The following is a 72,089-nucleotide window of genomic DNA, read 5'->3' on the forward strand; positions in this document are numbered from 1 at the left end:
TGATGAAAGGTATACATCAAATATGTCATAAAACATACTCATAATCAACATATAAACAATAGAAATAACAAGGATATAACAACCATAAAATACACATATGAACCAATAAATTTACACATAAAAAAACCAAGGAGAAAGAGTTCTTATTAATGAATGAATAAGCCAACCAAGTTAGGGACTTCCACGAATCACCCAACCATAGATTGGCTAAACCAAATCTTTCTTTGAGCCAATCACCCTCGTGCCATATTCCAAGCATGAATATGGGACTCACAACAAAACCAACCACAGCTTCTAAAGGCCAAACCACCTCAACCCTCATCAATATAACCAGGATTTACCACAATCCCAGCTAGATCATTATGCCATAAACAAGCATGGATGCCTCTGGATCTCTCTGCCTACATCGTGAGGAATTTTCCCATCTCCTAGCCTCTTGCCCTTACCATATATCCCTTCATTTAACAATTGAGGATTCCTAGGCCTAATCAACACTCCACCCTTCAAGATTTACGATATATCATGCCATTCACAGGTCGAGGATTCCTAGGCTTGATCAAGGGCATATACATCTAGGATTTACCATATATCTCGTCATCCATCAATCGAGGATTCCTAGGCCCACTGAGGTGCACAAAATTTATCTTTACCGTAATCCCACCTTCACTTGTCTGGAGATTACTAGGCCTTTTGTTCTTCATCAGAGACCACCCCACTCATCTTTGAATCCATCTGGAAATCGATCTCAACCAAAAATAAGATAACCCCATCATGCCATGGCTGTTAAGAAATGGAAAGGAAAGGCTGAAAAACATTGTCACGCCTGGAAAAACCCATGCCAATAACAGAAAGAGAACCAAGGGCATTCATGCATGTACCATGCATGCCAAATCTAGCTAGGAAATCACACATGCATATTAATACCTGCAAATAATCCCATTGTAGCTTCTTGATCCTGCTCTTCCTTGCTTGATCTTTGCTTCCTCTTACCTTCTTTTCTCTTCTTTTTCCTTCTTTTATCCAATTCTAGAGTGCTCAAAGAATGCTCTAAGTGTCAAAGACTAAGAGAGAGAGAGAGAGAGAATAAAGAGAGATCCTCAAAACTGAACTAGAAAAAGGTACTAACTATTCCTCAGAAGCCTTTTTATTAATGAGTCCTATAATTTCTTTAATTTTCCATTATTTTCCTTCATTTTCCTCCTCACATAAAACATGTGACGTTTCATCCTCACTTTCTCCTAATTTCCATCATTTTCATAAATAAATTACCAAAAATCCCATTTTTCCTTTCCAAATCATTTTACATTGTCTTTGCCAATTTCCTTAGCTATATTAACCAAATGAACACCCACAGTAGGATTTCTTGCCCAAAATTCAACTTGGAATAAGTTTCATGTGACCTTGGTTATTATTTTTTCCTTCATTGACTTTATTACATGAATTTTTAACATGTGGTTGTTACAGACCCCCCCCTTGAGGGAACACCGTCCTTGTTGTTCCATGACACCTACAAGGATGATGAAAGCAAAACATAGTTCCCATGGAGCCTTATCGCTTATCTCATTAAAATATTTACAATGATTAACCTTCTAAGAAGCAAACCAACATGACACATAACAACATGACAACCATAATGACATGACACCCTTACTGCTTATTGGAGCTTTATAACGTAGCTCATGGATGTATTTACATCCATATGCATATGTACATATACCGAAAACATTGTAGAGTCCAAGAATTGCTTTATCTTGACATCCTTTTTTAGCATATTTACCTCCTTTTTCCTACCGCTATCATCTAAATAAATGCAGTAAACATAATGTTTTGACAAGGTAAACAATCATATGTCCTCTTTTTCATATTTTTCAATATTCTTTATTGTTCTATTAAAGTTTACATGCAGCTACAGAATTGACCTGATTCTGCAGCTAATCCACAGATCTGAAGCTACTTCCATTGTTGATAGGGTTCGAGTGTGCCAACTCAGCAAAGGAGTATATGGGTAGATAGGGAATGATCCTCTCATGGAGGTCAACATCAGGACAATGCACTGGAACAGAGTCTGAATTTCAAGAGATTTCATCGATTTTATTTTTCAATAGAAAGTCGACAAATAAGCGATATAATTTAGTTTTGATAAGGATTGTAGTGAAGTCCTATAGGCTTGAATTTCTCAAATTGTTAATAAGAACTCTATAAAAACACTGGCAGCTCTGTGTAATGGGTGCTCCACCGTATGTAATTTTGAGCATCCTGTATAACTCTTTTTCGCTTAATGCAAAGATCTTTTTTCATACATTTTATGTGTTGTTGATTTAAGGCGACGCCTCGTGGAGGGCCCCTGTGCGCAGAACAAGTCTTTGATTCACTGCAATTAGATTTTCTTTTGTTTCATAGATTTAATTCATGGATGCCCTGTTTTCAAATTTTTAAGATGCATCTCAATGAAGTTCGTGACTAGGTTCACTTTATTGATCTCTGTATCATTAATTTTTTTTGCTTAATATCTAGCATAAACTCAGTCATTTCATTTGCTTAATACCTATCATAACTCAATAATTTCATTTCATTCATAGCTTAGTGATTTCATAGCTTAGTAATCTCGTTTCTGTTTTGCTTTTGCATTGAAATAAAGTTGCAGTAGATAAGAGTGACAGTCTCTCTCAGCATTTGAATTCAAGCACATTTCATTTTCCAAGTTTATAAATTAGGATTTTATTTATGTCATTTCATTCTTTCATAATTAGCTTTGTTTAGCTGCAGCATAAAAACCAAAAAACAATTGATAATTTGAAAACAAGATTAACATAACATATTTATTGAAAAGAGTTAAAATCATTATCCAATCATTCTAAAATCTCAATTCAATCAGAACTAATTCTAGAAATATCATTTAGAGTAATAAATTAACAATAAAATCTTAGAAATAGCATCCTAGTATAGGTAATGTCATCATCTCAACACTCATTATAGAGTTTTACATTAATTTAAATAACGATAACATAATCACCTTAACGACATAAACGACTTCTAGCACATACAGTGCACTCGCACTTCATCAGTTTACCTACCCTGGTCAATAATTTATGCTTACAATTTAAGAACATTAAATTGACTAAACATTTTTGCGTCGTTGTCGGGGAAGTGCAAATAGAAGTTTAAAAAAAATCATCAAATAAAAACATCATATGCGTATGGAAATAGACTCTAGAGGTAGATTTGTAGGATGAGGAAGAAGCTTAATTCCCACAAATCCGCTCACTCCACCATGACTTCGAAGTTCCACACCACCCACTCAAACTCAAATTCCATTCGTAGGCCAACAAAGACTTCCTGAAGTCTTAAGATCTGAAATCCAATCCATAACTTCACCTACTTCATCTACTGAGGCTATAATCGAAGAAGATCCTACATCCCCAACTACAGGAGTAGTTTTTCTATCTTCCACTGGTGAACAAATTCTAGGAGAAGAATTATAAATTCCCAGTGAAGAAGAGGAACAAGAAACTCATCTTGATTATCCACTGATAGAGGAACAGAAGAATTAGAATATCCTTATATTAGTTCTGAATAATCTATCATGGCTGAAGAAGGAGGAGGAGAGGTACACAATTTCAATGGTGAACAAAACAGGACTGCATGAGGTAGAGGCAGAGGAAGAGGTGGGGATAGAGGCAAAGGAGGAAGTAGAGGTAGGGGAGATCAAGACCCTTTTGGATTTCCTATATTTAATGAAGATATTGTTGGCATTATGATGCATGTGTTGTACTTGATGGCAACCCACTCGTAGAAGAACAACTCACTTATATATAACTAGATGAATCTACAGAAGAGATATCAGATGTGATAGAATACATGGATGCAGGACAGCTCAAAGGAATCAGTTCAGATGTAATGAACAATGACAACTCATTAAGATGACAGTTCTCAGGGGGAGATTGTAGGCAAGTGTTGTCCTTGATGACAACTCACACAGATGACAGATCATAGTGCAGCAAGTTAGTAGCAAAGAATTGATGATCAGACTACAAAGAATGAAGAAAGAAAAGTATATACGCAGGTTCACTATATACCAAGTCATGTACACACGTAGGTTCACTATATACCAAGTTGCATATATACGCAGGTTTGCTATATACCAAGTAGTGTATACACGCAGGTTCACTATATACCAAGTCGTGTACACACGTAGTTTCACTATATACAAATGAGCGTATATCGTACACACACACTTTCATGCAAGGAAAGGCGCATACATGTCAGAAAACAAAGTTTTGCGTCCGTGGTATTTGGTCCATGGTATTTTGGCATTTGGTCCTTGGTATTGCGTCCGAAGTGTTGAACCCAGGTATTGGGTCCCTAGTATTGGTTCTAAATGGTTTTGGACCATGGTATTCAGTAAGGCCTAAGACTATAAAAGGAGAAGAAGATCATTACGCAAGGGCATTCAAAAAAATCTTGAATATCTGATGAAGTATGAGATCCAGTATGCAAATTATGGGTTCATGATACCTTGCTTGATCTGAGCTAAGGAGGAATCTCAGCGGTTGATGGAGAACAAGATCTAAGGATAGATCAGGATCTAATGGCTTGGAATGAATCATCTCTATACGGTTTGATCTTGCTTATTCTAGATCTGTATACTAATGCATGTTATGTTCTGTAAATATTATGATCTGGGTATAACTCAAGTTTGGAATAGCTGCAAATCATGAATGAATATTTACAGATGTATACGCTGGTTGACTATGATAAAAGCGCATACATACGCAGGTTAGATACATCTAAGTATCGTATACCATATGAGCTATGATGTTTGAAGTTACAGGTGGTTCTAGTTGTTGATGAGTTTTGATGACTGTTTATTGGTGTCATTATTCTGCATATTCAGTTTGGTTGATTGTGTTTAGCTTCAATGTTGATGGATGATATCTAATAATGGATCAATATCATAATAACTTATATTTATGTGATCTTATGGACTAGATCTGGTTGCTAACACACATATTATCCCTGTATATGTAATAATCTAGGTATGTCTTAAGTCAGGAAGTGCAGCAAGTTATAAGTAATTATTGACATATACGTTGGTTCGCTTTGGTGAAGTTGCGTATACACACTGGTTCGGCTCTTCCAAGTAGCGTATGCACTCTGATGCATGATTTTTGATGATACAGTCAGATCTTAACATTGTTGCAGAGTTCTGTGACTGCAGTTTGTTGACAGGGTTTTAGTGATTCAGTATTTGGTGATTCAAATATTAATGATGCTAGTGTTGATTGGTTGTGTGCTTCAATGATATTGATGGGTCTAGTATGAAAATTGGATGAAACGTGGCCTTCAGATTATGTTGTTGTGCTTCAGGAGTATCTAGACTGAAAATGTATGAAACATGGTACCTGGAGGAAGAAAGAGAAGGTTGTAGCCTTCTGTAGGTCGACACCCTTGTACTAGTACATCAGCTAGTACAAGAGCTAAGGGGGTGGTAGCTCCCTTCCAGTAGCAACAAGAAAATGAGTGAAGGTTGGAGCATTCAGTAGGCCGGCACCTACGTACTAGTAAAAGGAACGGCTAGTACAAGAGCTAAGGGGGTCGCAGCTCCCTTCCAAGAGAAGTTGGAGAACGAGAGAAGGTTGTAGCCTTCTGCAGGTAGAAACCTGTGTACTGGTATAAGACTGCACCAATACAGAAATATTGTAAAAGGAAGTTTCTTATTAAAAGAAGATAGAGACAAATTGCAACAGGTGGTTTTCACCCACATTGGGTTTCCACCTTACATCTCGGTGTTCATGTGTGTTGATTATGTGTGATGATCTGTTCTATTTTACTGCTCCTGATTACTATTCATATCGTTAATAATGTTTTGATCCACTCATTAAGGATCAACTAACTGAATCATAAGTTTACTGGATATACGCTTGTTGCATTACACACAGTTGCATATACACGTGGTTTGCCTTAACTAAAGTAGCGTATATGAATCTTAATATGGAAATGAAAAAGTTACATTAATTTGATAATACTGATTCACCTCCCCCCCCCCCAGTATTATTTCCAACAATTGGTATCAAAGCGGGTCCTTTGGTAGAAGCTTGATCGCTTGAAGGAGATCCGTAGAACAATGGGAAAGAAGCTTAAGAAGAAAGTGCCTAAGAAGAAGAAGACATCTCAGAAGAGCTATGACAGTGGGAGAATCGATTAGGGAATATGTGGAAGAAGCACTTCAGATTCAGAATAACTTCAAAATGAACATGAACAAGCAAAAGAACTATTAGGTATGAATTTGTTATCCTCTGGTGATACATTTATCCATCCATTTGAAGATGATGAAAGTGATAAGAAAACAACTGAATTTGCTCTTATGGGTGAGCAAGAAAGATATCAAATAGAGGCAGAATTTAAAAGGCTTACAAACAAAATTAGAGATCAACAAGATCTATTGAACAAAAGGGAATGTGCCTTCAAAGAAGAAGCTACCAAACTAAAAGCTCAACTAGAGGAAGGAAACAAAGTAAGGAAGTTATTCAAGGACAAGGAAGATCAATGTCAAAAGTTGCAGGATGAAGTGACATCATTAAGAAATGAAGTCAATGAAAGAAGCACAAAAATCAAGAAACTCAGAGATAGATCCAGTTACTATGAATGTCTTGAAGCTACATTCCTCTCGCTAAAAGAAGATCTTGAAGAATCAAATAAGTAGAATAAATAACTGCTACAAGCTCTTGAAAAACAAGAAAACGAAGTTCTTGAACTAAGACATCAGTTGGAAGAAGGAAGAAAACCTGAAGAAGCGGTATCATGAAAAGGAAGAGCAACATCAGGTTGAGGTAAATATTCTAAAAGATAACTTAGAAGAAAAGGATAAGCTCTTATGATTTCAAGATAGTACTAAGATCTTGGATGATATTCTTAGTAGTCAAAGGTCTCCTGCTTTCAAAACTGGCCTTGGTTTTTATGAATCTGTTGAAGATGGATCTAGCTCACAAGGAGAGGTAAGGAACTCTAATGAGAAATCTAAAATAATCAACAAGGAGATGAGAGGACAACCCCATCAACAGCCAAGGAAAGAAATTCTTCAAAAAAATCTTTTACTCCTCCGATGAATAATGTTGAATTTTATGTATGTCATAATATTGGACATGTTGCAGCCAGATGCAGAAGAAGAATGGTTCAAGACCATCACACAGAAAGATCATCACGTTCCAGGTACTTTAAGGGATATTGCTTTGCTTGCAATATGTTTGGTCACAGAGCTGTTGATTGCTATAGAAGGAATATGAAACATGTAAGATGTTATGCATGTAACAAGCTTGGACATACAGCAAAGGAATGCAGGAACAAAGTACGGGCACCATACCAAAAGGAGAAAACATCATCACACTTGAAGATATGGAAGAAGAAGGAAGTACAGTCAGAAAGATGTGGCACAGCACAATATACAGACATAACAGACTCAGAGGGAGCTGAAAGTGTAAAACTTCAGTGTCCTAAATCTCATACGCAAGTTTCATAAAGGGAAGTCGCGTATATACACGATCTAGTTACTGCACAGTCACGTATATGTTAGTTTGAGGAAAAGCAGTAGGGACAGGTTCAGGAAAAAGGGTCTGATTTGATTCAGTCCATTATGTGCTATGTTTGATAATGGTTACAATCTGTTGATGATGTGTGGAAATTTCTTGACACTTGTAAGATGTTTAAAAGTGTTTTGATCCTAAATTAATGATGATGATGCCTTGATACTTATTGTTGTTATATGCATGATCAGATCTGACAGTAAGCAAGATGGCACAGGTTCAGGGGGAGCATATGCTTTTAATAATGCATTGTTGGCATTATGGTTAGTAGTCCTTGGTGATGATGCTTATATGGCTAAATGATATATCTTGCTATGATATGGTTATGAGTTGTCCATGACAAAATCTCATATGATTCTTTGGGTTACATAGTTGATGTTCAAATCAGATTTGTGGTTGATTCTCTGATGATGCATATATGGTGCTTACATGGTGATCTTCATAAGGATAAGGAGAAGTACAAAGCTTGAATACACATCTTCATTACTTGATGATGAGTAACTCATATGTTGCTGTCGTCATATGCATAAATATCATATAATACAGGTATGATGCAGGATTCCTATAGTTCTTGGTGCTCATGTGGATGAGGATTGTTGTTGTTGATGATATCAAGTAGTCTTGACAAATGATCTTGAGCTCAAGATACATAGTGCTAGATACATGAATGATTACTCAAATTTGCATTGTTGGAGACATGATGATGATGAGTTCTTACCTATATGATGATAGGTTGATACTTACATATGTTGATTGATGCAGATGTTCCCAAGTGATGATACTTGGATCATGCAGTTCTTGATGTTGATGAGATGGCTATGGTGTTTTTCACATATGATATAATGTGAATGATTATGTATGTCATATGCAAAATTCTGTTCAAAAGGATGAGTTGATGTAGACATACCTTGTTATAGGTTGATTACTTATACACTATACAGGTTGTTGGTCTAGATGTTGTTGTCAGATGATTATGGAGCAGATCATACATTGTGTATGATAGTTGCTGATGACTATCATGATCTTATTTAGATGTTTGGTCTCTGTTATAAATGTCATGTAAAGGTCATATCAAGACTCGTGATGTAATAGTTTGTCTCTATCTATTGTAGTCATTTGATGAATCCCTTTTGGTCATATGATGTAATTTGTACCCCCACTATGCATGGGAAGGATGATGTAATATTTCAGTCATGTACAAACATTTGGTATCTGGCGTATCCCCACTTGGTTGGGTGGATGAGTAAATATTGGTATATCCCCACTGGATTGGGAGATGGATGTATGTATGAGGTAATATGAAGGTCATTTATGATAGAGTCATGTTCTTCTTGTAGAACATCTTTTTTGCAAACCTTGCTTACAGTCAGGGGGAGCATGAACAGCACACTTCAGCAGAGCAAAGATTTCAGCATGTACTCAGAGGGAGCATGGACAGATTGGTACACCTTGGCATATACAAAGGGGGAGCTCATTCAGAGATTTCAACATGTACTCAGGGGGAGTATGGACAGCGGAACGTTTATCAAGGAAAGAGAATATCTTGGTCCGCCCTTTGCCCTTGATGTCAAAGGGAGAGAGTGATTTGGTGTTGTTGCCATCAAGTCCAAAGGGGGAGATTATTGGCATTATGATGCATGTGTTGTAATTGATGGCAACCCACTCGTAGAAGAAAAACTCACTTATATATAACTAGATGAATCTACAAAAGAGATATCAGATGTGACAGAATACATGGATGCAGGACAGCTCAAAGGAATCAGTACAGATGTAATGAATAATGACAACTCATTAAGATGACAGCTCTCAGGGGGAGATTGTTGGCAAGTGTTGTCCTTGATGGCAACTCACATAGATGACAGATCATAGTGCAGCAGGTCAGTAGCAAAGAATTGATGATCAGACTACAAAGAATGAATAAAGAAAAGTACGGACGCAGGTTCACTATATACCAAGTCGTGTACACACGCAGGTTCACTATATACCAAGTTGCGTATATACGCAGGTTCGCTATATACCAAGTAGTGTATACATGCAGGTTATACACGCAAGTTCACTATATACCAAGTCGTGTACACACACAGTTTCACTATATACAAAGGTGCGTATATCATACACACACACTTTCACGCAAGGAAAGGCGGGTACATGTTGGAAAACTAAGTTTTGGGTCCGTGGTATTTGGTCCACGGTATTTTGGTATTTGGTCCTTGGTATTGCGTTCGGAGTGTTGAACCCAGGTATTGGGTCCCTAGTATTGGTTCTAAATGGTTTTGGACCATGGTATTGAGTAAGGCCTAAGACTATGAAAGGAGAAGAAGATCATTACGCAAGGGCATTTAGAAAAATCTTGAATATCTGATGAAGTATGAGATCCAGTATGCATATTATGGGTTCATGATACCTTGCTTGATCTAAGCTAAGGAGGAATCTCAGCGATTGATGGAAAACAAGATCTAAGGATAGATCAGGATCTAATGGCTTGTAATGAATCATCTCTATACGGTTTGATCTTGCTTATTCTAGATCTGTATACTGACACATGTAATGTTCTGTAAATATTATGATCTGGGTATAACTCAAGTTTGGAATAGCTGCAAATCATGAATGAATATTTACAGATGTATACGTTGGTTGACTATGATAAAAGTGCGTACATGCGCAGGTTAGATACATCTAAGTATCGTATACCATATGAGCTATGATGTTTGAAGTTATAGGTGGTTCTAGTTGTTGATGAGTTCTGATGACTGTTTATTGGTGTCAGTATTCTGCATATTCAGTTTGGTTGATTTTGTTTAGCTTCAGTGTTGATGGATGAGATCTAATAATGGATCAGGATCATAATGACTTATATTTATGTGATCTGATGGACTAGATCTGATTGCTAACACACATATTATCCTTGTATATGTAATAATCTGAGTATGTCTGAAGTCAGGAAGTGCAGAAAGTTATAAGTAATTATTGACATATACGTTGGTTCGCTTTGGTGAAGTTGCGTATACACGTTGGTTTGGCTCTTCCAAGTAGCGTATGCACTCTGATGCATGATTTTTGATGATATAGTTAGATCTTAATGTTGTTGCAGAGTTCTGTGACTGCAGTTTGTTGACAGGGTTTCAGTGATTTAGTATTTGGTGATTCAAAGATTGATGATGCTAGTGTTTATTGGTTGTGTGCTTCAATGATATTGATGGGTCTAGTATGAAAATTGGATGAAATGTGGCCTTCAGATTATGGTGTTGTGCTTCAGGAGTATCCAGTCTGAAAATGTATGAAACGTGGTACCTGGAGGAAGAAAGAGAAGGTTGTAGCCTTCTGTAGGTCGTCACCTATGTATTAGTACATCAGCTAGTACAAGAGCTAAGGGGGTGGTAGCTCCCTTCCATTAGCAGCTAGAAAACGAGTGAAGGTTGGAGCATTCAGTAGGCCGGCACCTACGTACTAGTAAAAGGATCGGCTAGTACAAGAGCTAAGGGGGTTGCAACTCCCTTCCAGGAGAAGCTGGAGAACGAGAGAAGGTTGTAGCCTTCTGCAGGTAGAAACCTGCATACTGGTATAAGAATGCACCAATACAGAAATATTGTAAAAGGAAGTTTCTTCTTAAAAGAAGATAGAGACAAATTGCAGCAGGTGGTTTTCACCCACATTGGGTTTCCACCTTACATCTCGGTGTTCACGTGTGTTGATTATGTGTGATGATCTATTCTTTTTTACTGCTCTTGATTACTATTCATATGGTTAATAATGTTATGATGCACTCATTAAGGATCAACTAACTGAATCATAAGTTTACCGGATATACGCTTGTTGCATTACACACAATTGCGTATGCACACGGTTTGCCTTAACTGAAGTAGCATATATGAATCTTAATATGGAAATAAAAAAGTTATATTAATTTGATAATACTGATTCACAACCCCCTCTCAGTATTATTTCCAATAGATACAACCCTACAATGAAGAATATTTCACCTTCTATTCTTCCTAATTTCCATGGAAAAAGAAGTAAAGACCCAATGATCCAAAATGGATCTAAAATAGACTTCTAAGTCTAAAGTGTTCCTCACAGAGGAAAATGAAAGTCAAGGGATGCTCTTGGAAATAGTCCCATTGCATAGACCTTTTCATTCTGAATCTGATGCAACTTGAATGGACTAAAATGGACTTCGGATGATGAAGTTATCGCAAAAGGAAGATTGTCTTTGTCCTTTGAAAAAGGAGGCATTTCTTCTAATAATGGCATAAAAGGCCTTATAAAGGAAAAATCGCATCGCAAAAGGTTCAAAGGGCAGACTTAAGGCTAGGGCGGAAGGACCCCCGATCAGCAATCTCCGACTTATCGCATCGGAGGCATGCATGTATGCAATATCGGGACCCCAGACTTGGCGATTGCGATAATCGGTGATCGGAGCGATCGGTCGATGGGTGATCGGAGGAGCAAGGATATGGACCCCACCGATGCGATACACCGATATCGGCGATCGGTGATCCCTGATACAAGGGGCTTTTGGGCACGCAACTTGTGATAAGCCGATAAGGGCGCAGACCTGATAAGGTTTATAGACCCGATTTCATAGAATTTGAAATCCGAGAATTTCGAAATTTCAATGTATTTCCCGTGTAAATGGGTTTTTGGCCATTTCGCCATACGACTTGCAATTTGCAATAGGAAGGCGGACCTGAAGAGATTATGAACGCAATTCTATAAATTTTGAGTTCCGATATAAAAGTGTTTTCGGGCTTTTTCTGTGTATTAGCGCATTTCCATGATAAAACCGAAATACAAAGGAAATGACCCGAAGCGATAAAGCCGGACCCGAAAGGTTTATAAATGTGGCTTTATATTATTTGAGTTCCGTGGTAAGTGGGATTTCAGGTGGGCCTCAAGCAGTAAGTGGTATTGGACGGGCTTCACCCAATCCCATACACTAGCCAACACGTGGCATGGCGCAGGAGAGAGAAAACTGCCTTTTCAAGCGGGTAATCTCCGTGCATATAAGCCACTGAAATGAATGTCAGTCGTTGGATCGGAGATCAGGCAGATCAACGGTGGCAAATACAAAGGAGCTTGCGATAGCCATAAAAGATGAATCCGATAGGATTTTAAGCGTGATCCTATAATATTTGAAGTTCGGGAAAACGCTCAGTCATGTGTTTTTGTCATTTTTTTCTGTGTATTGCATTTTTGACTATTTCCACAAGAGGAAGGCCGAACGGTTTGTTTTTCCTGTGCCCGCCAATTCACGACAATGAAAAACTGATTCTTTTGGGGAAACGCATGGTTTTCCATGATGGAGGACAGTAACCAATGTGTTACAAAAACACAGAGAGCACGATTGACTAGGGGTCGCGGGTAGATTGCTGAAGGTCGCTGGAAGGTTGCTAAGGGGAATTTTTGGAGGTTGAGGGAACCATTGATGCATGCAGAGGCTGAGAGATAGTTGCGTAGAACCAGAGGATCGATAGCAGCAAAGAGTCAAGAAGCAGATCTCAAGATAGTTGCGTAGAACCAAAGGGTCGATAGCAGCAAAGAGCCGAGAGCCAGAGCCAGGGATAAGATGGTGTTCTAAGCCCATTGTTTCTATGTAATCCAATGGGGTTGAGCGTGGATCTTGTAAAATAACTTATGCCATAATCCCAGAGAGCCTAGTCGAGTTAACTAGAGCTCAAGGATGCATAGCCCAAGATTTTTGGGTGAACTCCATATTAATATTGTTGTTATGTGTGTTTGTTTATTTGCTACATTATTTACTGTCACATGTATTTAAATATCAGCACAAGCAACAGAACTTAAAGCACTTAACAGTTAAAGGCAAACATAAGCATACACCTATTTTCAAGCACTTTTAATTCCACAATTGGTTAATCACTAGATCTGGGGAATATATATATATATATATATAGCTTTGGAGTGGGAGAAGTTCTTGTAAGTTAGACAAGAAGCCTTTAGTGCCCCATTTTCAGATCAGGTGGTATCGGAACTTAAAAGTTGATTAACCCCACCTTCAAAGAAGGTTATATCAAAACTGGTTATACCATGACGCAGGTGATATCATGATGCAAGTGGTATCAGATCATAATGGTTGATTGACAGAGCAAAGATTGCTTGTCTGAAAGGTGTTTGGGTAGTCATGGATTGATTGTCTGATTGACTATATGCTTGTTTGCAGAGTGACTGTTGTTTGAGTTTTCATAGGTGAAGGGAAAGTTATTGTTAGCTAAGTCTAGGAGAGGACAATAAGGAAGAAGGGTTGAAGGCATTCTTATTATCCCAAAGGACCTCAAAACAATCCTTGAAGCACAAGAGGTTTGTTGCAAAAGGTTGCTTGAATAAGCTCTTTGATAGTCTTGTTTGAAGTTATTTTGTGCATTTTGATAATGACAACTTCTACAAGTGAGTCCTCAAATTCCTCCTTCATCACAAGATTATTTGATGGAGATATGAAGTAACACTTGTTCATCATGATGGACAAGGTGAGAGAAATGTATGAGGATGGAAGTAAGAGCAGCATACTTAGAGAGCAGTTGAATTCCGTGGAGGAAGAGAAGCAGTTGCTTTCTAACAAATTGCAAGAAATGGAGAGGCAAATTCATATTGCAAATATGAACCTGAAAAGGATGCTTGAGTTGGAAACACAGTTCTTTGTTGCCAAAGAAGCCTTAGTCAAGTATCAGCTTGAAGAAGAGGTAAACCATTCCAGTTTGTCTTCAAATTCTTCTAAGAATTCTTATATTGGTTCTTTTGAAAAGAATACCAGAGGCATAGGTTCCAAGCTAATGTCCAAGATGGGCTATGAAGGGAAAAGCTTGGGTAAACATGCACAAGGTATTGTTGAGCCAATAATGGTTGAGGAAAGGCCTAAGTATTTGGGTCTTGGCTATGGACAGTCTTATGGAGAAAGTTCCAAAGCTGCCATGAAGACCATTGAAACAACTCCAAGAAGGAGTTTCATTTTAGGTCTTCTACCCCAAGATTGTGAATATCATATTCTTGGGGAATGCAATGGTGTGAAGCATACCTTGCAGAAAGAAGGTGTATATCAGCATACACTTGAACCAGAGAGTTGTGGAAACTCTGACAGCCTTGAAGAGATTGATGGTGTTCCAAAGGGAGCTACTTCTTCATTTAGCTCACCTCCTCATGAAGGTAAAAGAGGTGGAAAAGAAAGGTATAAATCTGGTTCTTATCACATTCCTTTTGATTATGTTCAGCATGATAAATTTCCACATAAGCATGGGAAAAGAATTGCACGTTTCTTTTGTGGTTTAGATAACCATAATGTTTCTAGATGTTGGAAGAGAATGGCCACATACATGAAACTTTTGAAGAAAAGGAAGCAAGAAGCCAAAGGTCCATTCGACAAGGCAAATCATGTTGTCAAGAGGATGCACATGTGTTGCACTTATTGCCATAAGCAAGGGAATCTTGCTGAAAGGTGTTGGACTCTGAATCTTGCAATGCTTCCACAAAAGCTGAAGAAAGTGGAAAGAGAAGATGGCAGAAATAGAAAGGAAGATTCCATGATTGATGTGTTTTAGGATGATTCACATGTTGATGCTGATGTGCAGACAAAGGAAATACCTTTGAAATGGATTGGTAAGAAATGGCTAGAGTTCTTATCCAATTAAGATTGCATGTCTATTGATATAAGGCATCTATTTGCATTTCTTTATCAATGGAATGCAAGTTGCAGGATTTTACCAAGAAGGTGAATGGAGAAGTTGAGTAGGAGACTCGCTTTGTTGCTACAACATTATGTTCATTTCAATTTCGAAAGTACAGTGTTCTTAATCGAAAGTTGAAGGATGAAATGCATGCATGAGCTTGATATGCATGAACACATGGATGTTGATGATTTCCCTATATTTAAACATGTATGTGTGATTAACTTGAAGGGTTGATTACTTTTTTTTAAACATGCATGTAATATTGACTTGAGAAAAGTTGATTTGGTCTCCAAGATGGAGATAATGATGAAGTGTTTCATCTTTGAAAAAGAGTCCTAGAGGTATTTTTCTACATGCTTGACTTGAAGGGTCATTTGTTTTAAAGGCATGTTTTGTGGGCTTGTTATCTAGTCCATCATTTGTATGCAGATGTAAGACATGGAAGTGTTCACAAGATGTGAAATATGTTTCTTTTGTTGAAGCAGGAGCTTAGGCCATCCAGCTGTTATCTGTATTTCTGTTGTTGTTAACAATTGTTGTTGGTAGCATGTCAGCATGTACAAATGAAAATTTTGTGAAGCAGATGTAACTTCACATTTTTTTGAGCCACCTTGGATCAATGATCAAGGAAGAGAAGTTCAAACTACCTTCTATGACCTTCTCAGCAGGAGTTTTGCAGGAAGTCGAGGAGGAAGACAGTTCTTCCCAGGAGGACCAGCACATCCAGGAAGGAGAGTGGTCAAATGCTTTGGTTCAAAGGCACTATGCAAGGCAAGTGTATGGAGGCTGAAAGAAGTGGGTGTTGTTACTCTCATTTACTGTTCAGATCAGTATATCAATCTTTTGGAGACCAAAAGTTCTTTTAGTGGGAAGGTGTGATCCAAAATGGATTTAGAATAGAATTATAAGTCTAAAGTGTTCCTCACAGAGGAAAATGAAAGTCAAGGGCTACTCCTGGAAATAGTCCCATTGCATATATCTTTTCATTCTAAATCTGATGCAATTTGAATGGACTAAAATGGACTTCGGATGATGAAGTTATTGCAAAAGGAAGATTGCCTTTGTCCTTTGAAAAAGGAGGAATTTCTTCTAAAAATGGCATAAAAGGCCTTATAAAGGAAAAATCGCATCGCAAAAGGTTCAAAGGGCAGACTTAAGGCAAGGTGGAAGGACCCCCGATCAGTGATCTCCGACTTATCGCATCGGAGGCAGGCATGTATGCGATATCGGGACCCCAGACTTGGCGATTGCGATAATGTGATTATGCGATTGCAATAATCGGCGATCGGAGGAGCAGGGATATGGACCCTGCCGATGCAATACGTCGATATCGGTGATCGGTGATCCCCGATACAAAGCGTCGTTGGGCACACGACTTGCGATAAGCCAATAAGGGCATGGACCCGATAGGGTTTATATACCCGATTTCATAAAATTTGAAATCTGAGAATTTCATAATTTCAATGTATTTCCCATGTAAATGGGTTTTTTGCCATTTCGCCATGTGACCTACGATTTGTGATAGGAAGGCGGACCCGACAAGATTATGGACGCGATTCTATAAATTTTGAGTTCTGATATAAAAGTGTTTTCAGGGCTTTTTCTGTGTATTAGCGCATTTCCGCTATAAAACCGAAATACAAAAGAAATTACCCGAAGCGATAAAGTCGGACCCAAAAGGTTTATAAATGCAGCTTTATATTATTTGAGTTCTGTGGTAAGCGGGATTTCGGGCAGGCCTCAGGCGGTAAGTGGTATTGGATGGGCTCCGCCAATCCCATACATTGGCCAACACGTGCCATGGCGCAGGAGAGGGAAAACCGCCTTTTCGGGCGGGTAATCTTCGTGCATATAAGCCACCCGAAATGAATGTCAGCCGTTGGATTGGAGATCAGGTAGATCAATGGTGGAAAATACAAAGGAGTTTGCGACAGCCATAAAAGGCGGATCCAATAGGATTTTAAGCGCAATCCTATAATATTTGAAGTCCAGGAAAACACTCAATCATGTGTTTTTGTCAGTTTTTCCTGTGTATTGCATTTTTGGCTATTTCCGCAAGAGGAAGGCCGAATGGTTGGGTTTTCCTGTGCCCGCCGATTCACGACAATGAGAAACTGATTCTTTTGGGGAAACGCATGGTTTTCCATGATGGAGGACAGTAACCGATGCGTTACAAAAACACAGAGAGCACGATTGACCAGGAGTCGTGGGGAGATTGCTGAGGGTCCCTGGAAGGTTGCTAAGGGGAATTTTTGGAGGTCGAATGAACCATTGATGCACGCAGAGGCTGAGAGATAGCTGCGTAGAACCAGAGGGTCGATAGCAGCAAAGAACCGAGAAGCAGAGCTCAAGATAGCTGTGCAGAACCAGAGGTTCGATAGCAGCAAAGAGTCGAGAGGAGCCAGGGATAAGATGGTGTTCTAAGCCCATTGTTTCTGTGTAATCCAATGGATTTGAGTGTGAAGCTTGTAAAAGAACTTATGCCATAATCCCAGAGAGCCTAGTCAAGTTGACTGGAGCTCAAGGAGACGTAGCCCAAGAGTTTTGGGTGAACTCCATATTAATATTGTTGTTATGTGTGTTTGTTTATTTGTTGCATTTTTAATTGTCATGTGTATTTAAATATCAGCACAAGCAACAGAACTTAAAGCACTTAACAGTTAAATGCAAACATAAGCATACACCTATTTTCAAGCACTTTTAATTTTGAAATCGGTTAATCACTAGATCTGGGAATATATATATATATATATATATATATATATATAGGCTTTGGAGTGGGAGAGGTTCTTGTAAGTTAGACAAGAAGCCTTTAGTGCCCCATTTTAAGATCACCCAAAGACATTTCTCTTTGAATTTGAATTATTATGCAGATCATATGATTATCTACATGATGCTGAGAAAGTTAAAATTTTTCCCTACTACCTTAAAGGATTCAGCATTGAAATGGTTCGGGAGTCTAGGAATGAATTATATAAGGATATGGGCACAAATGAAAGAAGAATTATTAGATAAATATAGGGACTACTGTATGCCTCACAACATTAGGGATGAAGTATTCAAAATGACACAGAAAGAAGATGAGAATCTTGAAGACTTAGTCGAGAGATTTGTTTATAATCTTAAAAGGGAAAAAATGGATAGTCTGGATGAGGAAACTTTGAAAGCCCTCCTACTCAAATCTATTAGAGATGAGTGGATTGATCTCCTTAACTTGATAGGAAAATGAGATATTTCTCAATTACCATTTTCAAATATTTGTGATCTATGTGTACATATCTCAAGGGGTAAAGCATGAGTTGGAAAAAGTCCTAGGGATCCTCTCTTATCAAGAATCAATAAATCTGCAACTGGGACAGTCAGTAGGGCAGAATTAGGAAGTTTTCTTGATACTTTTAAGACAGATATTTTAGGGAGTCTGAGTGAACAAATTGACACCCTTAAAATACAAAATAAGCAAAAGTCCGAAAATGTTGCATTATCCATCTTTTGCCCAGGTGCAGAAAGAACCATGCTCTAAGATAATGTCCTTTAGATATAAAAAGCATAGAAACTTGTGCCATATGTGCAAATAACCATGATACTAAATAATGTCCTTCTCTACCAAGTCTTAAGGTTGTGTTTACTGATGAAGGGATACCGGAACAAGTAGACCCTCTTAATTTTATTGCTAAAAGACCATGGCAGAACTCTCAATCAAATCAACCACAAGGCTTTAAATCACAACAATTTGCTCAATCTTCACAAAATAATTGGAAACCATCTTGGCAGCCTTGGGCTCAGCCACAATCAGAATCTTGGAATCAAGGATGGAAAAATCCTTATGGGTCTTATGCTCAATATCAACAATATTCACCATCCTATCCTAATTTTCCACCACAATTCTTACCTCAATCTAGTCAAATTCCTCAATCTAATCAAATTCCTCAAGCTAATCAATTACCTCAAGTCCAAATACAAAATCAAAATCCACAGCTCTCCCTACCATTTTCACAAAAACCAAATCAATTACCTACTCAACCACTTCCAAGTCCAAATAATAAAATGTCACAACCTATTTACAATCTGGAAGGGAAAAATCCTCAAACCTATGTAATAACTCCACTAGATCTAAATAATGTTCAATTAAGGTTTGGTAGAGTATTGAAAAGAAAACCCCGTGTTGTTATTAAGGAAGCAAGGACAAATCTTCAAAAATATAAAAATCAATCTGAAGAAGGAGAAATCTCTCTTTCTCAGAAAGAAAATAATCAAAAAAAAAATGTTCCTATAAATTCTGATAATACTCCTATTATAGAACAACCTTAGTATCCATTAGACCACCTTTTCCTGAACGGTTGAAAATTGATGAAGGAGTAGAAAAAAAAATCACATTGCCTTATTATAATATGCTAGATGAATTAAGAAATGTTTGTATAAAAATTCCTTTATTGCAATCTATAAAAGAAATACTATTTTTTGCAAAAAAAATCAAGGAATTGAGTACTCAAAGAGTAGGAAGGAAAAGAAAAGACATAAAAAGAATTCAATTAGTTGGGAAAATTGCAAACATCATGACGGGGAAAGAAAAAATACAAAAATATCTAGATCTAGGGGGCCCCGTTGTGAAAATTCACATCAATGGAATTGAAATACCAAACACACTGATTGATCTACGAGCAGCCATAAACATAATGAGTAAACAAATCATGGATTCACTAAGGCTTCCTAATCTTCAATACACACCAACATTGTTGCAATTAGCAGATAGGTCTGTAATTAAACCTGATGGTGTGTTAGAAGATGTTTGTGTATCCTTAGATTCTTGGGAATATCCTGTCGACTTCATGGTTTTAACACCCAAGAATAATTTAGGAGGACATCCATTAATCCTAGGAAGACCTTGGTTAGCTACGGTTGATGCTTTCATCGGTTGTAGATCAGGTGACATTTTTATCTCAGATGGAAGTTCTACAAAGAAATTTACATTGTATCCACCTGCAAAAACAACAATAGAAATAAAGAATGAGGAATGGAAAGATGATGATGATGATATACAACCTGTTTTCACTACTAAACAAGTAAGTGAGGACCAAATTTTAAATCTAATGGAAAATAGTGAACCCTCCTAACATTATGACTATAGTCGAATCGAATATCTATCACCTAGACAAGTGTTTTTACTCTCCATGGAAAATTTTGAAAATTCTTCAATAGAAATTTTTCCAAGCAAAACTTTGAACATTAATGAAAACCTGGAAGCATTACAGAAAAATCAACTGGTAGAAATTTTACAAAAACACTCTTCTGCTTCTGCATGGGAATACACTGTTATGAGAGGAATTAATCATAAAACTTGCATGCATCATATCTACATTGAACAGAGTGTGAGACTAATTAGACAGCCACAAAGAAGAATGAGTCCAAATCTAAAAGAAATTGTTGAGGAATTACAAAAACTGCTAAATGTAAACTTCATCTATCCAATATCAGACAGTCAATGGGTTTCACCCCTAGTAATCGTTCCTAAGAAAAATGGGAGATGGAGAGTATGTATCGATTACAGGGAATTGAATAAAGCAACATTAAAAGACCACTTTCCACTCCCTTTCATAGATCAAGTCTTAGACACATTAGCACGGAAAAAGTATTTTTCATTTTTGGACAGCTTTAGTGGATACAATCAAATTCAAGTAGCACCTTAGGATCAAAATAAAACCACATTTACCTATCCGTGGGGAATGTATGCTTACCGAGTACTTCCTTTTGGATTATGCAATGCTCTGAAAACATTCAAAGAGCAATCCTTAGAATTTTCTCTGATCTTATTCATGATTGTGTGGAAGTATACATGGATGATTTCACAGTTTATGGAAATTCTTTTGAAGAAGCACTTGAAAATTTAGAAAAAGTTATAATAAGATGTAAAGAAACACATATTTCATTGAGTCATGAGAAATTTTTTATGATGTTCAACAAAGTAATTGTTTTAGGTTACCATATTTCAGGAGATGGAGTTGAGGTAGACTCATCTAAAGTAGAGATCATTTCTAAATTATCAGTGCCAAATTGTCAATGAGATGTTAGGAGTTTTCTTGGTTTTACTGGATACTATAGAAGATTCATAGAAAATTTCACAAAAATTGCATCTCCACTCTTCAAACTACTTACCAAAGACTATGAATTCAGTTGCGATTCTGATTGTCAAAATGCCTTTGAAACTTTGAAAAAAAAAATATCTGAAGCAACTATTTTAAAAGGACCTAATTGGAAAATTCCTTTCCATATATCAACCGATGCTTCAGACACGGCCTTAGGAGTTGCGTTAGGAAAAAAATACCTTACTCCTTATGCAATCTATTATACCAGTAAAAATTTAACTCCAACAGAGCCAAATTATATTGTAACTAAGAGGGAGTTTTTAGTTGTAGTTCATGCCATTAATAAATTCAGATATTATATAACTAGCTATGAAACATTCATTCACACAGACCATTCTATGATTAGATATCTAATGAATAAACCAATCACTAAGGGCAAAATGACCAAATGGCTCTTACTATTGCAAGAATTCAACATCACCATTCTAGATCGACCCGGAAAACAAAATACAATTGCTGACTTTTTATCTAGAATTCAAAATGATAACAATGATAAACCTGTGGAGGATAAATTTCCTAATGAATATATTTTTGCAGTATCTACTAAATCACCTTGGTATGCAGATATTTCTAATTATTTAGCTACAAGGAAATTACCATTTCATTTGTCTCCTAGAGAAAAGAGGAGGATAATTCACAACAACACATCTTACTCATGGATAAACGAAGAATTGTACAAAACATGACCAAATCTCATCATCGCAAGATGTGTTCGAGAATACGAGATATTGGAAATACTTAAATCATGCCATGATGAAACATGTGGAGGGAATTTATCTAATAGAAGAACTTCCTATAAGATCCTTCTCTTAGGATATTATTGGACTTCCATTTTCAAGGATACCAAGGAATGTGTTAAGAGATGTGACAGTTCTCAAACGATGGGGAAACCTACTCTTTCAAATTAAAGCCCATTACAAACTCAGGGACTCATTGAACCTTTTGAGAAATGGGTGCTAGATTTTGTTGGTCCTATCAATCCACCTTCAAAACAAAAAAGGTATATTTTGGTATGTACTTATTATGTCACTAAATGGGTAGAAGCTAAAGCACTTTCTTTTGCTACTGAAAATGTTGTAGTTTCATTTCTTTTTGAGGATATTTTCACTTGTTTTGGTGTCCCAAGAGAAATTGTAACAGATCAAGGAATACAGTTTACATCCAGATTAGTGCAGAAGCTCATGGAACAGTACAAAATCAAGCCTCAGAAATATACTCCATACCATCCACAAGCCAATGGACAAGTTGAGTCTACAAATAAGGTGATTGAAGAAATTCTCACCAACTGTGTGCACTTACATAGGAAGGATTGGGCAGAAAAGCTTCCAGAATATTTATGGGCTTATAGAACTACACAGAAAAGCACTACAAGATATACTCCCTATGAACTTGTTTATGGGAAGCAAGTCTTACTTCCAAAAGAGTTCCAGATCTAGACCTATAAAACAATAGCTCAACTGGATCTTGACTTATCAGAAGCACAAAACCAAAGGATGGGACAACTAAATGAGCTTGATGAAATAAGACAAGATGCCTTCCAGAAGACTAGCCTAGTTCAGCAACAGAGATCCAGATTGCATGAAAAATACATCAAAGAAAGAATTTTCCATCCAGGAGATTGGGCATTAATTTTTTATTCAAAAAATCCAAGGAAAATTCAAAACTCACTGGCTTGGACCTTATGAAGTTGAAAATGTCTTTGACAATGGTGCAGTCAGAATCAGGATTATTGATGAAGAGAAAATTCCTCTTTTATTGAATGAACGTTGACTTAGAATTTATCAGAAGCCACTGAAAAAAGAAGAATTTGTCAAAATTTTCCAAGATAACTCATAATTGAAGATGGTTGAGAAGAATTCTTCTTCTTTTCCACCTTAGAAATTTTATTTTTCGTATTTCATATAAAAAAAAATAATAATGTATAAACATGAAAACCAAAAAGTTGTTGGCATGCTTATACAGAAAATTCAAAGTGAAAACCAACTCTTGTTGGAACCTTAAATTTTCTCTTAGCCAATTTTCTAAAAAAAAACCATTTTATAAGCATCCCTTTCTTGAAAAATTTTAGCTACGGAATTAGTAACTTTCTGCAGCTCTGATAAGGTTTCTGCAACCAATCTAATAGGGAGACCTGGTAGCTCAAATTGAAGAAATGATTGACTCCTTTCAAAATGCAAAGAAGAATAATTTGTCAAAATTTTCCAAGATAACTCATAATTGAAGATGGTTGAGAAGAATTCTTCTTCTTTTCCACCTTAGAAATTTTATTTTTCGTATTTCATATAAAAAATAATAATAATGTATAAACATGAAAACCAACAAGTTGTTGGCATGCTTATACAGAAAATTCAAAGTGAAAACCAACTCTTGTTGGAACCTTAAATTTTCTCTTAGTCAATTTTCTATAAAAAAAAAAACCCTTTTTATAATCATCCCTTTCTTGAAAAAATTTAGCTACGCAATTAGTAACTTTCTACATCTCGGATAAGGTTTATGCAACCAATCTAATAGGGAGATCTGGTAGCTCAAATTGAAGAAATGATTGACTCCTTTCAAAATGCAAAGTACCTACAAATGACATCAAAGGACAAATAAAGGTTAGGAAATTAATCCAAGGTATGTAACACTTTAATTTTACAATAGTGGTTAACATATTTCATATATGAATTATGTGGACATAACATTACCGAAAAATCAAAATCATTGCAGTTCATGGATGATATTCCCTTGTCAAATCCATTATAATCTGCCACCATTTTAACTCCTATCTCGTGCTCATTTCGGATCCATCGATTTGATCGCCAAATAATTGAATTAAATGCATTCAATCGACTAACTCATCCCCATAAACCTTCATTATACTTGCTCGTTCTCTCATCCTTCCAATTCATACGGTCTCTCCATTCTAAAGTGAAAACCCTACTAAGACTATTTTTCCTGTCAAGTAAAACAGTTCTCGAGACGAAACATCTTTCACCATGGGCATTATTGTTCGAACAGAACCAACAGGAAGGAAATTTTTGGAAGGATACTCCCAGACCAGAGAATCATTACAGAAAGTTCAGTGTTTAGATTTCATAGAAACATTTGACGGTTTCCACACGGAGGTGACAAAAACTTTTTCATGGTCTTTTTATGGAACAAAAGTTGAAATAGGCGATGTCAAGTTTGCAGTAATAGAGTCCCTGATTGCAAAAGCCACCAGACTACCTAGAGTTGGAGAAAAATGGTTCAAAAACAGAGGAATCGAAGGGGAAGACTAGAAACTTTTCGTGAAAAACCCAAGCATGGATACTGCTGTCTTCAGAAAAGGTATTCCTAGCTCTACCCTCAAAAGTAAATGGAAAAATTTGCTCCTTGTCCTTCAGAAATTTGTTACTTGTGAAGGCCGATTTGGGTGTATGTTTTTCTATCACATTAGGCTATTGATGAATTTCCTTGAAGAGCATCAAATGAATCTTCCATACTTTCTGTTGCATAGCCTTAAGAAAATGTCAGTAAATATTCAGAAGAAAATCCACCATATAGACAACACAATGTACCATCATGGGTTAGTAAAAATTTTGATTGAGTTTCATCTTCAAAGCATAGGTGATAATTGGGAAGATTTTCTAGTGATAAATCACTTTGAAGAGAAAACCCCTAAACAACCAATTGGTACAAAACCCTAAGAGGAAGAAAGAGAAAAATTGGGATAGGAATAGAACAGGAACCACAGCATCGACAATATTTGTCAAAGGATGATCTACCAATTGTAGAAATTTTGCAGAAAATGAACAGAAAAAGTCTTAGAAGAAAGAAAGCTAGCAATAAAACAAAGGTTTTACCCCAAATAAAAATCCTTCCTCAGAAAGAAAATCCAAAGGGTTTCCAACCACAGGATTGAGAAGAAGCATAAGATTGAACACAGTGAAAGAAGGTGTCTCAGAAGTTGCAAAGCATATTGATATTGAGTCAAAAGAGAAATCTGAAGATCTCGAGGACTCTCCAAGAGAATCACTGAGACTGCCACCAAGGGCATCACCACCTCCCTTCATTTCACCTCCAAAAGGTCCAGTAAATATCCCAGGTATTGATCTTGTACAACAAGAAATCTATGATTACATAGAATCATTATAAAGAAATGAAGCAATAGCCAAAGGATCAATTCAGAGCCCAGAAGAAGAAATCAACTAGTTTAATGAGCCATAAGAACCTCCAGCATCTAATGTCTTAAAAAAAGAAATATTTGAGCTGGAGACATTAAACATGTACCTCAAAAATGAAAATCAAATGCTGAAGGCACAAAATGGAATTCAAATTGCCAAAAGTGATAACCTCATTCTTCACTTAAGTCTATGGTATAAAAAGAATAAGAAACTGAAGAAGGAAAATAAGGCCATGAAAAGAGAAATCATTAACTTGAAATACAAAATCCTTATGAGGAAACCAAGGATGGCAGTAGCTACCAAGAAGAAGAAGAAAGTGAAACCTGGATATGTTGGCAAAGGTATACAGAAAAATGGCAATTTTGTGTTTTATGAGGACATACAAAACCTCCAGTGTGGAGGAATGTAGAGTCCAAGAACTTCTTTATCTTGACTCATTTTTTACCATATTTACCTCCTTTTTTCCTACTGCTATCATCCAAATAAATGCAGTAAACATAAGGTTTTGAGAAGGTAAACATTCATATGTCATATTTTTCATATTTTATCAATATGCCTTATTGTTCTATTAAAGTTTACATGCAGCTAGCAAATTGACCTGATTCTGCAGCTAATCCAGATATCTACAGCTACTTCCATTGTTAACATAGTTCGAGTGCGACAGTTCAACAAAGGAGTATATGGGTAGATAGTGAATGATCCTCTCATGGATTTCTTCCTATTTACTCGAACTAATTCACCAGGAGATCCACACCATAACACGGTCAACCATAGCGGTCAATAGGAGGACAGTGCGCTAGAACAGAATCTTAATTTCAAGAGATTTCATTGATTTTCTTTTTCAATAGCAAATCGACAAATAAGCGATATAATTTAGTTTTGATAAGGATTGTAGTGAAGTCCTGTAGGCTTGAATTTCTCATATTGTTAATAAAAGCTCTATAAAAACAATGGAAGCTCTGTGTAATGTGTGTGCCACCGTATGTAATTTTGAGCATCCTGTAGAACTCTTTTTCGCTTAATACAAAGATCTTGTTTCATACATTTTATATGTTGTTGATTTAAGGCGACTGACTGCCTCGTGGAAGGCCCCTGCATGCAGATCGGGTCTTTGATTCACTGCAATTAGATTTTCTTTTGTTTCATAGATTTAATTCATGAATGCCCTGTTTTCATATTTTTAAGATGCAGTTCAATGAAGTTCGTGACTAGGTTCACTTGATTGATATCTGTATCATTAATTTTGTTTTCTTAATATCTAGCATAAACTTAGTCATTCCATTTTCTTAATAGCTAGCATAACTTAGTAATTTCGTTTCATTCATAGCTTAGTGATTTCATAGCTTAGTAATCTCGTTTATGTTTTGCTTTTGCATTGAAATAAAGTTGCAATAGATAAGAGTGACAGTCTTTCTCAGCATCTGAATTCAAGCACATTTCATTTTCCAAGTTGATAAATTAGGATTTTCTTTATGTCATTTCATGCTTTCATAATTAGCTTTGTTTAGTTGTAGCATAAAAACCCAAAAACAATTGGTAAGTTTAAAAGAAAATTAACATAACATATTTATTGAAAAGAGTTAAAATCATTATCCAATCATTCTAAAAGCTCAATTCAATTAGAACTAATTCTAGAAATATCATTTAGAGTAATCAATTAACAATAAAATCTTAGAAATAACATCCTAGTATAGGTAATAACATCATCTCAACACTGATTCTTGAGTTTGACATTAATTTAGATAATGATAACATAATCACCTTAACGACATAAACGACTTCTAGCACATACAGTGCACTTTCACTTCATCGGTTCACCTGCCCTGGTCGATAATTTATGATTACAATTTAAGAACATTAAATTGACTAAAAAAACATTCGTCAACCAATGAATAGAGAATAATTCATAGCCCGTATCTGATCTTCCATCTCCCATGTGGCTTCATCGGGCCCAAAGTGCTTCAACTGCACTTTAACCTGCTTGATTGTTCGATTCTAAAGCATGAGCATCTTTCTTTGCAATTTACATTACGATTCCGATTGGAATTCTCCTTCTCGCTCCACCTAAAATAAGGACCAGTCAATCACATGATCAACATATTTAACGTACTTCTTAAGCAATGACACATGGAAAACATCATGGAATTTCATTATCAGGGGCAGTGCATGTCGATAGGCTACTAGTCCAATCATTTCAAGAATATTGAAAGGTCCACAAAACTGAGGTGTCAACTTGGCGTATGATCCAATTCTCAATGAGATATTCATGGGCTTGATGCACAAGTACACTTGTTCCCCAACATGGAATTCCTTAAACAACCTATTATGATTTGCATAACTTTTTTGTCTGTCCTGTTTTTCCTTTAGATTCTTTTTTATCACCTACATTTCTTGTTCCATCTCTACCAACATGTTCAGTCGTATCAACACCATTTTCACTAGATCACCCCAACTAATGGGAGTATTACAACTCTGCCCATAGATTTCCTCAAACAAACTCATCCTCGGTGACTCTTAGTACACATTGTTGTAAGAAAACTCCACCAATGGAAGGTACTCCTCCCATCTCCTATGTTGATCCATCACATACATTCTCAACATGTCTTCCAAGATCTTTTTGACCCTCTCTGTCTGTCCATATATCTATGGATGATAAGTTGTGATAAAGGCTATCTTGGTTCCCAAACCTGCAAATGACTCCTTATAAAAATTGGAAGCAAACTTAGCATCTCTATCTAATATAATCTTCCTTGGAACACCATGCAATCTCACTAAATCTCTGATGAAGACTTGTGCTACATCATTATCTGAATAAGTAGACTTCACTGGAATGACGTGCGCTACCTTAGTCAACCTATCCACCACAACCATGATGAATCATGTTGTATAGATGTCCTCATCAAAAGTATGATGAAATCCATGGAAATGACCTCCCTCTTCCACTATGGAATCGAAATCGACTGTAGTAGTCCATCAAGATTCTTACATTATGCTTTCACCTATTGTTAGTCCAATCATCTAGCCACAAACTCTTTGTTGGGATAGGGTCCCTAGGGTCAGTTTTGGGGTTAGTTAACCCAATGTTTGTAAAAGTTTTGTAAAATATGTAAAGTCTCTGCTGAATATGGATGCAGAGCGCACAGCTAGATAAGGGTCAAAGGGGTTTTAGCCCCTTATTTTGATAAGTAGTAGGTCAGTTTTGAGACTCACCCATGGTCCACAGACCATGGTATTTTATTGAAGAAAGCTATATATAGTTGAGTCATAACGATTCTAAGAGGTAGAGAAGAGTAATAAAGTCAAGATAGAGATTGTTTTTGGCAAGTGTTAAGGCAGGAATGCTCTGCTTCCTATACTTGGGCGAAAGGGGAAGGCTCCTGCAGCTGAGTGCGCAGGAGGCCTTGGTAAGTCCGCAGCTGAGTGTGTGGACCCCTGCAGCTGAGTGCGCAAGGTAAAGGAGTCTGTAATCTAAAAGTGAAGCTTAATAAAGACTGAATCTGAAGAAATACTTTGAATCTTAGTATTATTGCGAATTATGTTTATATTATGTTATGTCGCTTAATAATGTGTTTTCCATGAAAGAATGTGTAATTGTTGCACGAATATATTGAATCTATAATATTTATTCATGAATTAAGTGATTATCTTCTTTTGCAAAGATAAATGTTGAATCTTCTATTATTTTTGATGAATTGAATAGATATGCGCGAAGGCAGATCTAGGGTTATTGATTAGCGCATGAAAGTAGATAGATTGCTTCCTTATGGTCTATAAATATTGATCGCAGACCTTTGCGAAGGTCTAGAAGGCGTTTTAATTGAGTCACAGTATCAGGCCATATAAGGCTATCGATCTACGCAAAGGAAGATCTGAGCTATAAGAGCTTAAGACCGCTTATCACACTATCTCTGGATGCAGAAACCTGGTTCTAGCATCCCCCAATACTACTTCGGATGAGACTGCAGCCTGCGTTATGTAGGTTGTTGCAGAAAGGGCCAGCAGTTAGGATTTTGTTGGTTGGTGTGGACAACTCTTAACCTGGGCCAGGCCACCTTAAGTCAACAAATGGTTCCATTTCCAGGACAATGCACCTAGCAATGGAAGGCCCAACGACGGAGCAACTGGTGCAAGAAGTGCAGCAAGCTGCGGTGTAGAGTGTTGCTGACATCGCAGCATTATAGGTCAAGCTAGGTGGTCTCCACAGCAAGATCAAGGCACCAACTGAGTGACTCAAGGGTAAGTCATGATATTTGTGTTGGGAGCCTATTGGAATAGGGTCCCTAGGGTCAGTTTTTGGGGTTAGTTAACCCATTTTTTGTAAAATTTTTGTAAAAGATGTAAAGTTTCCGCGAAATGTGGATGCAGAGCATGCAACTAGATAGGGGTCAAAGGGGTTTTAGCCCCTTGTTTTGATAATTAATAGGTCAGTTTTGAGACTCACCCATGGTCCACAAACCATGGTAATGTATTGAAGAAAGCTATATATGGTTGAGTCACAGCGAGTCTAAGAGGTACCGAAGAATAAGAAAGCCAAGATAGAGATTTTTTTGGGCAAGTGCTAAGGCAGGAGGGCTCTGCTTCCTATACTGAGGTGAAAGGGGAAGTCTCCTGTAGCTGAGTGCGCATGAGGCCTTGGTAAGTTCGGAGATGAGTGCGCAGACCCCTACAGCTAAGTGCGCAAGGTAAAGGAGTCTATAATCTGAACGTGAAGCTTAATAAAGACTGATTCTGAAGAAATACTTTGCATCTGAGTATTATTGTGAATTATGTTTTTATTATGTTTTGTCGCTTAATAATGTGTTTTCCATGAAAGAATGTGTAATTGTTGCGTGAATCTATTGAATCTACAATATTTATGCATGAATTAAGTGATTATCTATTTTTGTGAAGATAAATGTTGAATCTTCTATGATTTCTAATGAATTGAATAGATTTGCACGAAGGAAGATCTAGGTTTATTGATTAGCACACGAAAGTAGATAGAATGCTTCCTTAGGGTCTATAAAGAATGATCGGAAACCTTTGTGAAGTTCTAGAAGCCATTTTACTCGAGTTGCAGTATTAGGCCATAAAAGGCTACCGATCTACCGAAGGCAGATCTAAGCTATAAGAGCTTAAGGTAGTTTATCACACTGTCTCTAGATGCAGAAACCCGATTCTAGCATCCCCCAATACTGCTTCGGGTGAGACTGCAACCTGCCCTATGCAGGTTGTTGCTGAAAGGGCCAGAAGTTAGGGTTTTGTTGGTTGGTGCGAAAAACTTTAAACCTGGGTTAGGCCCCCTTAAGCCAACACTCTCCCACTTCCTTCTTCATATTCGGCCAATAATAAAACTTATTCACCGTTGTCAATGTTTTCTGGTATCCTAAGTGACCTGAGTATGGTTTTGCATGAAACTCGCACAAGATATTCTTCATGAACTCACTTTCATTCGAAACATATATCACATCCCTAGATGTAACGAAATCATATGTTGTGAGATGATAGTCCACATCCTACTCACTTTTACCCTGTTGTAAATTGTGCCTAAGCTCCATGTACTTGTCATCCTGTTGTCATAAGAACTCATAGCTACTATATGATTCACTTGTATCCTCCTACTAAGAGAATCAGCAACCATGTTCTCCTTACCCTCCATGTACCTGATCTCGAATTCAAACTCACTAATCATGGCCAACCATATAGAGTTCCTGACATTCAAATTTAGTTTGTCAAATATATACCTCAATCCACTATGATCGCCCATCAATACAAATCTCATGCCAAGAAGATAGTGCCTCCACATCTTCAATGCATGGATGATCGTTTCCAACTTGAGATCACGTGTCGGATAATTTTCTCATGTTTATTCAATTTTTGTGACTCATAGCACACTACCTGTCCTTCTTGCATAAGGACTCCACCAAGCTCTTTCTTGCAAGCATATGTACATACCACAATTTTTTTGTCCAAATCTATAATCTTTAACACTGGAGCATTTTTAACAATTGTGTCAATTTCTCAAAACTTGTTGTACATTCCTCTGTCCATTCAAATTTCTTACCTTTCCTTTGCAAATATGTAATAGGATAATAAATCTGCGAGAAGTTCTTGATAAACCTTATGTAATATCATGTTAACCCCATAAATGATCTTACCTCATCCACATTCCTAGGAGATAACCATTCCATGATAGCCCTTCTATTTTTTGGATCCACTGCTACATCTTCCTTGGAAACAACAAGTCCCAAGTAATGTACCTTTGTTTGAAAGAAATTACATTTACCGAGCTTAGCATACAACCGATGCTCTCTCAAAAATCTCAATACTACTACTAAGTGTTTGGCATGCTCTTCCTCATTTTTAGAATATATCAATATTTCATCAATGAATACAATAATGAACTTGTCAAGATAAGGACGCAACACACTCTTCATCAAACCATAAAAGTAGCTAGAGGATTAGTCAAACCAAAGGGAACTACAACAAATTCATATTTCCCATACATGGTCCAGAAGGTTGTCTTGTAAATGTCCTCTTCCTTGATTCGTACCTAATAATATCCTGATCTCAAATCAATCTTTGAGAACTATTGGCTTGAGGGGCCATGACCCAGGTTCAGCGTTAATTAGCCAAACAAATCCCTACACTACTGGCCCTTTCGGCATCAACCCGCGGAGCGCGCACCAAAGTCTCACCCGAAGCAGTATGGGGGATGTTGGAACAAAGTTTCTGCACCCTCAGATGATCGTGATGTCGTTTTATTCCTTCTATTCATGCCTTCACGCAAGTCACTTAGTTCAAGGGCTCTGTCTTTCTAACCCCTTATTCCTCCCTTCGATACCTCCGTGAAAGGGTACGGATGACCTTCGCATAGCCCTATACTTCGGTTCAGATACTTTCGTGCTGCTAAAGCAACGTATTGCTCAGATTATCAAGTTATCTTAATAATATTACTTATCTTATTAGATAATCACAATTAACACTGCATAAACAGATATTCTTATATGCATTCAGTTATCCAACATAATCATACACATTCGCGCATCACATAAGCATTATAAATGAAATTCATACATAAAATGTTAAGATGCATTAATCGGATCGAAGACACAGAAATTGCAGAATACTTCTCTTTATTGATATCTTCCAAGTGATTGCAGCCTCTATTCACCTTGCACACACAGCTATAGGGGTTCACGCACACAGCTGTGAACTTCCACCCTAGGCCTCTGCGCACTCAGCTGCAAAGCCTCTACCTATGCTACGACCTGAAACTTAGACTTCTTACTTTAGATCTATGATTCTCTCATCTTACGTGTCTCTAAAACTACTTAGAGCTTATCTCTTTTTATACAATCCCATGGTCCGCGAACCATGGGTAGATCTCTTACAGCCGACTTTACTTTACAAAACTAAGGGCAAACAACCCTTTATGACTTATGACACCTACACACTCTGCAACCTCAAAATGCAAAGTCTTTACAAGTTTATTAAAAAATTTGACCAAAACATGGGCTTTTAGCCCCAAAACTATCCTTTGGGGGATCCCGCTCCCAACAAGCCCCCAACACAAACATCGTGACTCGCCCTTGAGTCACTCGGTAGGCGCAGAGACCTTTGCGCGAAACCCTTCCAGCTTGATTCGTATCACCGCAACCTCAGTCGTGCATTGTGTGGCCGCTTGCTTTGTGTCTTCCACTATCTGCTCTGTCACTACTCCTATGTTTTCGACCTGAAGCTTTTGTTGCATCGCTTGCAGAGCCGCAAGCTTGCCTTCGATATTTCCTATCACTGCGTAAGCCTCATCCAGCCAGGGCTTTAGTCTAGCTTTGAACATTGCTTCCTTGTGCAGCACTACATCCACCTGTTCCTTCAGCTACTTGGTCTCCTACAGCTTGGCTAGTCTCTGTGTTAGTGTGATGGTTTGCGTTGTGCCCTTAACCTCATTGTAGTGTTGTTGTAGCTCGCATGATTCCGTCTCTAGCCTCTGTACATTGGGGTCCTCCTACAAGCTTGTCACGACCTCAAATGACTGTTCAAACAATTATGTGCAGTATGCTACTGCACTATCCACCATCGCTACTACTTTTGTGACAGCGGTCGCCCACTGTTCCTTCACTTCTGGTGGAATTGAAGGCTGGGCCCTCAACTGTAACTCTGTAATTTTCAGGTTCAACTCCAACTGAACCCACGTCATCTCAGTCTGAGTGTCACGCACCCCTGTGGCCAACTTATGGATGCATACCTCAACTGGCTCCTCCTCTAGAATGGCAAACTCTGGGACCATTTGGCATGCCTCCTCAATAACCTGCATAATCCACTTGCTTTGATTACTCGCCTCGGTCTTAGCAGCGATGGTAGCATTTCTCTGTAGGGCCATATGATCGTTGTTGATCCGTCGTTCACTAATCACCTAGAGGGCGCGGTGCTCTCAGGCCCTCAGCTCTACAATTACTCCATCCTATAAGAGGTAGAGTGCTTCGCGCGGGAGCGCTGCCAGGTTCAACCCTACTCCTTTTAGGGTGCTGACAGTGGGCCTATCAGCCTCATTCTCTGTGGCCAATGCTTCATCAGGCAACACTATCACACTGGAGGCCTTCACGCACAACATATCGGCAACCTTTGACGTGCCGATGGCTAAGCTGGTAGATACTGTGCCAGCCTACGATGTGCGGGTCTACAACTCCTGCAACCCTATATGGATAGCCCCCAGGATGATCTATTGCTGCTATTCAAAATGTTGCAGGGCCTCCGCAGTGACATCCCTCACTGTGTCACCGATATCATCCAAGTTGCCCTCTGTTAATGTGATGGGGTCTAGTGAGTTCTTGGTCGCCTTTGATTTCTTCCTGGGCCCTCCTTTCTCCAGATCCCTTGGGTGCTTGATGCAGGTGGACGTCTCCTGAGGGTCCGCATCATTCTGCTCATTTGTCTCCTCCTTGGTCTCAGGTGAAGGCAACCTTACACCTTTGTCAGAGCCCCGCTCTGTCCCACCTGTCTACTTCCCTGTCTTCTGCGCAGCCTCATCCTCCACCTGAGCCTTATCAGCGGACTCATTCTTCCTCTTTTCGACCAGCTGTGTCATCTTAAGCTTGGCCTCCTCCTTTTTCTTCTGCGTGGCGGACTTGCTTCTGCCCACCGCCAAATTTGTTGTAGAGCGCCACTCTACCGGCCATTGATCAAGCACCGCATCAATGGCATCATCTATTGCTAGATATGGCAAGTCGTACCATTTCTACGCAAGGTCCTTCCGCGCCCTGATGGATACTCGATGGAAATTAGCTTTGAATTCGGTGTAGCCCTGCAAGTTGGCATACACCGTGGGTGACAATCGCGGCTTGCGATTGATGACCATCTGGATGTTCATCTCCATCAAGAACCAAAAAATCTTGATTTCCCTGACTCGATGCGCATCCTTGGTCGCCCATAGCGAAGCATACTTCACTGCTTCTGTGAGGTTTGGCATGACCGAAGGGAATTGGCTATCCTCTGGAAACTCCCATGCTACCAGCACAATTGACAACAAGAGCCACGTGTAGTGGAACATCTTGCTCAGCTCTTGTGCTTCGCAACAGTTCACCAGGAACTCTCCATGAAGGTAGTCCGACCAGTTGAACTGGACTCCTTTAGTGCATTGTGCTACGAGCGTGACGACAGGCGCCGACACCTCATCGACATGACACTTTCTCATCACCTTCCCCACTAAGATCTATGTGGCTACCTTCACAGCAAGGTCGCAGATGCTAGATATAGCGTATCCATGTGGCTTCTTTACTAGTTTAAATTTTTCTTTCATTGATTTTGCGAGAGCTTGCTCACCACCTTTTCCGCCAAAGATCATGGCCGGATTCTCTCCTATATATGGCAGTCACATTATCTGGTGAATCAACCTCTCTGTGATGGGTATCGGCTCCTCCAGCCACAAATACCCATCATGCACCAAGCACAACAGCTGCTTGATGACCAAAACTATCACCGGGGTGCGTTTGTCGTGCAACACCAAGAGTAGGTTGAGCAACCCTGCCTTCTCTACTCCCTTGAGCTACCTCCGTGGCTCCAATGTGGTCATTCCCATACTCATATCAATGATGCGGTGCATCAGATGCTCGGCCACCAGGTGTTGGAACTTCTCATGGTCTGCCAAGTCCCAGTCTTCGAGATTCAGCAGCGGCACTCGTGCCACGTGCAGTCCGTCGAAAACAATTTCGTCCGGCAGCAAGGGGGTTTGCAGGGGAGTCTTACTCTCATCGATGTCCTTTGACACCTTGGTCTTGGGCTTACGTGAAGGGACATACTCTGGAAATCGAGTAATAGGGTCCACACCCTGGGCTTCAACTTCCTCCACTTCAACTCCCACATCCTCATCGTCCATCGGGATGTCTTCAATGTCTTCCTCCTCCGGCTCCAAATTTATGGCCTTGCCTTTCTTCTATGCGGTGGGTTTTGGTGGGTTTCTCCTTAGCAATGCGCGCACCAGTATGGCAGGTTGCTTGCACTTTTTTATCCTTTACGATATCCTTGGTGGGGGTTGGCTTTGGTCTTGGCGTTCTCGGTGATTTAGGGACTTCAACAAAAACCTCGCCGACCTCTAGAGCAGCTACTTCTGCCTCCATCTCAACTTTCGGCACCTACTCCTCTACTAGTTCTTCGGTATTTATAGCTTTTGCGGGTGTGACCATAACGCTCTCCAACAGTAATCGTGACGTCTTAGGTAAGTTTGCAAATGTTGGAGTCTCTTTCAAAGCTTCAAAGAATTCTCGGTTCATGACTACCTGAAAGCTCAACAACTCAATTCTCAAAATGCCAAGTGTTTTTCGTTGGACAGCCACTTGTAATTTCTAGGGCATTTTGAATTCAAATTCGACCATTCCTCCGAAATTCGATTCATTAATGCCAGATTGGCGACAGATTTTCAAGGATTTGAGCCATAAATTTCGTCTTAAATGCCGACCGCCCGCTCCATTTGGCCACATTTCAACCATCAAATCATGAACAATGACCTTTGTTGGGCCATTAATATGTCATTATTATTATCACTTTTGAACGCCTATTCCACCCATTTCTACTCTTCTTTATCATGTCATTTATCATAATTTATCATATAATTCCATCTTATAATGATTTATTCTCTTATGGAAAAATATTATTTATTCTCCTTTATTTTTAATAAATTCATGATTATGCATGATTTTATCAATGATGGTTTATTAATAAATTGGTTGTAACATTACTCACCATTTTTAGCCTCCAAGACAATTTCCAGATTGAAGATTTGATCATTAAATGTGCCCACTCAGAAATTCGTTGGAATAAGAAGTGACAGTTTTGCGGTTGAGATTCTGGGCAAATGAAGAAGAATCTGGAAAATTTGGAACATGGGTTTTCTCCGGACCGAATTAACTTTACTAAAGAACGGTTTGCCCAAATTCGTCTTGTATTGAGAGAAACGCAGGGTTCTTTGAGCATGATTTTCTGAGACTTGTTGCGGCCGTCCTCCAAATCTTAGCTGCAAAGCCAAATTTGCCTTGCTCTTGTTGAAAGATGGGTGGAAATATATTTTTTTGTTGATCAATTGGTTAGAAACAATCCAATATTGTTATGAGAGATCATATTTACTATTTGATTTCTCCTCTTTGTGATTATAAAAGGAGAGCATGTATTATGTATTGGGGGGGGATGGCTGAGAGATGGAGAGATTTCTTGTTGTAATTATACAATTCCTCATCAACTCTCATTGATTAAACAAAGATCGATTGTTTGTAAACGTTGTTATGCATGATTAATACAAGAACGTGTTGTCGTTTAACTTCTTAGTTCTGCAGTAGCTCAGCGGCGTTTCACCGGTGGTTGAGGGCCCGGCCCTGGTGGATCGATCCACTATTTGTATCTCTACCTTTTCATTATTGTTGTGAGATGGTTCATATTTGCTTTTATTACAGTTTGCAAGTTAATTGGTTTACTGTTTAATTTCTTTGATATCAGTGTGTTATATTAATGAATCGTGTTGTTGTTCTTTTATTATTTAACACTGTAAAATTTATCTTGTTAATGCCTTAATAGAGCTTCACTATTCTATTTCAATTATGGTTTCATTCTACTTGCTATTCTGTTTGATTGATATTCATTACATATTGTTGTTCAATAGGATTGGTTATTCGATTCCATTAATCAGAGTTTGTTGTTCAGATTTATTAAATAGGATTCATTGTTTAATTCCTTTAATCACAGTTTGTTGTCCATTTACTTTGATGTTCATTTCTGTTGATTAATTGCAAAGAGTTTGCTTTTAAAGAGGTTTCCTAGTTTACTTTCAATAGCAGCTTTAGTTCAATTTCTATTTCCTTTTAATTGCTTTAAAGTAGGACTATCAATTGTAGAGAACATTGGTTATTGCTTCCTTGTTCCCAGATTGATTGTCTTGTTCTAGTTTGATTTCAATTGCATCAATCTCTAGAGGAATGAGTTATTGCTACTGTATACTCGATTGATGTTTGCTGAGTGAATAGTTGGATTTCAGAGCATTTGAGTTTATGTTGTTGTAGTTAGATTTCTTTTTCAAGTATCCATTTATTCTTACATTTAGAACATTATACTACATCTTTCATAACATTACTCTTGAGTAAATAGCCGCCTCAGACTGAGTACACTCTTGAAATAAAAAATCGTCCCTGGGTTGACAATTAATGTGAAGATAATTAGGAGTTAAAAAGACACCTTTTATCACTCAACAACCTTAATGGTCACTTTCCAACCGACCTGCGCAGTTTCTCCTTGGGTAGCGCAGCCCCCTTCACGTTGTCGTGAATCCTGTGACACTTCCTTGCTTCGCTCAAACCCCCAATCGCGTAGCTCCCCAACCCTGGAAATGTACTTTATAATCCTGTGCCTCCTTTCAGTTTCCTAGAGTGCTAAGACTGTGCTACCTTCATCTAGTCAGATAGCTAGACCACCAATGTATGGCTTCAATCGACTGCCATTTACCTTTCCAGGGAAAGGATCTCCATTCAATTTGACTAGTTGTACCACTCCTCCGTCAGTAATTTCCTTAATGACATAGGGCCCTAGCTAGTGCATTCTGAATTTCCCCGAAAATTTATCAAACTTACTATCATATAACAAAACCAGGTCATTTACCTTAAAGGTGTGCAGCTTAATATGTCGATCATGCCATGCCTTTTTGCGCTGCTTTTGGACCTATTGGTGAAATCTAGCCAGAAATCTCTCTTCCTGAAGCTCATCGAATTGTGCAAGCCTTTCCTCCATGGCTCCGCGATCCATCATACCTGTGATCATCGCTAAGCGCAGACTAGGTAGAATATATTCCATAGGTATTACCACTTCAACACCATAGACAAGCCTAAAGGGGGTTTGTCCAATCAACTTCTTGCATGTCGTTCGATAAGCCCATAGTACTATAGGTATACGTAGGTCCCAATCACTTCGTTGAGCAATGAAAACCTTGGTCAGCACGTTTTCGAGCACTTTATTGAATGCTTCCACCATCCCGCTAGCCTGCGGGTGATAAGGTGTGCTCTTCCGGTGATATATCTAAAATTCCTTTGTTAGCGCACTAATCATCTCATTCAGAAAGTGCGTACCGTGATCACTCATCAAGATCTTTGGACAGCCAAATCGTGTCAGTACGTGCTCAAAGAGGAACTTTGCAATGGTCGTGCTTGTGCAATCCTTCACGTGTTTTGCCTCCATCCAACGAGTCAAATACTCTATCATGGTGATAATGTACCTTGCTCCCGTCTTTCCTTGGGGCTAAATGGGTCCCACAAAATCTATTGCCCATTTCTCAAAAGGTTTCAATGTCATCTGTGGATTCAAAGGCATCTCATCCCTCCGTGATGGCCTGCCAGTCCTTTGACATACATTGCACGCCTTGCAATGCACTTTTGAGTCCTGATGGAGGGTTGGCCACCACAACCTTGCACGTAGAATCTTCTGTGTGGTCGCTCTCCCTGCATAATGTCCTCCCATGGCACCCCATGAGCATCTGTGAGGATGTTTCTTCTTTCAAACTCAGGCACATATCATCGCAATATCTCATCAGACCCCATTTTGTATAGATGCCCAGCAATGACAAAGAAATCTATCGCGCGCGCCACTAATTCCATCTTCTGTTGGAAAATGTATCCTTTTGGGGCAGTTCCTGTCATTAGGAAGTGTATTATATCTTCAAAATGACCATCCGCGATGTCCACTACAAATATTTGTGCATCAGGCAATCCTTCCTCCAAGTTAGTGGGCTCTTCCCCTGTTTTGATGCACAACAGATGGTCTGGTCCCGCATTCAGTCATCCAGGCTTCACGATAACCTCAAAATCATATTCCTGCAACAATAACAGCCATCTGTAGATTCTTCCCCCCAAACACAGGCTTATTGACCAGGTATTTCAGCGCAGAATGATCTGTGTATATCTTAAAATGGCCTCCCAACAAGTAATGTCTAAACTTCTGGAGTGCACACACCATGGCTAACCCTTCGTGCTCGATAGTGGAATAGTTCTTCTTTGCTTTAGATAATCTTCTGCTTGCAAATGTGATAGAGTGGTCCAGGTCTTCTCCACTAGCATGTTTCAGTACTGCTCCCAACACGATACATGACGCATCGACATGTACATGGAACTCCTTCTTCCAATCCGGGAAGACTAAAATCGACACAGTGACCATCTTTTCTTTCAATACGTCCAACCTCTTCTTACAGTCCTCATTCCACCAAATGTGACATCCTTCTTCAACAATTTTTCCATAGACGCGGTGATCTGGGCATAGCCTTTGATAAACTTTTTGTAGTATCCCGTATGTCCTAGGGTAGCGCGCAGCTATTTCACACTCCTTGGCACCTCAAAGTTCAGTATCACTGTAATCTTCGCGGGGTCTACCATCAGTCCCTGTCTGCAAACCACATGACCCAGCAGGGTCCCAAAAGGAACACAAAACAAGCACTTCTTCACATTTAGCGCGATCTGGTATCTTCGACAGATATCCAGCGTCATGTGCAAACTTGCTACATGGTGTTTTACTAGCCCAAACACAGTCTAGCCATCAAAGTAGACTTCTAGGAACTTATGAATAAACTCTTTGAACACAGTAACAACTATGCGTGAGAACATCGCAGGCACATTCTTCAATCCAAACGGCATTACAATGTACTGGAAACAACCCCACTCAGTCGTGAAGGTTGTCTTTCTCCTATCTTCCAGCGCGATTTTGATCTGGTGGTACCCCGAGAACCCATCAGTGAAGGAATATGCTTCCTGGCCACCTACATTATCCAACACTTCATCAGTGAACGTAGTCGGGAAAGGATCATGTACGCAAGTGTCATTCAGCTTTCTGAGATCCACGCATATCCTTATTTCATTCTTCTACTTCTTCTCTTGTACCACCATTGGGCTTACCTAGCCAGATTCTTCCACGAGCTTAATGATGCTTGCCGCGAGCATCTTTTCTAGCTCTAAGCAGACCTTTCCCTTATACTTCAGATTAAGACAGTAAGGCCTTTGCTTAACTGGCTTCGCATCGGGCTTCAACTTGATCTTCATAACACCTAGGTCTCTAATTATCCCCTTCAGATCCGTAAATTTGGTAGGGAATAAATCCTAGTATTCGCGGAGCAATTCAACGACCTTATCCACAGTCGCGTCATCCCAGTAATCTCCAATCTTCGCAAATTTGGGCTCTATGTCTGTACCAATGTTTACTTTTTTCGTTTTCAACGGCGCAGTTATGTTAGCATCCTCAACCTGTGGCCCTTCAACCTCACAGTGTCCCTCTGTTTCCTTGATATTAATCTTTCGCGGATCCTCATCCTCTTCTTCAATGGTTACATTATAGAATTCTAGCGTGTGACTTAGCTAAGTAGCCCACTCAGGCTGAATCAAGTCTAAAGGATCCTATGGTATCCTAAAGATTGCTGCTTTCACCTCTTGTAGCGCCTCATCAATACTGTCAAACCCGTCTTCAAAAATGAATGTCATTATGAATCCTTCGCGCAAAATATCCCATTCATGTGTACCATGGCGGAGCTCTATTTATACATACCAATTCATTGGGACAACATCCAGAGTGTGACAAAACAAGTGCACCCACTCAGGTTGGGGCTTCTCTCCATAAGCCTGGGCCCATTTAGCCAAGTGTGCATGTGGATCATCCTGCCCATCATACTTGTTTGTCATTCACACCTTCGGCTTCCCAAAGTGAGTTCTCATCATTTTCCAAAATTCGTGCCAATCATCAAAGCTTCCCTTGTGCGTACCCAACCACCTTGCAGGCGTAGCGCGCAGTGCCCAGTCCAATGCCTAGAAGCACTACTTTTATGGTACCTCCCTCTCAAAAGCATCCAGAAAAGTATCTACATCATTTAGGCCATCATAAGTAAGCATATTTCTTACCTCTGATGACACACAGTGTAGCAACTGGGTCATCATGTTGTAGCTCAACGTTGTCACCTCATATAGCCAATTCTTCCAACGCTCTAATTGTTCATCAGAGTCCGAGGTACAGGAACTCTCACGATCCCATGTAATTCGTCCATCCACTGTTGGATTCACCCAGTCTTGGTCTCACACTGTTATCTTATAGATACAGTCCAGATCTTCATTTCTCTCATAATCGCGGACTGGTTCAATATAGCGTGATCCTTCAACAGGATCTAGGGGTACTATTACGCGTAGCAATTTCTTCTCAAATATCATCTTTCGCTTCTTTAGGTTGATTACCCCATTCATAAGAGTAACCCAGTCAATTCCAAGGAGCATAGGATAGGGGTTGTTTTCATCCACAATTTCTATTACTTCAAAATCAGCCAGCACACTCGCACCTTCAATATCCATAGTCACACCCTACAACTGCCCCATGGGGATGATATTCTGCTGATTCGCCATCCTTAGCTGAATCGGAGACCATTACAGCACAGATCCGTTCCCAAGTCTATTTCGATAGGACGTTCACATCTGACCCCAGGTCTAAGATAACCTGATCCATCTCATACTCTCCTATATGTGCAGTCAGTCTCATCTCTCGTCTCGTCCTTGTTTTATTCTTACCTACCTTTCGCACTACGTGCGACTCACTCGGGGTGTTTCTGACGCATCTATTTATAAGATCTTGTAACCCCTTCACAACCTTACTATCGCGCAGTAACTTCATACAGGTCTCCAGGAAAGTTGTAAGCATAGCAGGGTCCATCTCCTAATCAAGCTTATCCTTGCTTCCTGAGCTGGAGGCCTCAGCGAAGCTCTTCTTCACTTCCATGAAGGCTTCACATGCGCGCTCCAAATCAAACTCAGTCTCCTTTGCTGGAGCTTTTTGAACCCATGTACTATCTTCATGACGTTTCCCTTTGTCATCTCCTATTTTGATTCCACTCTGGAGCACTATATTCACATTTGGATCCTCTTCACGCGGCTCAAACCTCATCATCTGCAGGTTCTGAGTAGGTTGCGGGGGTAGCGCTCCTTTGTCACGTATCCTAGCTATCAGCATAGGACAGTCTTCCATTTCATGGTCAAACGGAGTGCAATACTTGCACGACGGACATGTTGGGTTAGTGAAATCGTGGGCATAGAGTCCTGGTCCTCTGTAATTGTAGCCGATCAATTGTCCTCGACCTCTACCGGGTCCTCCTCCTCCTCAGCCTCGTCCGCGCCCCCTAAAATCATGTTCGCGCCATCCCCACATTCTGGTCATGGAGCCATGTCTCTGCCTAAACCCTATAGGCAGGAGTTCTATCCATCATCAATTCATAGCTCCTGCAACTATTCTCATCATACCCTACATACCTACTAAAGTTGCAAAACAGTTGTTGTGGTGTCTGTACAAACTTCTGCAACGAATGACAGTTATCCATGGCATGTTTTCCTGCTACCTGATATATAGAGCACCACAATGCAGGCCCCGTGCTTGGTCTTGCTTGAGCTTCTAGCCTTAAAGGCATCAGTCCTCCTCCTACAATATAGTTCGCAAAGACCAGGCAGTGGTCTTTTTCATGCCCCTGTCCCTTGCATTTCAGGCACCATACCTCTTCGCGCACCTCTGGTCGAGTCATTTTGTCCTGCCTTAAAATTTGCATCTCAAGGCAACTATTTTTCAATGGCACATGGATCTATTGAACCCCCAAATTTGGATCTTGCATCGGGGTTTCATGTAGTCTCATTGCAATCTCCAAGGCCTCTGCCTGAGTCATTATCTTCTGTTGTGACAGCGCAACCCTTAAGTGTGGCAGGAGCGAAGCCACAAACCACTCGCGATGTTGTCCATCTATTAGGTTCATGTTAGCTTCGTGAATTGTACACTTCGACCTCTTATTGAGTTCCCAAGGTGTCTCCCCTAATTGCATCGCGATTTATTTGAACCCTACAATAGACTATGCTTCAGATTTAGGCCTATTGGACTCTTTATTCAGTGTTGTCTGGATGTTTGCTACTCCATCATTTGGGTTATCATTAACGTACTTGATATACCAGGTTAGCGCGCGATCCTGCAGAGCGCTAACCAATGTCGCCTTCTTCATGTTATCATTTGTAACGCCCTGAGCTTCCCATACAACTTTTACAACGAACTATAATTGGTCCGGGTCCTCATTCCCTAAGAATTTGAACAAAGGTAGCTTCACTGAATTTTCCATACTGAAATGCGTTGGAGGTGGAGGTGGTACGGGTGAAGTCGCAGGTGATGGTGGTGAAGTTGGAGGTGGTGTGGGTGGAGGTGGTATTCATGGGAATCCTTGCCTTATTAACTAAATAGCACTTTGTGGAGAAACCTACGCTATTCACTCTTTGTCACCTCGCAGAGGTGAAATCAACGAACTATATTCAGGACCTTTTTTTCCTTCGTTTCTGTAAGTTTTTCCGCTTCACGTAGCCCCAAACATCAAGGTAGCTGCATAACCCATTTTTCACACAATAACATTTTAATCCAGGTATTCAAAGATTTCACGTACTTACCTCACGGTCCTTTGAAAAAGTGTCGCTCTACCTCGCTGTAGTTGACTGAGGTGTCGACCACAAATTTAGTTACAAATCCTCCTATGACGTGATCAAGCCAATGATTGATAGCGCAAGCAATCTTATCCTCCGATGCTTCCAACCTTATCACTGGCTCCGGGGTCCACACAATAGGACCGTCAAGTTTCCACCTTCCTTGGCTATTTGCTAGCTTCGCGATCCACTCGTATGGCTCAACCGGAAAGGAGTAGAAAAAGATTTCATGGATCTCTGTATATAGCTATCTGTCCAACCATTGTTCCTTTGTTAGTCACGGGTTTTTGTTCTCCTGTGCGGTGAATTCGTGGATCTTCCTAACCAACCAGTCTCCAATCTCTTTCTTAGTTGGATTCCAGTGATATGACATCACACATCTCTTATGCAGATTCAGGTCCCGACAACGGAACCATTTGTTGGCTTGAGGGGCCCTAACCTAGGTTCTGCATTAATTAGCCAAACAAATCCCTACACTACTGGCCCTTTCGGCATCAGCCCGTGGAGCGCGGATCGAAGTCTCACCTGAAGCAGTATGGGGGGATGCTAGAACCAAGTTTATGCACCATGAGATGATTGTGATGTTGCTTTATTCATCTATTCATGACTTCGTGCAGGTCACTTAGTTCTAGGGCTCTATCTTTCTAACCCCTTATTCCTCCCTTTCATACCTCCGCGAAAGGGTACGGCTGACCTTCGCATAGCCCTATACTTAGGTTTAGATACTTTTGCGCTGCCAACGCAACGTATTGCTTAGATTGTCAACTTACCTTAAGAATCTTACTTATATTATTAGATATTCACAGTTAGCACCATGTAAACATATATTCTTATATGCATTTAGCTATCCAACATAATCATACACATTCTCACATCACATAAGCATTATAAAGGAAATTCATACATAAAATGATAAGATGCATTAATCAGAACAAAGACACAAAAATTTAAGAATACTTCTCTTTATTAATATCTTCCAAGTGATTATAGCCTTTATTCACCCCGCGCACATAGCTACAGGGGTCCACGCACTCAGCTGTGGATTTCCACCCTAGGCCACTGCGGGTTCAGCTGCAGAGCCTCTACCTACGGTATGACCCAAAACTTAGACTTCTTACTTCAGAGCTATGATTCTCTCATCTTGCGTGTCTCTAAAACTACTTAGAGATTAGCCCTTTTTATACAACCCCATGGTCCGCAAACCATTGGTAGATCTCTTACAGCCGACTTTACTTTAAAAAACTAAGGGCAGACAACCCTTTATGACTTATGACACCTACGCGCTTCGTGACCACAAAATGAAAAGTCTTTACAAGTTTATTACAAAATTTGACAAAAACATGGGCTTTTAGCCCCAAAACTGTCCTTTTGGGGATCCCGCTCCCAACAAGAACATTGTTTCTCCCTTCAACTAATCAAACAAGTCATCAATTCTCAGAAATAAATACATATTCTTGATGGTTACCTTGTTCAAATACTTGTAATCAATGAATAACTTGAGAGTACCATCCTTCTTCTTTACAAAAAACATCAGTGCACCTCACGGAGATACACTTGGCCTTATGTATATTTTGTCAAGCATTTCCTTCAACTGTAACTTCAACTCTACTAACTCTGGAGTGCTCATCCTGTATGATGCATTTGATGTTGGCACTACCCCTGGTACCAACTAAATGGATAATTCCACTTCTATGTGAGGCAGCAACTCTGAAATATCAGCCGAAAATACATCCTAAAAATGTTATAGAATTGGGTAGCTACTCAATATCTTTGCGTCCTCAACATCCTTACCTTTATCACTAGAAATGTGCATTGCAAATAACACACACCCTTTTATGAAATTGTTCTTTTCTCGCATAGTTGTAACCATCCTAACTAATGTTTCCTTTTTCTTACCCAGCAAGATTCTTTGTTCTCCATTTTCATCCAAAATCTCAATAGCTTTGTCATAACAATCCACCTTAGTCGTGTGAATATATAACCAATCCATACACACAACCAATCCATACCCAAAAGCATACTATACAATCCCATTGGAAGTATATTCAAATGTGCTGAGGTAGGTATACCATTCAACTCAAATGCATATGCTCTTACCCATTGATGAACTCTCTTCTTTGTACCTGGAGTCAACTGCACTAACCAAGACTCTGCATGTGCTTCTTTATTCAAACCACACTTATCCACCAGGTCAGGACCAACATAATTATAATTAGATCCAAGTTCAATCAAAATAGAAACAAACAACTTGATCACAAATATTACCATCCATTTTAATCATAGATTCATGGTGGTCCACCTTCCTATTATCTAGAATTGTATAGATATGAGGAATGCTCTTCCCAACATCCCCAACACTTTGTGCCTCCTGTGGATTGTAAAATATAAGGCTTGCCACCCTAATTCTATGGATAATAACTCTTAATATACTCCTTACCACATGTCCAACACTGAAACTATCCCTTACCATCAACTTTATTCTGCTTCCCTCCATGTTGTGATCCATGTACCTGTCTAATTATGTTGAACTTCTTCTAAGGTGCAACATTTTCTTCCTCTTATGCATTTTGAGGTCTTGTTCTTTTTAGCTATCATTTACCTTTAGCCTTTTCTTTCCCTTTCCGACCTTGCTGAGATTATTTCTTGCTCCTTGATTTCTCATAACAGTGTTTCAATTTCCTAACGACATCCTCAAATGATCGAGGCTCATCATACTTAATCTGATCTCTAAATGTTAATGGCAATCCACTGAAAAATCTCTAAACTTTATATTTTTAATCCTTAATATATGGTATATACCTCAACAACTCTAGGAACTTAGTAATGTACTCATCATTTATCATCGATCCCATCTTAAGCTCATATAATTCGTTGGTTTTGCTAACGTAGTATCGCTCTCACAAGTGCTTCTTTCTGAAAATTCTCTTGAATTCATGCCAACCAGGAAAATTTTAAGAACCCCCCCTAAATTTATAAATATAATAAATGGGCGAATCTCCATGGTATATAGGAAAAATGGAAGGCGATTTTATCAATAATATAATATGTATATATAATTTTTTGGCGAATCCCTCACCAGGCATGGCGAATATTTTACTCAATTATAAAATCTTGTAAGATCTTGGCGAGTCTTTCACTAAATAATAAAACTTTGTAAAGTCCTAGTGAATCTTAGCATAGGCTACATGCTGGTTTAATTCCCCCATTTAAATAGGCTACATTCCAGTTGAATACCATGGGTCAATACCATGTGCCATTTTGGTGAATACCATGGGTCAATACCATGTGCCATTTTTATTTTTATTAATTCTAATATTAGGGTTAATAATGGTTTTTTGCATGGTATTAATAACAATCTAGTCCATGGTATTTGTCCCATAGTATTTTGGCCATAGGTTTCACCTAAATATAACCCATTTTTTGAGTGTTCGTAAATATAAGGTGACTTATGGAGTAAATATAAAAAAATATTTTATTTGTTTACCATACCTCTCGTTTATTTATATTTTTATTAATTTACCATACCTCTTTTACAAATATGGTATTTGGCCCATAGGATTCACTTAAATAAAACCTCTTTCTTGAGCCTTCATAAATATAACGAGGGTTATGGAATAAATATAAAAAGAGGTTTTATTTATTTATGATACGTCTAGTTTATTTATATTTTTATTTATTTACCATACCTTTTGAGTAAGTATAAAAAGACGTTTTATTTATTTATCATACCTCCACTTTACTTATATTTTTATTTGTTTACACCGTTACATGTATATAAGGTGACTTATGGAGTAAATATAAAAAATGTTTTATTTATTTACCATACCTCTCATTTATTTATATTTTTATTAATTTGCCATACCTCTTTTATAAATATGGTATTTGGCCCATAGGATTCACTTAAATAAAACCTATTCTTGAAAATGGGCGAATGGAAGGTTGTAAGTCCTAATTTCAAGGGCTAAATTTACCTTTTTTACCCTCTCCCTTAAAATAAGGTGGGCTATTTGAGGTGATTTGTAAAAATGTACTATGATACAAAATATTCGCCCACTAAAAACTTAAAACCCCTTAATTTCTCGCCCCTAAAATTATCCTTGATGCCAACTCAACTATTATGTCCTGGTGTCTCTAACCCGCTTCACATCTTCCCACCAGATGTTTTCTTTCCCTTTGAATATGAAGATAACTATTATGGCCTTCATATTTTCCATGTAATCATGCAACTCAAAGAACTCCTTCATTCCAAGTAGCCATGCTCCTGGATCCTCCCTCTTCTTCAAATATCCATCAAAGGTAGGTGGCTTCGCTTTCTTCAATTCATCTAGAAAATATCCCCTGTTACTCCTCCTGTAAGGATGATAACGATGGTGATCATAGTGCTTGTCAGAACCAGAACTAGAATAGAACCTATGTCCAACACCTCTCTTATCCAGAGTATACAAGAGCCTGCCATCTCTAACTACGTCATCTATATTTGACCTGTTCCCACCACGAGACCTACTGCCATATGTCCCATTAGTCCTATCCTCCTACCCATGGCTGATCTAAAGTGGTCCCTGTCTCTACAATTCTGACAAACTCTGAAGGATTGCTACATTAACTTCTACTTGTTTCTCCTATGCCTTAATGATTCTATCATTATCTCCCTTGCAACTTCTTATTTCTTCCTTCAATCTTCTCAATGTGTCTGCTAAGTTAGAAGAATTCCCACCACCACACTACTCATATGACCCATAGGGAGAATCTCATGAACTATAGTCTACCATATTTCTAGTCATCTTTGATTTCTTTCTTGTAAGTATACCATGTCAACTAAAACCATAACATAACATAATCAACATACCTCAGTATAGTTCAGGGGAGGATATCTCATCTACAAGATCAACCAGATTAGCACAATCCATGTATAATAATAATCATAGCAGTATATAAACATCATTTCAGCTAGTATCTAGTTATCAATGCATGACCATACCAACCACATACCACACCTCATGCATGAAAATTATTACCATGTAAAGGTATGCATAACAACATATAAACACTGACAAGCATAACTAATGCATAACCAACATACATTCATGATGACCATGTCCAACAACAACACCATCAACTTTCACATGGCGACACCACTGCGACCATGACCAACACCACACACACATTACAAGCATATAGACCATAAGCATAAAGAACACATATGAAATCGACATATATCCATGACCAACACACCTCCCATATAGTCAAAGTGATGGACCATTCTATAATACCATGTTGTGGTGTCAGATATTACACAAAGAGAACGAAACCCAGACACCGCCCAAAGAGAATGAAACTCGCTCTGATACCACCTTGTAACCCCCTCCTCCCACATTTACCCAAGCTAACATGTCCAATGGGGTAAAAATGTGACAAAATGCTATATGATGTGATTAAAAGCCCCATGTATAGTTAAGGAAGTGGAATGACAAAAATAAACCAAAATGACCTTCCACACATGCTACAGAATCTTCAAGAGCCAACTAACCCTTCCAAGTGACCAACCCCTGAGGCAACTTGACATTTGACTATTATGGACCCTCAACCACTCCCATGACAAGCCATGAATGTGACTAATGCCTTCCTGTCACTCCCACAGCAAGGCATTCCAACCACTGTGGATTTTTTCAGGTAGTTCTGTGCCAACGACCCTGAATTTTGTTCTGCCTTTTTAGGGTTAGGACTTAGTCCACTACCCAAAACTTCAGTAATGATAAATGACATGGAAAAAAATATGCTAATGCAAACATTGATATAATTACTTGATCTGACCCGTACTACCCATGACGAGCTTGTTGTCAAACATGTCACAAATATGTAATCTACATGTCATAAAATCAGATATGGGCATAGGGGTCTCATACTTATATGAGATTCTTTAAGAAGCATTGATTCCTTATCAAAATAGTTGCATAATCATATATTAGGTCATATATTCATTGTACATCCATTTTCTAATCAAAACATGATGAAAGTTATACATCAACTTTGTCATAAAACATACTCATAACCAACATATAAATAACAAAAATTACAAGGATATAATAGCCATAAAATCCACATATGAACCAATACATTTACACATAAAATACCAAGGATAACGAGTTCTTATTAATAAATGAATAATCTAACCAGGTTCGAGACTTCAAAGGACCACCCAACCATAGATTGGTTGAACCAAATATTTCTATCAAGCAATCACCCCCACACCATATTCAAATCATGAATGTGGGACTCACAACAAAACTAACCAGGGCTTCCAAAGGCAAAATCACCTCAACCCTCATCAATATAGCCAGGATTCACTGTAATCCCAACCGGGTCACTTGGCCCTAAACAAGCATGGATGCCTCTGGATCTCTCTACCTACACCGTGATGAATTTTTCTATCTCCTAGTCTCTACGCTTTACTGTATATCCCTCCATTCAACGGTTGATATTCCTAGTCCTAATCAAGACTCCACCCTCCAAGGTTTACCATATATCTCGCCATTCACTGGTCGAGGATTCCTTGGCCTGATCAAGGGCATACACCTCTACTCTTACCGTATATCCTGCCATTCATCGGTCAAGGTTTCCTAGGCCCACCAAGGTACACAAAATTTGGCCTTACCGCAATCCCACTTTCACTTGTCCAAGGATTAATAGGCCTTATTTTCTTCTTCACAAACCACCCCACTCAGCTTCAAATCTATCTGTTAATCCAAATCAACCAAAAACAAGAGAACCCCATCACACCATGGCTATCAAGAAAGGGAAAGGCAAGGCTGAAAAACATGTTCACACCTGGAAAAACCCATGCCAATGACAACAACAAAACCAAGAACACCCATGCATAACAAATCTAGTAACAAAATAACACATGCAAATAAATACCTACAAATAATCTTGTTGTAGCTTCTTGATCCTGCTCTTCCTTGCCTGATCTTTTCTTTCTCTTGCCTTCTTTTCTCTTATTTTACCTTCTTTGATCCAATTTTAGTGTGCTCCAAGAATGATCTAAGTGTCCAAAAGAGTGTGTGAGAGAGATATAATAGAGAGAGAGCTCAAAAACTGAACTAACAAAAGGTACCAATTGATCCTCATAAGCCTTTTTATTAATGTGGCCTCTAATTTCTTCAAGTTTCCATTATTTTCCTTCATTTTCCTTCATTTTCCTCCTCACATGCAACCTATAACCTTTCATCTTCATTTTCTCCTAATTTCCATCATTTTCATAAATAAATTGCCAAAAAAGCCATTTTTCCTTTCCAAAGCATTTTCCATTGCCTTTGCCATTTTCCTTAGCCATAATAAACCAAATGAACACCCAAACCGGTATATTTTTTCCAACATTCAACTTGGAATAATTGTCTCACAAACTTAGTTATTATTTTTCCTTTATTAACTTTATCACATGAAGTTTTAACGTGGGATTGTTACGACCTTATGATTTTTTTATAGCATGAATAGATCCTTAGATCATTGCCATTTGTATAGGTTGATGTAGAAATTTGATGGTGGTGTTAAAAATGTCTTGAAGTCAAAACATAATAGGTGTATTGATCTTAGTTAACCCAATATGGGAGTGCAATAATTTTGTTAAATTTCAAGATTCTAACAAATAAAAGGCAATGTACGAATATATAAGACGAATGTTGAATCCTATAACACCCTAACCCACATTTACCCACTTTAACCTTCTCACCAAGGTAAACATGAGATGAGAGTTATTATGCATGACCCAATATCCAAGATGCACTTGCTTGCAAATACCTAGTGACACATGATCACACTGGTATCAGCCTAACTTAGCCCAACACTATTTCCTTTTAGTTATGTTTCCTTAAATTTAACCCACCTTTCTGTTTTTGGCATTTTTTTGGGTTCTAAATTTTCGAGGCCATTTTGAGGGCCTAAAAGACAATTTCAAGGAAAATTGAGAGACCAAAAAGTTCCAAATTTTCTTTCCTATATTTTCTTTTCGACCTCGTCATCGAGATGTTTGGAATGAGATATTATGATAGTCAAACAAAGATCGTATGCCAAAGTTACAACCTGGGATGTTGGAGGTCCAAATTACTCATTTATACAAACACTTGATGTAAATAGTACTTGTAGGTCATAAATAAATATGTATTCACTAATTCAATAAGCTCACCAAAGAATCATCAAGAAGGCTCAATGCACTCTCAAGCTAACTGCAACAACACTTGTTATCCCATGCATTCATTAACAATTCAATAACTTATCAAATCATGAACAAGAGATATAGCTAGATCACATCATATAACCATGTATATAACCAACATATAACCATAATAGAAACCATGACAAATCATCCATAAGATCAACGTGATAATCATCACTCACCATCACAAGTGCTCATAGATCACATAGGAAAATAACTCATATTAACGTATGCAAATACCAACCAAGTCAACGACTTCCACATACCACGTGACCATAGATTGGGCTGAACCAAATCTCTCCTTCATCCAATCAGCCCCATACCATATTCCAAGCATGAATGTGGGATCATATGGGTTAAACCAAAATAGAACCAACCAGGGCTTCTAGAGGCCAAACCACCTCAACCCTCAACCACAATGATTTCCTGTAACTGGTCTAGAAATCACTAATACCAACTAGATTGGTTTTTCACAATTTTTCCATGGCTCCAAGAATACTATCTTAGCCCATAGCCTCCAAGGACCCAATTTGTTAGAGGTCTCTAGAGAACTACTAGTTCAACCCACAACCTCCAAGGACCCACGTTGTTCCAAGGCTCCAGATATTCTATCCCAACCCATAACCTATTAATTTTTGGTAGCTCAAAGACAAATTCCAATCAGGGGAATAGATTCCACTTTCAGAGAGGACCAATTTTGACTATTGAAGCACTCAATTTGGACTAAGGGAAAGTGTATTTTTGAGGTAAAGCCCACATGTGCACAAAAGGACAAATCGGCCCTAATAGGAAATTGGACCATTAGGGGAATTTTGAGGTCTAAAATGGGCCTCCTAAAGAAATTATAAAATAATAGTGGAAATAATAAAATAATATTACATTACATCAGCAAAATTTAGAGGGAAAAAAGAAAAAATATTTTTTCAACTCGTATTTTCAACTTATCTCCCTATAGGTTTACTCAAATTTCGAGTGGAAACACTCGTTGGATGAGGAATTGTATTCCTCATCCAAGGAGTATTCATGCTGCATATTTATAATGGACTTTGCTACGCGAAAACTGTGAAATACATGAAGAATGTGATTGCAATAATGTTTATTCATGTATTTCTGATTTTTCATGTAGCAAGGTCCATTAAAAGTATGCAATATGGGTACTCCTTGGATGAGGAATTAAATTTTTCATCCAACAAGTAGTCATGCTCGAAATTTCTGTCACACCTTAGAGAGATAAGTTGAAAATACGAATTGAAAAAATAGTTTTATTATTTTATTATTTTTTAATCTTTTTACTTTTTTACTCCAAAAATGGTGAATCATCCCCCATGGTTGACACCGCCATCTTGAATCGTATTGGTTCTTATAAAGTTTATTTTGGTTGTATAACTTTCTTAGGAGGCCCATTTTAGACCTCAAAATTCCCCTAATGACCCTTGGAAGCCTATAAATACAAGTGACCTCAAGCTCATTTGGACACCATCAAGCATATTCTTCTTTTCTGCTTCATTGATTAGTTCACACAGGTTTGAGGTTGGTCTGCAGATATTGGTTCGTTTGAGTCCAAAATCGTAGGGTTTGAAGCTCACATGTGTGTTTATGGTTTTGGTTTCCAACCACAGGCTTGTCACAAGCAAATTTTGGTTACAATAACAAACACGCAGGCTCATCAGTGCAATTGGAAGCTCTAAACCGCATGCATATCTCTTTCTCTATGTAGTTGGGCTCTAATCTTACAACTTAACATTTTACCATAGTTTACCACATTTTACCACAAACAGGAAAAGTTTTCTTTGATCAGTATAGATGTTGGAAACATATTTCTGAATATTTTTGGAGTAATTTTACTGGGTGAGTTTTTTATTGGCTCGTTGTACTCTCTGTTGAAATTTTTATGACAATTTAATAAAATAATAATTTTGAAAGGGTTTTCCCAATAGTGGGATTTTCCCTGGTCATTTACCAAAATCCAGTGTCTCTTGTTGATGTGTTGATTATCTCCTATTGTCATTTAAATTTACTTTTCTATCTTCAATTACTATTGATGATTGGAAATATTAATTGTTATTAAAATATTGCTAATTAAAGAATAGAGTTAGGCTAAAATAATTGAAACAACATAGAACAGTGTGAAAAATAACATGGTATTAGAGCTAAGGTGAAGTATAAGCCCAAAGGAGACAATAGTTGAAGCAATCACCTTTGGAAAGTTGAAGGAGACTATCTAATCAAGTCAAGGTGTCTTCCTCTTTGTTCAAGGAAAATGAGAATTTGGGTAACTCATCTAACTTTGCTACATGGAAAATCAAGATGGAAATCATAGCTATTAACAATTATGTTTTGGAATACATTCAAGGAAAGGTACCTGAGCCTCCAGAGAATGGTTCCGCTACTTCCAAGAACAAGTACAAGAAAGGTGAGTTAAAAGCAAAGAAAATTATAGCTAATGGTTTATAAGGTAATTTACTTGCATATGTTGGAAATTTGAATAATTCTAAGGATATGTACAATAAGCTAGATGTAATATATGAAGTCAACAATTTGAATGAAATCCTCTCCTTGAAAGATCAATTCAAAGACATGAAGATGAATAAAGGAGATTCTATGCAATCCTAAATTATGAGGATATTGTGCCTTAAAGTTATATTGCAGAGAGTTAGGGAAATTGTGCCTAATATGGAATTAGTGATTGTAACTCTTAGAGGTATCCCTATTTAGTTGGGAATCCTTCATTACTACTATAAGAAACAACAACAATTTTGCGTCATTTGATGAGATTGTTGGAAATTTCACTCAAGAAGAATCAAGGATGATTTAAAGAGGTAGGATCCAAAAGCATCAAGAAGGATATTCCTCTATATTCATCACTCATAACAAGAAGAAGAAAGGAAAAGGAGGGTCATCAATTTCAAGGAAGCCTCCTCCTCAAAATTAAAAGAAAAGGAATGAAAGAGAACCATCACCCATTGAATGTTACAATTGTCACAAGAAAGGTCACTATGATTGAGATTTCCCTAAGAAGAATAATGGTCCACGTTGCAGCATTAGAAGTAACAAGAACATGTTTAAATATCGAACAAGAATAGATGACCAAAGGGAAGATTAAAATGAAAGAGATGAAATAAGAATAAGAGATGCTTCAAGTGATCATGAAGAAGAATATTGTCCTCAAAAGAAATCAATATATTCCAGGTATGAAAGTATTGTTGTTAATCAATCTGACTATATCCTTATTTTTTCACTCAGTAATTCCTCTCCTTCAAATTCATGGGATAGTTGGATGGTTGATAGTGGGGCCACTTATCATTTCTCTGGGTATAATGAAGTTCTCTCTGATTTGGTATAGATGGAGTCAAATTTGAAAATTATTCTCAGAGACAACTCCATTCATCCCGTTAAAGTATTTGGGTCTATCAAATTTCATTTGGATTCCAGGGAATCTGTTTTTCTCTATGATGTGATGTATGTTTCGAGGTTGAAGAAGAATTTGGTATCAAAATCTACTTTGGAAGACAAAGGGATGAGGGTTCCATTCATCAAGGGAAAGGTTCTTACGTGGCAAGTGGTGTCCTCTAGTAGAGACACATTCACATTGGGATCTAGATTTGAAGGACTCTATAGACACACCGGAAGACCTACTCTAGCATTGGTCCATGGTACTAATCATCTAAGCAAGTTATGGAACCGAATATTGGCCCATATACATTATGATGCTCTTCCAAAGTTGAAGAAATTGGTCACTGGTATTTCCGATGTTGAAATCCAACATGATGGAATATGTCTAGGTTGTGCCAGTGGAAAGAAGACAAGGGGGCCATTCCCCTCTAGCAAGAATAAGACTAATGAAATCCCCCATCTCATTCATTATGATATACGTGGACTGATGCCCATAAATTCTATTGGTGGACAACTCTATTATATAACATTCATAGATGAATTCTCAAGACATGGATATATTACTTAAAGAACAAGGATGAAGCCTTCAAAATATTCAAGGTGTTCAAAGCTTATGTTGAAAATCAAACATGGAGGAAAATTAGGATCTTCAAGTCCAACAATGGTTGAGATCACATTTCAAATGAGTTCATCAATTTCTATAAGAAGTAAGGTATCAAGAAAGAAACGGTTTTGCCCTATAAACCTGAACAAAATGGAGTGGCTGAAAGAAAGAACGGGTCTATTATAGAAGCTACATATGCCATGCTCCATGATCAAAAGTTGTCAAAGTTCCTTTTTGGGGAGAAGCAATGAATGTTGTCGTATATGTTCAAAACAGGGGACCTCATCAAGCATTGGACAACAAGACTTCTGAAGAAGTATTCACAAGTGTCAAGCCCGATGTTATTCACCTTTGTATCTTTGGATGCCCTGTACATTTCCATGTGCCAAAAGACAAAAGGAAAAAGCAAGAAGTAATAGGAAGAAAAGGTACACTTGTTGGATATTGTGAAGATTATAAAGCATTTAGAATATATATTCTTGGTCAAAGGAAGGTTGAAATTAGCACGAAAGTAACGTTCAATGATCAATAACTCTTCAGCTACCAGAATTAACGAAGATCTTTTACTTCTATGATGTTAGCAGAATTGCATATGAAAGAGTATGAAAAACCATGTGTGCATATTGTAAAGAAGATGAAGCATAATGACAACCATCAAATAAAAGTACACAAAATACATTGATAGCGGATTTCACCCACTGTGGGTTACATCTCTAAGCCCTGGTGTCAAGAGGGGAGAGGTCGCTTCATTAATGTTGCAAATGATGATGATGTGTACATGGTACTTTATTTGTCATTACAAGGATGAATACCCTCAACCAGAGTGGCATGTCTCTCCACGAGACGTTCTCCCTATAGAAACTCTCACTCAAATGGGTCTTCCTTCAACATGAAAGCTAATAAAATCTCACATAATATGGCATACAAGTATCCCTCAACATAATGGTAATCAGAGATCTCAACAACAACAAAAATCATCTCAGCAAATATGAAGAAAAGCATGACATAACTACATCATATACCTCCAATTTCCAGGATGGCCGAAAAATGAAAAGCTCAGCTACTGAAACAGACACCACCATTGAATTCGTGACACATCATGTCAAACGACTATAAATTTTCCCCTTTCTAATCTTGTCAAATTCTAGACCCTCAAGCATCTTAAATATTCCCCCAAAGATTCCTTCCTGAAGATGGCTGAAAAATTCGCTACTTGTATGAAGATTCTAAGTACACCACTATGCTCCTTATGAAACTCTATGAAAAATGACTATAAATTCGACAGCATTTTGTCTCAGTCAAAATCTAACTCCAAGGGAATCTTTTAGATTCCACGAGATTCTCTAAAGATTCCTTTCTACTGGACATCTACATTTCTGCTGCTCAGATGGAGATTCTTACCGCATTGTTGGACAAATGGCGAGAAAACGTGAAAAATGACTATAAGCTTGACAAATTCTGACACTGGAATCTCTGGCCCCCTAAGGGAATCTTTTTAGCATCTTGGTATATTCCTTGGCTCATGGTTCTGCCCTCCTGCAAGTCATGGTTTTGCTCCACTCTCCATTATTGCTCTTTGGTCAAATGAATGAGTTGATTTTAAATATAATAGAGTAGGTGGATGTTTCAAAGATGCCCACATAGTCGGTTGGCAAGTGGTTATTATGGCACTGGGGTGGTCAGGGTTCCAACCCCATCGACCCAAATATATCAACGGATGCATTTTATATAAACATGAAACAATTGGCATTAACATGTTTTTTGTTGACCAATGTTTTGGAATTGGTTGAATATATGGCATGTAGTTATGTAATATTGTTTGAAATCGTTGGTCGAGTGCTATGCTCATATGGCATATATTGGTTAGTATTTGTTTTGAACTTTGTTTCGGCATATGCCACATGGGGCCACCCATTAAGGGCCAACCCATGTGGGTCGAGTGGTTTCAACCCCCACCAACTCCCCTCCAAGTGGTTCCATTTCATCCGTTAGCCATTTCAAACAATGTTATGTTTAGGCCATGGGCAGATCCATATGACAGGTAAGTGTGGTATGCGGTTATATTATGTGTTTAATGTTTGGGGTCGGCGAGGTTTGACTTCCTACTAACCAAATCACATTTAAATTTTGTGTTATATATAACAATTCTCGGGGGGTGGCGGGCTTGGCAGCCTGCCAACTAATGAGCACCATTATTGCAACAAGAATGTTGCAACTCCTAGTGTTGTTGGGAAAAGTATCCAATACGGAATGCCCCTATCCCACTCTAAGAGGTGATAGTGCCTTAGCAACAAACAGGTAAACTTATTTGAGTATTATTCTTTATGAAATGTAAGTGAGGAAGAAGGATCTAACTAACTTGTATCTTCCGCTAGTTTGTCGATCCAAATCACTCCTCTCTTGAGTAGCTCCCAGCTTCTTGCTCCTTCACCGGCCCAGCTTCACCGAATTCCTGCAAGATCACAAGAGAGAGAAACTACACAAAGATACAGATATACATTCATAAAAAGCTCAAGATCAGATTAAGCTAAATATATAAGCATAACAAAACATCATTGGTATACATCATGTAGGAGAAACTAAAATAGTTTATTGATAAGATAATAAAGTCCAAGAGGAGATACAACCAAGTGAGTTCCGATCCAGCATCTACCTCCCAGCAAAGGAATCCCTTCCTCTCTTCCAACAAAGCATAAATCACCCAATGTGCTAATCTCAATCTCAAACCAACAGAAATTCTCTGCAAAGTACAAAATTCCAGCCTCCTGAACCTCTGGGTTAGAGATCCATATATAGATGTAAGCAGAGAGGATGAGTCAGCTTATGTTTTGACTTGTGGCTTCTCTCTATCAGTTCTTGCTTCCACTTGGAGGTTGAGAACCTCTTACTCATCACTAGTCGAATTCATTGAGGCAAGTGTCATTGGAGAAGATTCTGGAAGCTTCCAGGGTCTTTCCACCTCGTTGAATGAACTTGCCATTTGTCATTTCCCGCTCAGCGCACCCTGGTAGTGCTTCTACCTACGTTGCAGTGCACCTAGCCAATGTAATCTCTGCATTTCAGCGTAGACAGCTAGTGGAGCCTCTGAATTGATCCTGAATTGACTGTTTCTGAGTGGTTTTTGGTGGAGAACTTCTGGGAGAAGTTGTCATTGGTTGACCTTGTTCCTTTAGGAGCTGTAACAACATCTTTAGGGACTTTGGATCCCTTGAATTATGGACATTTCATGCTCAATGCTGTAAGGCACAAAAATGTCTATAACAGTTGCCCCCTAAAGTATGAGGCCGTTTATCGGGTGAAATGCTTTATTAGGAGGATCTGAAGTTCTTCCAATGCTGGGAGGAGACCTGTAATAAGATACAATACAATACATTATTTTTCATACTGCTTTCATGATCTAGCTGAGGCGGGCATTCCCATGCTCAGCTTTATAAATTCATTTTTCTGTACATAGAACAGACAATCGTCTGATGGTAGACTGATGATCTTGCTGAAATCATCATCCTTTGGTAGGATGATTGTCTGTGCTGCAATGCTCTACATGTCAATGTCTTTATTTTTCCTGAATATATATCGCAGCCCGGATGGATGAAACTAGATCTGGGGTCTTCAAACTCGTTCGATCTTCACTCTAAGTACAAGTCGACCCATGTGAGAGATGTTCTGAAGTTGAACATGGAAAGACATCGCTTGATTACCGGTCAATGAGGTAAACCGTTAACAAGCGCGAGAGGAATCACCAATAATGATAATGACCCTCAAGGTACTGCAGTACAATTCACGTGGTGTGAATAAAGGACTTGGCCTCGAACACCACGCAAAATCTTTCGGTCGAAGGTCATTGATGTATACCTGTCGCCGGAAGTGAGAAACTTGCCATTGAGGCATGCAAGCTTCAAAGTACTGAAGGGGTTGTTCCTAGATCAACTTCTTGGATAATGAGCTGATGTCGACAAGAAGCGATCCATCAAAGGAGGGCCTTAATGTATCCCACATCAGTGACACGGAACGGAGCAAATGATTTTGATGGAGGTGAAAACGATTTGATGATATATAGTTCAGGGTGGTGGTCATGAAAGAATGAAGGATAATGTATGGTAGTGGATGGGACACGGTTGACTTCTCTGGATGACTTCTCTTGAACATATTGGCGACACTTATGTGATGGATTGGTAGCATTTACCCCAAAGGTGGATGGTATGGCGAGACCATGGTGATGTGACCGGTGAATGAAACAACCCAACCCGACTCAGGCACGGAGTGGAAGTGTCATGTTCAAGAGCGACTTGCTACCAATAAAGTTCTTTGAGTTTCTTCCCAATTTTTCCCCAGTCATTGCTGACCAGTACCTCTTTATTTTTGTCAAGCTTGAGGAGGATAACATATGCTTGTTCTATAATTTTCCCTTCAGGCAAACCCATCTCTATGTTTTAACGAGCCTAGCGATAGTGAAACTTGTTCTCGTCTAAAGACAAGTTTGTCGCTATTTCATGTTTTTAACGAGTCTAACGACAAAGATAACTCGGTCCTTTTCATTTTTAGAGAGTTTGAAAAGGTACGTAAAGTCAACTCCGAAAGTCCTTTTTCGTCATCTAATCCCTTAAGTCCGAAAAAGTATAAAACAATACAGAAGGGATGGATTTTCGATAGTTTTAACGAGCCGAACAAAACAAGCGCTCGATCTTTTTGTGCAATAATCCCTCAGGTCCAAAAAGATTAAAATCTAGAGGAGGGATAGCACTTCCGGTCGCTTTAACGAGTTGGAAGGCCAAAACTCGACAATCTTTTCATATTTTACGAGTCAGATGAAAAGAGCTTAAAGAAGACTCGTCTTTTAAGGAACGAGTGATAAAACGAGTTAGCAGCTGATTCCAGGTAAGAGTTGGAATTTTCCAATCACGGCAGTGTCACAAGGATGGCTAGTGAAATCACTCTTCGCAGTTGTTCCTCAAAATGGGTAAACAATCATATGGAGGTGAACGATCGGCCAATGGAAAAGTGGAGGTGACGGTGCAAACACGACCAAGGCTTTAATGGCTGATAATGTTACATTCACGGTGGTTATTTACCGGAAGATAGTTCATTTTTTAACGAGCTTAAACGCGGAAAAACACTGCTCAGTCTTATGTTTATTTTTTAACGAGCATGAACTATGTGCTAAAACTGCTCAATCTTATGTTTATTTTTTAACGAGCATGAACTATGTGCTAAAACTGCTCGATTTTCCAGTCATATGATAAGAATGTCTCATGTAAGATCCCATTTTTTATGGAGCTTGCGCCTCACAAAGCTATGCTCCTAGAATCCTTTCTTTATGCAAGTTCGGAAACGACTAATCCTACGAGTTTAAAGGGTTAGACCTACAGGTTTAAAGGGAGGACCTAAAAATTTAAAAAAATAAATAGTCGCCCCTTGCTTGCACTCCAAAAGGTTTGCATGCCCCAGGTATAAAGTACGATTTCAAGGTTACCCCTCAATTTGCAGATAAAACATTTGTTTTAACAGGAAAGGCCTACCTCTTTCAGGTTACCCAAAGATTGTTTCATCAATGCAGCGAACAAAGCACTTCTTCGGCGATGTCTACCGAGATAGACAAAGGTGAGTGACAATGAGCGCCAAACACATAACTTTGACAAAAGAATCTTATTCTAGAATAACCCCTCTTCCAAGACGGACGGGGTACAGACTAGTCATATTCTCCCGCGGAAACCTACCCTATACCCAAAGTTTTCCTGCCGAAGTAGACCAGGACGCATGCCCCCTGGGTTCCAGTCATATCCCCCCGAATTACTAGCGCTCATCGAGAGGACGGACCGTGGGTTGAGACATTTCTTGCGTGAAGAGACCATTTAGGGAAGGTATATGACTATTTGTGATGCGTGATCCGGGAAATGAAAGCTGGTCCACGAGCTTGACCACTCTTCCTTCGTGCGGAAAACACATTACTCTAAAGAGTGAGGAGACGATGGCTCCCATGCAATATATATAGTCTCGTCCAAGGAGTAGGTTATAATCCAAGGGTCCTTGAATGACCATCACGTTCATTTGAACGGTCTTCCCTTTCAATGTGATAGGCACATTGGGGAGGATCCCTAAAGGTCGACTGGTTCCTTTATCAAAGCCTGTCAGATTTCTCATTTCAGGCAAAAGCGCTGGCGAACCAAGCGCTTTCCAAGCAGTGGAGGAAAGGATACTCACAGATGCCCCCTCATCAATGATGGTGCCAGCCATGACCATTCTGTATATTTGGACGATAATTCTGAATGGTATGCTTGCTGGCAAACGGGGTCTGCCTAGTTGGTTCCAGTCGAAGGAGACAACTAGGTTGCTTGGTGGTGGGACCGAGTAAACGGTCGGGTATCGCTCTGACGAACTTCCTTCCTGCGATAAAGGAATGGGGGGAGTGCCCCCGTGCTCGTCGGAGTCTGTGTTGATGAAGAGAATTTGGATGGTGTCATCTTTATCCTCTTTAGTGACTGTATCATTCGAAGATAAATCCTCTGAAGGCAAGACCGGGTCAACTGCCACCTCGACCTTTTGACTTTCGTCGGGTATGGATTCAGCTGGTTCATCTTCAATGACCAGCGCTTCAGCTGACCACTTGAGCGGGCCAGCTGGATTTTCAACTAACAAAGGACTCGGCAAGAGTTTTTTATATCCAGGAGGAAGTCGTAACAGTGAAACCGGACGATCATCCAAAACTCTTTTCGCTTCGTCTAAGAAGGGACAACGGTGGATGGCGTGGTTGCCTTCGCACACTCTACAGGGAGATCTAGCTCTCCCTTTTTGTCCAAGGACTTCACTCTCGCTAGTTGACGGTATGCATTCAACATGGCTATCAGAGGTTGATGCCACCGGATTGTGCAAACGGGGAGACCAGTCCCTTAGTATCCGAGGGATGCAGGGACAATCTCTGTGGAAGTGGTCTCCCTTGCATATGACACATGGCGATTTAGGCCTAGTCAGTGCTGTGTGTGGATTTTTGTCAGACGACACTTGTTTGCCCCCAGTCGCTTTTGGCTCCTTCTTCTTCTTCTTTTCCTTCTTCTCCTTAGGAACTTGGTTTTTTGTTTTACCAGTTCCGTCAAGCGAAGAGGAAGGAGGAGAGGAAGAACTAGAGGAAGTAGAAGGCTGGCGGGCAACTCTGGACTGGTCTAACTGTTGATTCGACTGTTCAGGATTAGTGGTGTTCTGAACGACATTGGTTGAGAAGAGCCAGACCGGCAAGCCAATTGTCAGTCCTGGAAGCGACAATGTGGCCATATGGGGCGCACCAACATCTCCCCAAGAGGAGAAGGGACTAGGATTTCCACCAAGGGGAATTCCTTGGTTGGTGGGTTCCATTTTCTCAACTTAAAGATCAACGCAGGAAAAAGGGGTGATTGTTCCATTTAAAATAAATTTTAACAACGCTTTTAGACACAACTTGCTTTTTCAATTTTAAAGAGTCGAGAAAAAGCTAAAGATGACTCTAGTCTCCTTCGACGTTTTAACGAGCCCGAAGTGACAAATGCTCGGATGGACTTTTTCCGTTATAGAGTCTGAAAAAGGCCAAAAGGAACTGCTCTGGAGTTCTAGGTAGAGGGTGTGCCAAACTTTTCGCAAAACGCAGAATACTGTTTAAGGTACGGGCGGTCAATCTTCCCGAATGCTGTGTTCAGTGCATTGCGATCAGTAGGGCTGCCAACACGGCTTCCTAAGGATAAAGGTTTTATGCCTATAGGGGTCTCCCAATATATACTCGACGGTACGTGGGAGCACAATCCGTACTGGCGCTATCGTCACTCAGGAGGAATCACCCAACCATCAGCGAGATCGACAGTCACCAGGTTTTACGACGCCGGAACACGTCTCTAGCCTAGACCTCTATGTTGTGCGTTAAGTTACAAAGCGTTGTTAAGTTCATTCAATTTATTTTAGGTTGATCTTTCTTAGAAGTTTGCCTTTTTGGATCACCACAAGATGTATGATACAATTCCTAAATGCAGTCCAAAGATGATAAGCAAGCTTTTATATCTTTTCAATAATGAAAATCCTAGCTACAAGGGGAAAAGGAAGATACAAACTTTTCTCAAAGAGCATAGAGCACACTGTAATGCACTTTTCCCTAAATCAAAGCATGCAAACTATCAAAATGCAAATGCACAAATGCATGTATTTGTTTTCGCTTTCTTAATATTGATGCCTAAAAAGAAAGCTGTTGTACAAATTTGAATTCGATTTCAAGTGAAAACATAAAAAAGTTCCTTTTTCAAAATCAAAAAGACGATTACGACACCTTATGATTTACTTGTTTCGACACTAGAAATGCATAAATTCAAACCAAACGACAAAATTAAAAGCTCAATCAACTGTGAACAGCAAACAAACTCACTCCTAAGATCAAAACGACACTTACGACAGGTCTAGATCTAGGGGCGACAGTATGACTAGTTTACTTTTGTAATGGGAAACTGCAAATGATGTAACAAATACACAAAGAACAAATACATTTTCTTTATACAACTGAGGCGGAATTGAGGCAAAGAAAAGGGGTTTCAGATAGGTACACTGACTGATAACAGGCTGCAAAAAATAGAGATGAAACTGAGCAAAAGGAAGCAGGGAACCACAGCTGCACAAGGCAAAGACTGATTAGCGCACTCCCAACACAGAGGTTTTGACATTCAGTGCAGGTAGCCTTCACGGGACCTGCGTTGAAATGCAGAACCTCTTCACAGAGTCTGCGCTGAAGTAGAAACGAGAGTTGTTTCTGGGTTCTGGGTTACGGTTTTGTTGTGGTCACCAACAACCCCCCTCTTTGTTTGATATTAGTAATAACATCAAGCAAAGGGGGACCCTTAACCAAAAAATCCAAAAAATATTTTTGTTTGAAAAACCTTTTGTATTAACTCCCTAAGAGCTATATCGCGTCGCAAAGGAAAAAGGAGCGCTTTCCCAAAGCGCATAAACACACTGAGGAGGAGCGACACGAGAACTCATCGCATCGCGTGCATTAAAGGCGCTCAAAAGGGAAAACCTAAAGAGCCGCCGATGACCGATATGTGACGTCGCACGTCGCAATGTCGCATAAACAGCACAAAGTGACAAAGAGAAAAACCTTGCGACCTTGCGATATTGCGATATGCGATCTGCGACCATGCAAAGCTGCGACCTGCGATCTATGGTGTGCGACAAATGAGACCATCAATTGTTGCAATACCACTTATTTACATCGCAATCTTCGATGCTGCGATGCAAATCGCAGAAGCCATTCGTCGCAGGCATTCCTCAGCATGATCTGTGAGCCTAAAATTAGGCGCGCACCTTACGGGAAATTAATGATTGTACGCCTGTGTATCCAAAGATGATTATGTTGCGTTTTTTGAAGAGTAAAGTCATAATGGGTGACATGATTATGCATTCATTAGAACTTAATTGAACTATAAGTCAGCAACTGATATAAGTCTATATGCAGGAAACATCTAAGGAAAAGCGCCAAAACTAGAAGAACAGAGAGGAGATGACTTCGCAGATGGATACCGCATACAGCAGGACCGCAGATCCCAGAGTATCACTCAACAAATGCTGATGGAAATAGGCTATCTAGGACTCAGAGTCAAAGGCGCACAAAAGCAAAGCGTTTATGAAAGATCCTAAGTCCCAAATTGGGTAAAGCAAAAAGAAAAACGCTTAAGGGGAAAGACGTCTCAGAAAAGCCTGGAACAAAGAACGGAAACAAGTTGCAATTGAGAAAATCATTCAGGCAACAAAATCCCCAGCTCATTGAGTCATTCGCACGGCCGGAAACCGAAATAGCAACAACACAATCAGTTTGAAAGAAATCTGAGTTGTACTAAGTATACACGTCGTGAAGACACTCCTCCAGAAGAACAATTTCAAAAATATCTTCTAGTTTGTCAGAAAGAGGTGCCAGCTCTTGTTATTTCTAATTTTCAAGCTTGAACAAAAGGAAAGGACAAGCAGCCGACTCTTTCACGGCAAACAGCGCATCGCTTACAGCACTAAGGAGCAGATACAGAAATGGTTAGAAATTAGATTCAGTTTTTAGAAATAAATTCGTTTTAGTAAAAGGGCGGTCATTTGAAGCCGTTCCCTAAATTTGTGTAATTAAAATTAGCCGGTTAGTAGCATTTAACCCTTCTCATTTCATTGGAGAAGGGTCCGGAAATTTGTCAAAAAACTTGTCCTCAGAACATGCACTTTTGCACCCTCGGAGGGGGTTTTTGATGAATGGATGGATCAAGATTTATTTATGTTTGCATTTTAATACCTGCTACTGATGTTGCACTTCTGTACTCTTAGTAGGCATTAGAAGTAAGTAGAAATAGATCATTATTGCTTCAGGTCTGTGAGTATAAAGTCAGTCATAAATGGTACTTTTATCTCTTGACGAGTTTTGCTTGCATTCTTAGAGTAATATACAGCTGATGTTGTTTATATGTTAACGTATGAATGAGTGGACTACCATTTGGCACTTTTGTACGGTGGAGTCATTGATTTATGCTTAATACATGAATAACTGATTATGCGATATGCTGTTCACAACCGTTTTGTTTAACTTCTTATGCAGGATGGTTCATCTTAATTGATTTATATTCTCATAATAGCTGAATAATCTTCATTACCAGTTATTGTGTGAAATCTTTCTAGATCGCATAATGGAAAAAGTTCTATCCCGGGTTAGCGTAGATTAGATGTGTTGTTCTTGATAGATTAAAGTAGTATAAAATTCAGTCTCAGAGTTTAGAACTAGATTAGCTTAGAAATAATTCCATATATTCATTATCAAATTCTACACACACACACCCCCTTAGAACGGGAAGTTGGTCCCGTTATCCCCAGTCGGACCCGCTACACCAAACGGGCACGGAGCCGCCAACCAGGTTCCCGACCGGGTGGGTATCCCCCTTGTTTTTGACCCGATTTCAGGGCCCTCAACATATTTGGCGCTAGAAGGAGGGCACGAACTATGAATGGCACCTAAAGAAATATCAAAATACCATTCTGAGAGTAATACACCCTCATCAACTCCCTCGACTTCTCCAACACGGTTAAACCCGGAATTTGAAGTCGCTCGAGTACCTAACACTGCTACATATTCGAATATATCAGACCAATCTATCATTGATCCCCCTGAAATCTGAACTTTGATTCGTAAACTCCAGGGATTCTCTATTTTTAACCAGAAATCTGATAAATCTAAAAGCAGCGTGACTTCGCAGTACAACCCTGCTCATCCCCTTACCAGATCAAAGAGTGAAAAATTTGGCATACAACCAAGTGAACTCCCTCTCCCTACCAGGAAAAGAGCAAGGAAAACACCACCAGAGTCTGACAGTCAGACTCCTTCATCCACTTCGTCCATATCAACTCCCTCACCGCGAAGTCAACCACCCACTCTTTCATTCCAACTCACTCACCCATCTTCTACAAACCTTCCTCTTCAAACATCAAAGATCTTAATATCTTCATCTTCTCAGCATCAGGGATCATCTTCTGCACTTCCATTAATTAGCAGCTCAGCGATGGCCCAGTCTCCATGGAACAATCCTGGGGCGGTTTTAATGCCTCCACCCCTGAGCCCTATACCGGCCCATCCTGAGAAATGGCTGCCTAAATTCAATCCGGAAGCAGGAATGCTAGCCGAGGAACATATCAATAATTTCATGCTTTTTGTTAATCTCAACGGAGTCACTAACAAAGACGCTGTTGTCCGGCTTTTCCCTTATACAATGCGAGGAACAGCCGGGTCATGGTACTTTTCGTTACCTTCCGGATCCATCACAAGCTGGGACATTTTTCAAAGTCAGTTCCTCACCAAGTTGATCCACGGCGACATTGATCAATGACCTATCTAATCTTAAGGCTGAGGCTAGAGAACCCATTAAAGATTTTAACTTACGGTTCAATAAGATCCTCAACAAAATCCCCGCTGCCTCACAACCCAGCGAGGAAGTAAGATGTGAATGGTACATCACGGTTTTACCTCCAAACTTGGCTATCTTCGTAGATAGGGCAAACAAGACCACCTTAGTTGACAACTTGATAGAAGTGTTAGCAGTGGAAAAACGCGTGGTAGCCCTAGAAAAGAGATCCGCTATAGAAGAACGTAAATCTAAGAAGATCTCTTTCAAATAAGACACCAAGAAGAAGCAAACGAAAGATCCTTTCGATTTGGAAGGATTACAAAAAGTGTTGAAAGCCATGTAAAATGAGATGATTGATATTAAGAAACAAGTAGCAGAGACTTCTTCGAAAAAGCCCTTTAGGACTTTTAAAAGAAATCCTCCCATGGAGGTAAGACCACCTAGTGTTGTCTCAAACGTTGAATCTGAAGAAGACGAAGAAGAAGAGAATACCACTGAAGGGCAGACCGACGAGGAAGAGGTCGTAGAACTACAAGGAATGTGGGACTTCATCCTCGCACAAAAAGAGGATCAAGAAGCATTTCCTATTAGCACAAGAAGCAAAAATCAACTTGATCCTCCCCTAACTACCCCAAAACAAAAGGGCGCAAGCCCTGCAACAAAAGAAAAGGTCGCAACAAAAAAGACAACTGCTAAAGCGACCCAGTTTAGCCCAGTCTAATCTGATCAAACGCCTCCATCAAGAACACTAATAGTGTCGGATGAAATGGAGTATAACATCATTGATGACATGAAGAAGACTAGGGCTAATATCACTCTGTATGAATTGAGTAAATTGAAACACCAGCAGAAAATAATGATGAAAGAATTACATGTTGTGCCTACTACATCTTTACCTACAGCTGTAGCTTCCCACAATCTGGGAAGGCCTCCAACCAACACGATCAATAAAATTGATCCAAATGACATCGCCTTGATTGGAGGAAGATCAAGATCTCATACTCCTCCTTTTCTTCTCACATATGAAATCTTCAACAAAAACGTGCACAATTGCTTGGTCGATTCTGGTGCTTCAACGAATATTTTACCCAGGTCAATATGTGCCAAATTGAATGTGCAACCTCAAAAATCCGTGGTACGTATAGTTCAACTTGATCAATCCCAAGTCGAAGTGATTGGTGAACTTAATCAGGTGACCATAAGATTGTCGTCTAACCCAAAAGTGTGTCAGGTTATCGACATTCTAGTAGCTGATATCCCTGAGTTCTATGGTTTGATTCTTAGCAGGGATTGGTCGGAAAAACTCCACGGATATTTTTCAACCGATTGGTCGCACATGTGGTTACCATACAATGGTAAACCAAATCAGATAAAGGTTGAACGAGAATTGCACCAAAAATACATAGTGACAGAACTGGAAGGAGAAAATGAGGCCATAACGTACAATAGCAGCATTGTAGGCAATTACGCAATAGATTCTTTCCTAGGTAATTTCAATGCTCATATTTCACCATACTTAGAGAATTCAGTTTTATCCCAAGTTGAAAATTTCTCCCAAACTGATGACTCAAAATGTTTTAGTTTTTTAGATAATTCTGTAAATACATCTTTATTTTGGAAATTATATTTTGACGGATCTAAATCCAATGAGGGAGCAGGAGAAGGATGCGTTCTGATTAACCCAGACGGGAACAAGATTATGCTCACATGCAGACTTGAGTTCGATTGCACAAACAACACAGCGGAGTACGAAACCTTGGTTCAAGGCCTATACAAAGCAATCGGATTAAACGTTAAGTATCTTCAAGTCTTTGTAGATTCGGAGATCGTCGTAAAACAGGTACGTAACACCATACATTGCCTGTCAAGTCATTTAAAGCATTATCAATCATTAGTTCAAGATCTCACTGCACATTTCGTAGCATTCAACATCTCGTCAATTCCAAGAATTCAAAATGCGAGCGCAGACCTGTTAGCTAACGTAGCCTCTAGACTTATCCCTTCTGAAGATTTTAGTCCTGATAGGTTTTCAATAGAATTAATCTTTAGACCATCCATCCCTGACAATATCACCAATTGGAGAGTGTTCAACGACGATCCTGACATCGTAAATTTCCTTACTTCTGAAGGATCCTACTCAAATCAGATAATCGACGAAGACCATCATGATCATCAAATACAACAACATGGCTCTGACAATGCTATACCGAAATCGGTGGTCAAGCTAGAAGATTTATATGATTTGAAAAGTCGGTTTAAAAGGTCCGCCAATGCTAAACTTCACAGTTCTACATTGAACTATGAATTAATAAACCTAGGGACCGATGAGAAGCCACAAAACGTTAACTTAGGTCACGGCCTAGCCCCTGAAGAGAAATCAGCATATATCCGTCTTCTGAGACAATACAAAAACGTTTTTGCCTGGAATTACGATGAGCTAAAAACATACAACACTTCTATCATTCAACATGTTATCCCTATGATTGACAATGAAAAACCTGTCCAGCAGAAGCTCAGAAAAATACACCCTAACCTAGAAAATCAGATAAAAACTGAGCTTAATAAGTTGTTGAGAGCCAGAATAATTTTCCCCGTAAGGCATTCTAAATGGGTATCCAATATGGTGGCCGTTAGGAAGAAAAACGGAGACATTAGAATCTGTATCAATTTCCGAAATCTCAAAAAAGCCTGTCAGAAAGATAACTTTCCCCTCCCACCTATGGAGCAAATATTACAGGCGGTAGCAGGCTCAGAATTAATGTCATTCCTGGATGGATTTTCAGGATACAATCAAGTACTAGTGCATCCCGATGATCAGTTAAAGACTACGTTCCGAACCAAATGGGGCACTTATTCATATCGGAAGATGCCATTTGGTCTGATCAATGCCGGAGCTACCTTTCAAAGAGCCATGGACATCGCGTTTAAAGGGTTAGTCAATAAATCAGTAGTGATTTACCTGGATGATATAACAGTGTACTCCAAAAAACGAATCAACCATCTCAAAGATTTGAAGCAAATCTTTCAAAGATGCTTGAGGTATGGGATTTCGCTCAACCCAAAGAAATCTTTCTTTGCATTAAGCGAAGGGAAATTGCTCGGATTCATAGTGTCGAAATCTGGTATTCACGTAGAACCCGACAGAATCAAGGAAATTTCCGAAATATCCATACCTCATAACAAGAAAGCCATGCAATCCTTCCTTGGACAGATCAATTTTGTCAAAAGATTTGTCCCGGATTTTTCACGTATTATTTCTCCCTTACAAAATATGATAAAAAAGAATTCAAATTTCAAATGGGGTCTAGATGAGCACGAAGCGTTCAACTTAATCAAACAAGCTATCATCAATGCTCCATCTTTGGCCACCCCAAATTTTTCGGAATCTTTTACCTTATACACTTTTGCCTCAGAGAAATCCTATGCCGCGATTTTGACCCAAGCAAATCAAGAGAAAGCGGAGGCTCCAATCGCATTCTTTAGCTTGAACTTACAAGG

The sequence above is a fragment of the Pinus tabuliformis genome, chromosome 9, assembly GCF_031772625.1.
Source record: "Pinus tabuliformis cultivar Carrire ecotype Pingquan chromosome 9, CPIR1, whole genome shotgun sequence".
Lineage (NCBI taxonomy): Eukaryota > Viridiplantae > Streptophyta > Pinopsida > Pinales > Pinaceae > Pinus > Pinus tabuliformis.